Source organism: Elaeis guineensis, chromosome 2 (genome assembly GCF_000442705.2).
Source record: "Elaeis guineensis isolate ETL-2024a chromosome 2, EG11, whole genome shotgun sequence".
NCBI classification, from domain to species: domain Eukaryota; kingdom Viridiplantae; phylum Streptophyta; class Magnoliopsida; order Arecales; family Arecaceae; genus Elaeis; species Elaeis guineensis.
The window spans coordinates 109266505-109338593 of record NC_025994.2 but is presented as its reverse complement, the minus strand read 5'-3'; the positions used below and the strand labels follow the sequence as shown (position 1 = coordinate 109338593).

The 72089-nt window shown below is 39.6% G+C and overlaps 3 protein-coding genes and 1 pseudogene across 5 annotated transcripts; 1 reads left to right on the top strand and 3 right to left on the bottom strand.

Moving 5' to 3' along the window:
* Window positions 1-15469: 15469 nt before the first annotated feature.
* Window positions 15470-18558, bottom strand: LOC105049422 (uncharacterized). Its single transcript, XM_010929057.4, has one exon. It carries the CDS (start codon window positions 17902-17904, stop codon window positions 15922-15924), a length of 1983 nt encoding a protein of 660 aa, XP_010927359.1. The 5' UTR covers window positions 17905-18558; the 3' UTR covers window positions 15470-15921.
* Window positions 18559-20430: 1872 nt separating this feature from the next.
* On the bottom strand, window positions 20431-33766 carry LOC105047171 (alkylbase DNA glycosidase-like protein mag2). Of its 2 annotated transcripts, none has more exons than XM_073252645.1 (2): window positions 32564-33766; window positions 20431-20817 (listed from the first exon to the last, which is right to left on the bottom strand). In XM_073252645.1, exon 1 carries the CDS (start codon window positions 33749-33751, stop codon window positions 32612-32614), a length of 1140 nt encoding a protein of 379 aa, XP_073108746.1. In that variant the 5' UTR covers window positions 33752-33766; the 3' UTR covers window positions 20431-20817; window positions 32564-32611. The 2 variants fall into 2 exon arrangements, with proteins under 2 accessions (XP_073108746.1, XP_073108747.1); XM_073252646.1 differs by having other exon boundaries at window positions 20431-20802.
* An 8432-nt stretch (window positions 33767-42198) lies between these two features.
* Window positions 42199-63273, top strand: LOC109505906 (sugar transporter ERD6-like 4; annotated as a pseudogene).
* A 977-nt stretch (window positions 63274-64250) lies between these two features.
* LOC105048330 (uncharacterized) lies at window positions 64251-70733 on the bottom strand. 2 transcript variants are annotated; one of them, XM_010927624.4, is made up of 4 exons: window positions 69951-70730; window positions 69724-69813; window positions 66742-66809; window positions 64251-64492 (listed from the first exon to the last, which is right to left on the bottom strand). In XM_010927624.4, exons 1-4 carry the CDS (start codon window positions 70647-70649, stop codon window positions 64357-64359), a joined length of 993 nt encoding a protein of 330 aa, XP_010925926.1. In that variant the 5' UTR covers window positions 70650-70730; the 3' UTR covers window positions 64251-64356. The 2 variants fall into 2 exon arrangements, with proteins under 2 accessions (XP_010925926.1, XP_019705986.1); XM_019850427.3 differs by lacking the exon at window positions 66742-66809 and having other exon boundaries at window positions 69951-70733.
* Between the last annotated feature and the right edge of the window lie 1356 nt (window positions 70734-72089).

Here is a 72089-nt window from a genome sequence, read left to right as displayed (position 1 = left end):
GATAGCTCGTTCACGTCCATAAATTCATAATTTCTTGCACCAATAGGTTGGACCGTTTGTTTAAATATAGACAACGTCAGCTCATTGTCATCCCATTCACAGTCTGCATTACGATCTGCATGATTAAATCTTGTTTCGATATCATCAAGATACATCGAGCAGAATATGAGATACTCAGTAGCTACATATGCTTCCGCTATAGATCCTTCAGATCTTACTTTATTGCGCACATACTTTTTTAAGGTGCACAAGAATCTACAAATAAAAATAAATTTAAATTTTAAAAATATATTTACGTCTTATAATTGATATGATAAAATACGTATAACTTCTTTACCTTTCAATAGGATACATCCATCGATAATGTACCGGTCCGACCAAAAGAACTTTCTTTAGAAGATAGACAGCCAGATGCACCTTAACATCAAAAAATAATAGTAGAAAAATTTTTTCTAACTTACAAAGAATGAGTACGATATCCTTTTCTGATTTTTCAAGTAAGTTAATCTTCAATTTCCAGCAACATAGTTCTCGAAAGAATACTTCCATCTCAATCAATGCAGTTTGAACATCACCATCCAAATAGCCACGCATGACCACAGGAAGCAAATGTTGCATCAGCACATGAGAGTCATAACTTTTTATACCAGAGATATTACCGTCGTTGTTCCCAACACACCGCGACATGTTTGAAGCGTATGTATCAAAAAATTTTATGATTTTAAACCATCCATAGAAATTCTTCTTTTTCTCTCTAAACAGTGAATAACATGCGGGTGGCACAAAAAATCTCTCACCTCGATGAACTAAATACAACTCCGATCAAATTCTTATTTTCTGCAAATCAAGATGAGCTTTTGTACCATTTTTTATTTTTCTGAAATATTCAATACAGTACCGATGATATTATCACAAATATTCTTTTCAATATGTATTACATCCAGATTATGACGAAGTAGTAACTACTTCTAATACGGTAGTTCAAAAAAGATGCTTCGCTTCATCCAATTCAGCTCAGCTTCAGTACGCTTTTGCTTGCGAGTATCTGATATTTTTTTAAATCGAAGATTTTCAATGACTTCAAGTTATTCTAAAATTTTTACTCTACTTAACTCCTTGGGTGGCAGACGTCGATCGGATTTATCATCAAAGAATTGGTTATAACAAATCCTCCAAGAATGGTTACAGGAAGAAATCGTCGATGACCCACGAAATATATTTTCCGTCTATGCTTTAAATGTAAGGAGGATGCATTCCTATTGCATATTGGACATGCCAGATATCCTTTGATGTTCCATTCAGATAAGTTTTCATATGCTGAAAAATCATTTATGGTCCATAAAATTGAAGCATGCAACTTAAAATTACTTCGACTCACAGAATCATATGTTTGTACCCCATTTTTCTATAACTCCTTCAGATCATCAATTAAAGGTTGTAGATATACATCAATTTTATTACCTGATACTTTCAGATCCAGAATCAACAGTGACATAAAAATAAATAATTCTTTCATGCACTTCCAAGGTGACACATTATATACAACTAGCATCACAGGCCACATACTATAAGAGGTACTCATATTGCCAAAGAGATTAAATCCATCTATCGCTAGACCAAGCCTGATATTGCGTGGGTCACTCACAAAGTGCGGATGCTTTGCATCGAAGTCTTTCCACACTAAAGAGTCGACCGAGTGGCTAAGTATGTTTTTCTTTGAAATCCGCTGCTCATAATGCCATCTCATTTTTTCAACTATCTTTGTGGATATATACAACTTCTGAAGTCTTGGAATCAATGAAAAATATCTCAAAATCTTTTGAGATATCTTCTTTCCTTTTTCTATTATCGATTTTGTATATAGGCTCACCGTAATTCAAACATTCAGTTGCTTATTCATTATCCTTATAAAATAATATGCAGTCATTTTTGCAGGCATGTATAGAAGTATAGCCAAGTCCTATTTTTCGCATGTATATTTTTTCTTCAGAATATGATTTCGGCAGTCTCTCTCCATCGGACAGAGCTACTTTAATCAATGTTAAAATTTGATCAAATAACTTCTGACTCCATCGGTTCATGATTTTAATATGAAGTAATTTTATCAAAAATTCTAACTTAAAAAATTTTGTACAATTTGGATAAAGTGGCTCTCGTGCATCCCTTACAAGCTTTGCAAATTGTTCAGAGGTCCCTTCTACCTCAAGATGGATATTATGTTCTTGATCAGAATTGCTTTCAGATGCAGCAATATTCATGCGTACATTCGAACAAGTACCTTGATGTAAATCATCTAATAATTTTTCTATATCACTATGTTCGACAGGTCCAACAGCATCACTATCATCTTCAGTATCATTATCGTCGTGCACCACCTCATTCAGATCATCCTCCCCATGCCATATCCAACAAATATACTTCTTATCCAAATCATATTGTAGCAAATGCTCCTCAACAAGTGTTATGTGACGATATACCATATTGACACATCTCTTATATGGACACTTTATCCGACTAGCACTGTCAGCCTTATGCCGTGCAAAGTCAATAAAATCTCGAACTCCTTTTCGATATTCAGACAAAAAAATACCTCTAGCATTCATCTAACTTTTGTTGATATTCATCTAATAATAAACATAAAATTATTAACAACCAAAAAAAGTTCTATGGTATTCAGGATCTCGATTCGAATTTCGGACTGAATCACATTCCAAATTCGAGCCAAAATCTCGATCCGAATTCAGATATGCAAATTGAACATGCAAAATAATACATATTAAAAAAGACATGCAGATTGAATATTAACACAGAAAATGTGTGGCCCTATCTCTTTATAAAGTAAAAATACATGATCCTATCCTTTTCAAATCATTACTAACAGATATGGCCCCATCCCTTTCAGAAAAGTAATAATCTCATTATTGTTATTAGTAGATATTTCATCTCATTTTTATGAAAAATTTTGACAGCATCTCCCCATGGTTCTCCAAGTATATGATGTGGATATGGTGCCCACGCACCCTATCCACCATATACCCGGAGAACATTTGAAAGATAACTACTGAACACCACATAATGGAATGAAATATCAACTATTAACAATAATAATATTATTACTTTTCTAAAAAGCTCGAATATGGGACATCTAAGTTTCGATCTCGATGAAGATCAAAACTTGAACGAGAATCTACGGCTCAATGCAATTTAAGTACCATCTTTGAACATGCATTCAAAGATGGATTTCTAATTTATCAAAAAGAAATAACTTCGTATTGAAATTTCTTGATCAAAAATTTCAATAGAATTTTTTCTAAAATAAAAATATTTTTTTTATTTTTAATTTCAACAGCATATAAAACAGCACATAAAACAATTTAATTGTAACAAGTAACAGCAATATGCATTGTGTTAGTGAAAAAATAATTTGTCAAATAATTAACTAACTTCAACAGTAACACTAAAAAAATAATATGCAATAATTATAATAATTTTAGTATCATATTTCATCCTCATAAAGACCTGACCTGACCCACCCCATCCCGACCCCACCTACCCAAGCCCAGCCCAATGCGGATCGGACCTGACCTGACTCGACCCGACCAGCCCCAGCTCCACTCGACCCGGCTCCACCCGACTCGCCCCAGCCCGACCCAACCCAGCTCGACCCATCCCATCCCGGTCCGAATCGAAACCGACCCAGCTCAGACCCTACCAGCCCCGACCCACCCCATCCCGGCCCGACCCACCCCAGCCCGACCCAACCCGACCCGGCTTCACCCAACCAGCCCCAGCCCAACCCGCCCCGCCCCAGCTCTGCCGACCCTGGCCCTAGCCCGACCCGACCCGGCTCCACCCAACCCGCGCTAGCCCGATCGGACCCAGCCCGATCGACCCCATCCAGGTTTGACCCACCCCAACCCAGGCCCGACACACCCCAACCCACGCATGCCCGGCCTGCAGGCCTCACAGCCCGCAGGCCACGCATACCCTACCCACCGTCCCCAGGATAGTTGTGCCTCGGCTCGCCGTTGCCAGCTCTGGCTCTGGCTCGTCGGCCCTAGCCCCATCCCCGGCCCCTTCCCGACCCGCCGTCACCGGCCCGACCCGCTGGCCCTGGCACAACTGCGACCCGACCCCATCCCGGCTCACCGTCATCGGCTCTGGCTCCGGCTCGTCGGCCTCGGCCCCTCCCCGACCCACCATCGCCGGCCCCGACCCCGGACCCTCCCCGACTCGCCGTCATCGGCCCGGCACGCAGCCCCCATGTGGCCGCGGCCCGCCAACCCCGGCTTGCCAGCCCCGGCATGCCGGCCCTATGCCGTTCCCCATCCCCGTCCCCGGCCCGAACCCACCCAAAAAAAAATGAAGAGTCAACGTCGCCGACCCCGGCCCCTCCCCGGCCCACCATCGCCGACCCGGCCCGCAGGCCGACACGCAGGCCCAACGTGGCCACGGCCCACAGGCCCCATGTGGTCGCGGCCCACCGTCCCGACCCAGGCATGCCGTCCCCGGCACGCTAGCCCCAGGCCGTTCCCCATCCCCATCCCCGGCCCGAACCCACCCAAAATAAAAAGAAGAAGTCGACTCATCTCGACGGCGGCGGTGGAGGAAACTGGAGGCACGGCATGCGAGATGTCGAGGGGGGAGGAAACTCGTCGGAGGGGGAGAAGAAGTCGGACTGCTGTAGGGGGAATGAGGAAGCTCATGGGAGGAGGAGAAGAAGCCGAACTACCATCGGGGGGGAACGAGGAAGAAAAATAGATTTCTAATGGGAGTTAATGGGATGCGGGGTATTAGCGACGTAACTTTTAGTCGCTAATAATAAATTTTCATCGTAAATAATGTTAACAAAAAAAATATTTGCGACAAAACAAAAATTTTCGTCGCTAATAAGATTATTAGCGATGGAAAATTTATTCGTCACTAATAGTTTTCGTCAAAAAAAATTTTGCTAGAAAAATTTACCCTCCGAAAAAATATTATTTACAATGAAAATATATAATTTCATCGCTAATTACATAATTAGCGATGAAATTTTTTTTCATCGCTAATAATTAATAAAAAATAATTTTTTATTTAAAACAGAATTTCTTCTGATCAAGTTTTGTTCCCTATATTATTTTTTTTCATTCATTTTTTATTCATCTCTTAGCCACAATAATACAATAATATATGTATATATGTGTGTGTGTATATATGTATGTATATATATATGTGTATATGTATATGTATATATGTATATATATACACACATCTTTTTCAAATTGATTTTAGGTTCAAAGTGATTTTACTAAAGAAAAAGGAGTAACAGTTCCGACCGAATGTAAATTGGATCATGCAGGAAGCATGAACTCTAGTACCCAATGGGCTATCATGGAAAAAGCATAGAAAACTTAGCCAACGAGACCTTATGCATCCCGTTAACATGTTCAATACCATTTGCTTGTATACAACGTACTCTACATAGATACTTAAAGAGGACAAAAAGTATAGAGGATAATTGAACAATACTGTAGCAAAATACATAAAAGAATCAAAATTTAATTGCCAACCAATGAGTGTACTCCTCCTGCATACTGCCATCTGTGGGTCTGAGACAAACTTAGATTTACCATGATGTATATATATATATAATAATGCAGACACCCATTCCTTTTATATACACATATCTTAATATTCTACGTAACTTTATTTTGCACATATTATTTTTTAAAACTATCTTATAATTTTTTATAAATATAAAAAAATTTATTATAATAATATATATCCTTCAATATAAAATTTTTTTTAAATTTTCAAAGTTTTTAAAATATTAGCGATGAAATTTTTTATTGTTAAAAAACTTTTTAACGATGGAAAGCTACATATCCGTCGCTAAGAGTTTAGTTTTTTAAAATTTAAATTTTTTTATTTTTTAAATATTAGCGATGAAAAATTTATGTCGTAAATAATTGACGATTTATGACCATAAAATAATTTATCATCATAAATAGTTCATTATTTATGATAAATAATTTTCATCATAAATTATCTTTTATTTTTAAATTTTTAAACCATGCTTATTGACAATGAAAAATATTTTTTCGTTGCTAATAATTGAACTATTAGTGATGAATATGCTTTTGTCGCAAATAGTTTGTAATTTATTTTAGTTTTTTGTTTGATAATTATTTATGACTAAAAAATTTTATCGTAAATAGGTGAGCATTGGCAATGAAAAAAGATATTTCATCACAAATAAATATATTTTTATGACGTAATATTTTAGTTACTAATAATCTATGATTTTTAAATTTTTAATATATTTAAATTTTTTTACATATTAGCGATGAATAATTTTTATCGTAAATAATTTACTAGTTGCAATGAAAATATTTTTTTCATCGTCAATACTCTCATATTTGCGATGTAATATTTTAGTCGCTAATAATCTATGATTTTTGAATTTTTAATATGTTTGAATTTTTTCATATATTAGCGATAAAAAAAATTCATCATAAATAATTCAGTAGTTGTAACGAAAATAAGATTTTCATCGTCAATACTCTCATATTTGCAATGTAATATTTTCATCATAAATATTCTGTAATTTTTAAATTTTTAAAATCTTTTATTTTCCTTCAAATATTCATGATGAAAATTTTTTATTATAAATAATTAATATTTATGATAAAAAATTAATATTCATCACACATACTAAGATTATTTATGATAAAAATATATTCATCATGAATATTTAAAAATATTAAATTAAAATAAATATTTTATTATTTATGATAATTATTTTTATCATAAAAAATTTATATTTACAATAATTTTTTTCATCATAAATATGGAGCTATTTACGTTAAAAAATTATTTACATCGTAAATATTTAATTATTAGTGATAAAATTTATTTTTCATCGTTAATATACTTATTTGTGATGAAAATATTTTTGTCGTAAATAAATTCATCGTAAAAACTTACTTTTCTTATAGTGTGATAGGACTTTCATGGCGTATGTACATAGAGGAGATGCTGAAGAAGTTCAGCATGGAAAACTCCAAGAGGGATCTCTTTTCTTTAGGCATGGCATTCATCTCTCCAAGAAGATATATCCTAATACATCTAAGGACATCCAGTGCATAAATAAGATCTCTTATGCCTCGATAATAGGGAGCTTCATGTATGTCATGTTATGTACACGACCTGATATAGCCTTTGCTGTGAGTGTTATGAGCAAATATCAGACAAATATAGGTGAAAAATATTGGATTGCTGTGAAGAACATCTTTAAATACTTAAAAAGAACTAAAGATTTGTTCTTAATCTTTGACGGAGCATCGGAGCTGACAGTGGAAGGATACACCAATTCGGACTTCATGTCTGATATCGATGATAGAAAGTCTACATCAGGGAGTACTTTTCTATACAATGGAGGATCGATTAACTAGAAGAATTTCAAACAATCGGTCATTACAAATTCGACTATGAAAGTCGAGTACATCGCCGCCTTTGAAACTGCTAAGAAAAAATTTTGGTTCAAAAAGTTCATTGCGGAGCTGAGTGTGATGTCATCGGATGCCATTGCACTGCATCGTGACAACAACGATGCCATAGCCCTCGCTATAGAGCCCAAGTCTCATCAGAAATCCAAGCATATAGAACGACGATTCTACATCATACGTGAATACCTCGAGAAAAAATTCATCGAGGTGTAGAGAGTTGACTCTACGCAGAATGTGGTGGACCCACTGATCAAGCCTCTCAGCCAACAGAAGATCAAAGTTCACCTTAAGAAGATGGATCTTAGGTACATGGCCAACTGACTTTAGATCAAGTGAAAGTCTGTTAGATATGTACCCTAAAAGTTAATTGTTGGCTGATATATTTTGTAATTTCAGGATAAAACTTTATACTTGTAAATTTTTTATTATTAATAAAAGATAATTTTTATTTCAATCATGTTTATATGTCCATAATTTGTCTTAAAAATTAACAAAAATAATTTTTGTATATTCTCAAGGTGTTGAGAATTTGAGACATGCATTAATTAGGGATTAGTTTCTAAATACTTCCGATCGAAGGATCATCATGGGGACAGTAATCAATCAATTTGAGATCGGTGCATGAATCACCTCTTTTTTGAGCAGATAAGCCTCGAATCTGCGGTGTAGAGACACTGAAGTGAGAGTGCAGGTGGTTATTAAGAAACAACTTTGTACTGAGCGTAACCAACATGAAAAACTACTTAGATCTCTACTCACTTATCAATGATTATCTCGATGCTGCAGTGGTGTGAGTGGACCTTTGACCTGTGGTGTCATCGGCTATTTGCAGCAAGGCCACTGGTTTTAACTGTACGTTTTCTTGATCTCTAGTCATTCGGGCACTTGCTGTGTATGTTGGCTACAGTAGATTCAAGTTCACTATTTGGAGTAGGATGAACCTAAATGGAACCTATCAATCTTGATAGAAAAAGAGAAGTCCTATGCGATTTGCGAGATTGAGTTCAGAAAGTCTTTGGTCAAAATAAGTGTGAATACTAAAAAAGAGTTTTCACGGAACTCACAAATAAACTCAAGTCAAGCCAATCTTACATATGACTGACGATGGGATCTGAGTAGTTCTCCATAACCTCCATCAAATCAGGACTCATAATGGATGGACTGAATCATACGATAACTGCATCTAGGAGTTCACACTTTCATGCTATTGGGTTGCCACTACATACTGCTAGATGTCACTAGTGGATTATGGGACTCATCGGATGTCGTCTTGATGATTGATGACCCTCGAAGGATAGAATTGAAATTATTCCAACCCATTGAAAAGAGTTTCGATGATATTGTGATGGAAATCATAATATATCTCACTACCAGATAGAATGGAACCTATGGGATCATACATTAAGAGATTTAATCTTGAATTTACTAATTAGACTTGTGAAGTTCTAATTGGGTTAGGATTTATTGAAATCCTATTGGGTTTAAGAGAACCATACTAGCACATAGTTAAACCTAATTCTTCTCTGGACTTCGATTGGATCAAGTCCATGACCTTGAACATAACCTGAATTCATTTGAGTTTAGCTGAGCGCCTAATTATGAGCCCAAGATGATTGGATTAAGTCAATGAGTTGGCTAAATTATCTTCTAATTTATTTTCTATTATTGTGTGTAAAACTATAGGAAAGAAGAGACAGCGCCATGCCTCTCTTTTGAAAAGTCCAAGGGGTGCCAACCTTGGATTGGCGTGAGGAAGAGAGAGGGGCCCACCCCCTCTCTTGCATTGGTGTGGAAGAAGAAAGAAAGAGGGACCACGCCTCTTCTCTCTTGCATGAAAATCCTAAGGGGGCGTCAAGTATTGACGCCTCAATTACCTATCTTTTTTTATGAGAGGCACCCACTCAATCTGTCTTATCTGACTGAAGCACCACATCTACTTGCTAAAAGAAGAGATAGCTTTTTTTAATTTGGTTTGATTTTTTTGAAAAGAAAATCAGATTAAAAGGTAAGAGAACTTATGAGATAAGATCTAACCTTTTTAGTCTGATTGGATAACGATTTGGAATCAAGAAAGGTCTATTTAAGGAGATGACCTCCTAGGATTCCAGAAGATTGAATTTTGAGAATTCTAAACTCTTTTCCCTACATCTCCATATCTCACCCTCTCTCCCTCTTCTTTTTCCCATGCCCAAGTGTTGGGCGTCCATCTTCCACACGTCTGAGTTGAGAAGGTTTTTTTCTACAGCAAAAAACAAGGAGAAAAAGATTGCAGTTCAAGGGTTAAAGTTGCAGTCAAGATCAACAGTTGATCAAGATTCAAAGAGGTCAAAATCTTACTTAGAGAAGAAAGATCTACCATGAGAAGAAAGATTCAAGATTGATCCCAGTGGATACCTGTAGAAGTCGGATATGTGTGTGGCTCAAGGACCTTCGGATCTAAGATCATCGATAGCGGTGAATTTCAACCCACACAAAAGTATAGAGATTCGATCTCATCTTTTATTTTATTTTCAGATTATATGCATGTCTTTATTTCTGGACTCGGATAGGATTAGATATGATCTAATGCATATGGGGTTAAAGAGTTTAATCCAATTCCTTTCTGCTGCTATTCAAAAGATTTTTGAAATCTATGCATGCATTCTATCTGATTTTCTAACAAGAAGAAGGTAGCCAATGCTCATTAATAATTCATTGAGATCATGAATTGTAGTGAAGTAGGACATGAATCGATATCTCTTGCATCAGCACCAAGAGGAATTAATTATCAATTCAATCAGCTGGCATCTTCAACAAATTATAAGTATCATTTTGCATGTTGATTTTCTGATAAAACTATAGCAAATTGTAACAATATATAAAAGAGGCCATATGTCCCCATTGTTTAATCTCCCTAAATTTGTCCCTTATATGCTCAATTGATGTCGGTAATAATCCTAAAAAGATCCCTCCATGATAGATTTCAGCCATACTAACTTTCTATAAAAAAAGGAACCCAACATGATCACTAGGTTCTACGGAGAAAAAAATTCTCCTTATATGAAGTTCATGCATGGTAGAACTTACATATTCTCTAAAATTCAAATGATTTGTCTATTATAGCAAAATTTAAGTTCACTTGGACAAAATGCGTAATAAATTAACATTTACATGGGATTATAATCTAGATCACTAACATTGACATCTGATAGCTGTTGTGGGCAGACCATGGGGGGACTCCCTTAATAGTCCCATATCGAACAACTCTGGTATGTGCATGTGCTTAAGTGGGATACGAGCACGCCTTCTCTCACGAGGCACCTTTTTTCTTTCCGAAGGACGAAAGGACAAAACTGTGAGGCCGTCTGCGTGACGCTGGGCCGGGATGGAATAACCCCCGGTGGGGCCCAGGGGCCTCAGGGACAATCCCCGGTGGGGACCACGGGGCACGCTCCCCGTCCGGACCTAGCCAGAGCGGACAATACTTCATAGGGTCCGAGGCGACAGACTTCGACGACCCTTGACACGTGGACGCATCAGTGGCGTGCCAGATAGGGGCGCCAAGTAGGGGCACCCGCCCCCTGCCTACGACATATGCACCCTCCAGAGTGGGGGGCTATGTTGTGGGCAGGCCGTGGAGGGACCCCCTTAATAGTCCCATATCGGGCAACTCTGGTGTGTGCATGTGCTTAAGTGGGATACGAGCATGCCTTCCCTCACGAGGCATCTTTTTTCTTTTTGGGGGGCGAAAGGACAAAACTGTGAGGCCGTCTGCGTGACGCTAGGCCGGGGCAGAATAACCTCCGGTGGGGTCTAGGGGCCCCAGGGATAACCCTCGGTGGGGACCACGGGACACGCTTCTCGTCCGGACCTAGCCAGAGTGGACAATACTTCGTGGGATTTGAGATGGCAGACTTCGACGACCCTTGACACGTAGACGCATCAATAGCTTAACCAATTAATTGAGTAAATCTATGCCTTATCACATGGAGTTATGTATCAAATGAACCATTTGTTTTTGCCCCGGCAAAGTCGGATGCATGGACGAGCTCCAACCGGGCTCCGAGAATCCGAGAGAGAGAGAGAGAGAGAGGGAAGAAGAAGAACAAAGGATTTAGAAGGCTTTATAATGTGCTGAGCCCACGGTCGCTGACACAACGACACGAGCAGAGATTCTGTGATGCGTAGGCAGCCACGCGCACACGTACGTAGCACTGCAGGCCAGGTGCTCCACAAAGATGTTGGCCCGGCAAGCTGGAAGCCATGTGTCGATGGAATCTGAAGGTCTTAAAGGCCCCCGTCCCACACAGAAAATAAAAGGGTCGCAGGCTTTGGTGTCAAAAAGTTGATGGTATAGGGCAACGCGTGCTAAGGTGCTAACCTTAACCAAGAGCAACATCGGAGTTTTGGCAGCGGACCGTCCTGTCCGGCCTCGGCTCAGAATGGAAAAGCTACTGTAAAGCCTGCTCCATGCCAGCAGGTGAGACGCAGAACCCATTGGCATGGTTTTTGGCTTCTCTCCCCAGCTTAAGTAGTTCACCATCAAATGCTGATCTGATCCTTTACAGCTGAAGGAAGACTGTTTTTACCATTAATGGCTTTCTTATCTGTCTACTAGAGACACTTGCATGGGTGGTTTTTGCTGATTCATTGAGCGGTCCATGGTCGCTTGGGTGCCACCTAAAGGATATTCCTGTGGGGACTGTGGAAGGCTTCACGTTTCAAGGTTGTGACAAACGTTGGTCAAGGATTTACTGGTGAGTACAAAATGGTCCTCAGAGTATTTACTTTGGCTAGCTACCTGGCTGATGATCCTGCCTCCTTGTAGTGTAGAATTAACTGGAGCTGCCTACCAATGACAAGCTGCAATAAATAATCATAATTATTTCATGGCTCTGACACGAGATGTGTAAGCTCTACTGTTCAAATCGGACGTTTTGATGGTTACGTAACATGAGTTCAATTAATATGGACCATATATTGTGCATCAAGATTTTTTTTCTCGGATTGGTGAGATGCATGCTGATCCAAGTTGATGTAGAGGCCATTGTACAGAATCAATCATATTCCAGAAGATTTTTAACACCATATATATATATATATATATTCTCAATTTGTTTTTTTCTGATATTTTGTCATTATTGTGCAACCCTATAAAGAGAATCCAATACAAATGAAAGGGTTCACGAGGACTTTTTTAGGGATGCAACTCGTTTGCGTTTCCTTTTCTTTCCATGAACTGAATGCATTCTGAGTCAAGAAGAATCCTCATGACATTCCATCGATAAATTAATGAATCCTATTGTTTTGTAGACATGCATTAATTGATCCCACGCATATAGAGGTGGCTCACCAGAAACAACTAGGAGACCAAATCACAGGTTCATCACTAATTTGATATACCACCACTTGAATGGGACAAGGGCTGTATATTTCGCATGAAAAAAAAGATTCACCTTCCTTGATGCGAATCGACATTTGGATAACTCAATAGCCACTTCAAGTTTGGGTTGAGATTTATGCAATGGGTGATCCAATTAATGGTCAATATTGCAAAAAAAAAAAACAATCATTTTTTCATCGGAACGGATCCTCTACGGTACTTAAAAAGTACCGCAAGGTGCTGTGTATATTTCGGAGATGTCCATCAAAAGATGGGCATGTGTATTTACGCGCATGCATTAAAATACTAAAAAAATATGAATGAATAAATTCTAAAGATATTTGAACAGTTTAGATAAATATCATATAATCATCTATTTTTTTATGGACGTTTCAAAATATGCACAGCATCTCACGTTACTTTTTGAGTACCGCAGAAGATGCCGTTTCTTATTTCGCATGAAAGATATAATCCGAACCAACTTAAATGTCACATACCGAATGGGAACACATAACAGAGGTCAAATAAGTAGAAGGTGCCAGAAATGTTCCCACGTATCATAGCAACAAGATAAAGGAGTACGAGGACCAAAAGGGATGCACCATCTTTAATCCATGTCATGCTGAATGCTCTCAGGAGCTGAGATGGACGCACCTCATATCTGCATCCATACCATGCCTGAACTTGCAAGAATTAGACCCAATCATGCATAAGAACATGCCAAGTTCTTATGCATGATTCACTAATTAATTGTTCTAAGTTTTGACCTCCTAAACTTCATTTGGAACCGAACCAAAACCATGCTACCCAAAGCCAAATTACTGGAATAAGTTTGTCATCGCCTGACGTGACAATATTACATGCTTGGCTACCATCGCATTAGGTGAAAACCACATCACATGACCCATCATTCTGCAACTAAATTAATTCCACAGACAACAATGTGGTTAGACATATCATCATACCATCCGCCTCTTTTGTTTCACTGGTAACACTAAAAACACTAGCTAGGCTCAATCGGCTTCCACTCAAACAGCACAAAGTCTGTCCCCTCCTCAGCAAACACGGAAAGTTGCCCGGTTTGTGTGTCGATCGAGGAATTGAAGTAATTAGGATGGGAGCTAGTGAGGCCCCATTCTCTTCTTTGAGCTCGCTGAGAGGGATCCAAAGAGGAGGTCAGTGTCCGGCCCACCCTCCCGTTGTGGGGGTGGCATGTGAGACAAGTGGGGCGACCCCTGGCTGCAGCAAAGGATTTGTGGGGGAGACCTTGCGGAAAACTATGCATGTTTTTTTTTTGAGAGCAGGAAATTAAACTATGCATGTTATACAGCAGAAGGTACCACGGCTGCCTTAGTGGTCCTTTTCCCTTGGTTTCTGAACCCTTTTCCTTGTTTCTCTAGTCCATTCTCGTCAGGGAATCCTATGGAAGTGCCCCTGGGATTGAGACCTTTGCCGAGAATTTCTCCCTAGAATGGCATGAGAACAGTGTAGGGTTATTGGTCTATGGACTTGTATATTATTTTTTTTTCCTGCTTTATAGCAAGGTTGAGTCTTAGATATTTGGGGATATCGACACCATTTAAACTTATAAACCGCAAATTAATGATAGCCTAAGTGATTGTTGAATGGAAACAGTCTGCAACTTAGCTGCAGGTAAAAGAATTACTAAAGATGGCCAATTTTTTTTGGCTGCATATTTTTGGGTCAAGTGCAATTCAAAGGGGCTCTTGGTTCTACAATATTGAAGGAAAAAGTCTTCTCAATCTTTTCGGCTTATGAAAATCTTTCATCTGACCAATTCCTGCCACTTGGTAAGAGAATCTCTTATCGCCATACAGGGTAGACCCAACATTGATCGCAAAATGGAATAGATCGCAGGAAATTCACTTCTGGGGATGTGTCCAACGGTCTGGGTTTTGTCTGAATATATTTAAAATGCTAAATACGACCAGCTAAACCTAGCCCCAAAAATGTGACCCGCTCATTTTATTTTCTACATTCATGTTAGGCTATGTCACTGTAAGCTTAGCCTTCATTCCTGCACTGTAACCCTACCAAATTAAGGCTTCCAAACTTCAGCTTCAAAAACTAAGATTGCAGGGAAGTGGTAATACCGTGATATCCAGGTAACCAACCACTAAATGATGATTGTGAGGGCATGTCCTACCTATTATTTGCAGAGCTGTCCAAGTGGCGTTTTCTTTGGTGCGAGATTGTATTTTTGAAGCTCTCTGTGGAGTGGTCATGTTCTCTTTGTTTTAACTTGATGCTTTATTCTCTCCATTTTGGATGATTTTTTTTCTGTCTTACCTCATTCTTCAGAAAAATAGTTGTACACTGAAAAATAAATAAACAAATAAATAAAAATAAGGTGTTTAAATGTACATCATTTCCAACTTCAGTGGAAAAACTTTATTTCCTTCTACTCATTATTTTTTAGAAAAAAGAAAAGAGAGAAACTACTCAAAAAATTTAAAAGTTTAATTAGCAAATATATAGTTGTTTCATAAGTTTCAAAGACCAAGGAGCGGTCAATCTAGCGAATCATGATAACACATAAATTTTTAAACACTGGTAGAAAAATAAGTTGCATTTCATTCATTCATCTTTGCCGAAATTAGATGCCATGCTTCCATGGAACCAACCGCTACAGACGAGTTACAACGAGAAAACATTGTTTGCATCTCAAACCTTGGCCACATACTACAGCAGAATGATACAATTATTTTATACGACAATAGCTGCATTTTTTTTAACAAAAACAGAAAAGAGATGAAGCCAGATCGAAGGCAATTTTGAGCTACGTACAAGCTAGAGGCTCGCCTTTAAACCTGAGATAGGAGAATTCAACCTCTGCTCTCTGATAAAACTAAAGAGATATCACCACGAAGCTAACGCCTTTGCGACAATCATGGCAAATCATGAAATGCTGCTTGACACATTGTTTCAATCTTTTCTTCAGGAAAAAAAAAAACACGTTGTTGCATTTTATAATGACACAAAAGGGAAGCAATTAACCTTACTACAGCTCATGACCTCAGATCCCTACACAAGTCTCTATATTATACTTCACAAAAACGAAATCAAAGAGAACCGGCGACCAGCAGTTCCTAGAGCCCGAACCAGTACCGCATCTCTCATTCCCTCTCCCACCTCACCACTCCCCACTCCATCCTTCTCCCCTCTCTCCTCAACGGCCGACGAGTACTCCTCGAAGCAGACCTCGCAGACTACTGGAAATCTCCCCTCCAACAGCTTGTTCTTCGCCAACCACCTCCTTAGCTTCCCCGAAGTTGTCTTCGGAACACTCCCACTCTCCACCAACACCACCCACCCAACCCGGACCCCCTCTTCCTTCAGCACACCCTCTCTTATCGCCTCACCTATCCTTCTATAAGTACCAACTCTCCCTCCCTCTTCTTTCGTCTGCAACTCTGCGACTACCGCGACGACCATTCTCTTGCTCGGCATCGGCGATGCCATTTCAAATGCAGCAACACACCCTCCTCTCAGATACTTGGGACTGCTGTTATGCACCGCAGTCTCGATATAGTGTGCATGTACTGAATTCCGGCCATCATGCATTCTTATCACGTCAACAGTCCGACCAACTACGTAAAGATACCTCTCATCTCCCTTGACGATCCCCCGATCTCCGGTCCTGACATAACATTTGCCAGCCCTCCCTGGGAGCCTCCCATGAAACACTTCATGAGTTAAGGATGGGTGTCCGAGGTACCCCGCTGCGTTGCTTGGAGAAGAGACCCATATCTCTCCCTCCACCCCGTCCTCCACTGGCTCGCAGGTTTCTTGGTTCACCACGATTATATCCATCTCCTCTTCTTCATATGATGACGAGGAGGAAGGCGATGAGAGCCTCGCGGAAGGCAAAAGCTTGTTGTAGGACGGCATATTTGGGTAGCGACACCCTTCTTCCCCTTGGCATTGCCATGCGGTGGAGACAAAGGTGCCGTTCTCTGCCAGGCCATAGGATGGAGAGATCGACGATGGGTTGAGCCCCACACGAGCGAATTCATCAACAAATTCATCGACTGAAGATTTGTAGATAGGCTCATTGATCAGGATTAGGTTCCTCATGCTCCCCAGCTTCAGACGTAGTGTCCCTTGGTCGATACCTCCTCTTTTTACCACTAGCGGCAAGGTGAAGGAAGGAACTGGGGTGCAAGTGGCCTTGAACTCGGTGATGAGCTCAAGCCAGAGGCGAGGCCGGTGCAAGAAGGCCCCCGGTGAGGTGAGCACGCAGGTGGCACCTGAGACAACAGTTAGCAGGAGGAACATTAGGCCACAGTCATGATACTGTGGCAGCCACGACACAATGACGCTGCTCGGCTGGAGGTCGTAGGCCTTCCTCGCCACCCTCACATTATGAGCTGCGGCACCAGCAGTCACGAGCACCGGCTTCGGTATTCCAGTTGCACCAGAAGTGTACTGGATGAGGTAAGTGTCAGTCGGCCCACAGCCCAAATACTCTGAAGTGTCTGAATTCGGGCAACAAGAGTTTTGGTTCTCATCCTCCAAATCGTCGACAGGGATCCACTGGAGTTTGTGAAGTAGGCGAGCAAGCCGATCGGAAGTCGACGGCGAAATAGATCTGGTCACGGCAGAGATGTAGGATGAATGGGCTATGGCAGCCTTTGGGTTGGCCTGGGAAAGGGCCCTTAGGAGGTGGTGATGGGCGGGGCCTTGTTTGGCTGGGGAGAAGGAAGAAGGATCTGGAGGGATGATAGGGATAGCAACGAGGCCGGCACGTTGAGCGGCGAAGAGGAGCTTTACAAGTTGGAGACCAGGAGAACAGAGGATAAGGAGGGTGTCACCTCTCTGGAGAGGGTGGAGGAGCCGGGAGGCGATGTCTTCCACAGAGGAGCTGAGCTCCGTGTAGGTGATGGAGGCCCATGCCATGCCCCTGGGAGAGTCCTCTGCCCACACAAAGGCGGGCTTGTACCGGAAACTAGGTTGTTTAGCCCATAAGGGGAGGTAACGGTCCACAACCGGCTGGTCCGGGAAGCAAGGATCATAGTTCTCATAGGACATTTTCGCTCTCTCAATCTCTATTCCAGGAGGGATGGACTTGATTAATGTTGAATGTTCTAGTTCTGTTTATATAAATCAAAGAAGAGAAGGATGGTATCCAGGTGGCCACAAAGAAGGGCGAAGACAGGTGGTGCCCCATCGGAACTAACGCCGGAGCAAGCGGGAGAACATTGGATATGCTTACCGAATATCCTACTGCCTTCTTAGATATATGGAACGTTGCTTGCGCCCTTCGAATATAAAATGATTTCTTGATGAGGATTGCGCTGTTGTTAGTTGGCCAAAGGTTTTATGAAGAGTGCTGAGATAAGAGTTTTTGTATATAGGAGGGAAGACGGTTGCTTTCCGGACCTCGGTTTGGAAACGTTAGAGAGAAAGGCCAGTCAGTCGATAGTGACAGGGCTTTGTTCTGCCGTTGGCGCCAGAAGCTAGATGACACCATTCAGTCACATATAAGAATGCAAGATACGCTCAGATTCCGGAATAAAGGCATATTTCTTTAGGAGGCTAGAATTTTTTACATGCAAAAGGTCTTTCAACTCAGAAGGCATAGTGCTGGGGCATAGGAGATTTGTCCTAGGCACCGGAAGGTTTCTATGAACCGCCTGTGCGCAAATTAGCTCTGTCGAGGGTGATCATCACTAAGCAACCGAAACCAAGCTTGCCTTCTTTTTCCATTTTCTTTTTGATAAATTAAGTTTACGGTTTAAATCTTATGCATTATCAAACATGCATCACAATTCACATACCAAGCGATGAAACATTACTCTCAGAAAAAAGCAAAGGAGTTATTTGCTAGCATTAACTGGTAGACTAGCAAGCAAGAGATGCTCGAAAATCTTAAGAGGTTCAATGATGCATGCCATGTCTCACAAACTTCAACAGATAAGAGCTGCTTTATTTTTATAGATTGAGGTCTAGAAAATAGATAAGCTTTTAGGATCAGATTTATAATGATGCACGCGATACACTTCCAGTGTGACGAGTTTGTTCTTTCATTGTCCATAAATCAACGACCCCGCTTTACGGTACCTGTAAAGCCCAAAGCCTAGATTGTTGTGCAATATCCTTGACCAATTTCAGTTTGAAAAGATTCTAGCAAAGGGGCTCCGTGCATGTTAACTATGACGTTGCTTTGCTTTACTCATACTCATGTTGACTTCCAATGCATTGGCCATGTAATTCTTAACTGGAGTCAATCCTTGATACATGTTGCTTTGATGGAAAATCTTCTTCGCCATCCTTTGTCACTCACAATTTCACAGCCCTCCAGCAAAATAGGAGACCGGATGAGTTATTAGTCCAACCGCATATTGCCATAGCACATCAGATAGGATGGACAGAACCTATACCCATCCATGGAGGGACAAAATAGGACCATATCATAGCACTGAAACAAACACAGAATTGCAAAACGCTTGGTCTTGCTAATCTAACTCATCATACTGCTTTTTCATCAAACTGCACATGATGAGATCTGAGGCACTTCAATGTATGCTCTGTTTGGTAGTCATAGACCGATTGATCAGTCACCGAGTTACCTGACTGAAGAACGAAGAAATGAAAACCATCTATCTAATGTCCACGAACCTTTGCTTGATAATTCACACACTAATTCAATACCTAGTTCATTGATCCAGAAGCTAACACAAACAATTATCTGGCGGATGATCCTTAAATTCTAATAAAATACATTATTTGCACCACCTTTCTTGCAAAATGAAATGACTGCCCAGACATATGGCTACAATCAAAATGGGCATACCCTGAAGCTAGGAAGGCCCAATAATAGATGACCACAAGTTTGTGTGATCCTCTCCACCAAAATGATTTTCATTTGATAATTTGGAACAAGCCAGCTTTAATTTAGCATCAAGAATGCCCATGTGAAACTATGACTCCTGTGAGTGCAAAGTATGTTGCCATACCACGCGGACACAAGGAACAACTTCACATAGAAATTATGCACGACCCTTTAATGTTCACCATACAGATTATAAAGCATTTCCTCGGAGTTATTACTATGAGCATCCTCAGAACTTTTGGACACACGTGCTTTAAATATTTATCACATATGCTTGATCTTTATTAGTATATTTAGCATAATCAATTTTCTTGGATATGCTCTGTTCACATCATTCCATATGCGTAACTCCAAACCATTAACTTAATTTACGAAGGAAAAAAAGAATTTTCTAAAATTTGGATCAAGTAATTAACAGAAGTATGGCAATGTCCTGGAATGTTTTTATGCTAGCACACCAGTCAATACCGCTTGCTTCTAAGGAAATACAAGGGGAGTCCACGCATCTACCTCTCTGAATATGTAAGGTAGGCATTTGAGATAAGGCAGATACCCAACCACATAAACAGTAGGCACATATCGTACCAGTGAGCCCTCAGCATGTTACATAGCTCAGAAGACAGTATCCGACAAAGTGACGTCCTAAAATTTGGGGAAAAGTCATATACCAAGTTCCACATCTGAGGGAGAAGAATAAGTATAATTTGTTGAAAGTATGGCAATTCAGAAAATTTTGTGATTTTAATATTACTGCAAGAACAAGCTTTTGAAGGTTCATCCTTTCATAATCAATTCTTGAACATGCTTCATTTGGTGATTTAAGCCGAGGCAACATGAAGCAATATGCTTAATTTAGTAGGTGAAGATGCAAAACTGAAAAATGAACAAAAATACAGAAGTCTGCTATATCAAGGTTTCTCAAGCTTCTTGATGAATGCACGTCGGTGAAACAATCTTTTGACAGAGAAGAAATACCTTTGAGGGCTGCGTTAGATAGCTTTGAGATTCACTCTAACTGGACACAGTCAATATGAAATGCTTAAAGGATCACCATATTGTTTGCAAGCAGTGGAAAGGCAACCTGGTTAGGCACCCTGGGGATGCACAAGCTGGTAAAGCAAACAACACAGAAACCAGTTTTTTATGGAAAATACTTTGACATTATGGAAGCGAAAGACATACACAAGTACCAAAAATTGTGGACAATTAAAGAGAAAAAACTGAATGATACAGGGAGATTTTTAATTACATTTCTCATCAATCACCTTAGATCTAAAGTTAATTGCTTGAAGCAGGAGCAGATGAAGGGGCACGTATGGGTGCATTAGTGAGGAAGTAGCATCTTAAGAAATTTGTAAAAAAACATTTAGGAAAGATGCTCAAATGGGCACAACATCCTGTACCGAAGTTTCTGGCTAGTACGGACCTGAATATTATTTTCAGATATTATGTCATCAGGATATGAAAATTTTGGTCTTCATGGTTTTAATTCCAGGTATCTGGATCATGTGTGTGTTCAGAAGCAAAATCAAACCCTACACTAGCCTCATTTGGGAGACCAGTAAAAATCTGCTATTGCACTTTGTCTCCTCTTACAAACCCTAGAAGACACAAGAAAACTCGTATGCAATATCAACTCAGCTTCAATTAAAAGGCAAGAGTATAAGATAGAGACTACACCCACCCACACACCCTCCCAAAAAACCAAAAACAAAAAAGAAAACCTTCTTTCTCCCTCCTACTTTGACCACCCTCTTCCTTTTCACATGGAAATATGTAGGAAGATGCCCCTCTTTCCGTCCATATCCATGCAAAAAGAGTGTGGCTCCCAAATTGCTCCTCTAAATAGGCATACCCAACCGTAGCTGGCCACCCATGTCCCGACCAGGGTTACTTATGTGGCTGTATAACATCAAACAATGACCATTTAAAACCAAAAAGGATTATGGTCAATATCTAGTTTCAGTCTTTCGAGCAAAACCTAAAAGATGCACATGCACGCCACAGAGAGAGGGAGAGGGGGTGAGGACCTTTACTAGAGCTGCAAAGTGGTACCCAACAGGGAACAAAAAATCAGAGTGGGCCTAGAAAGGGGTCCTTTTGACATGTAACACTCACGTACCTTGACCGCTCCATTAGCAAGGCACTAAGAAAGCCCTCTTTCAAGGCAGCAACAAAGCACAAAAACATGAAACAAAACATACTGTATTGAGATGGAATAAATTGCATTTAAAGGGATAGACTTAGGAATAATTAACAAAGCAATGACATGTTAATCAGATCTGTAACCTGAAGGAATCAACACTACAGCTTATTATGATCACCTGCCAGCCTATCAGATTAGGCACTCTTACAAAATCAGCAACCCCCCCCCTCCTCCCCCAACGCCAAAGGATTTGAAGAGTATCACAACCCTTCAGAATCTCTGGAGCGATAGCACCCAGTAGGAGAGATATTATTAATTTCTACCCATATAACTATGTGCAAAAAGTTGTATGCATAAGCTTTAAACAGTCCCGTATGACCAGAGACCCATGAGAGTCCTCAGAGGCCCACTGAATTCCAAATAATCTCAAAAGAAAGATAAATAACAACAGATCCACAGCTGAGATGGATAGGAGTGGACAGACAAATAAATTGGTGGGTTGGATAGGATATTTCATAAAATAAGATACCTGTCATCAAACATTGTCAAGCCAGAATGTAACAGCTTTAAACCATGAATAGAGTTGAGAGGTATGGAAGTGAAAAGCCATCTTTTAACAAAATAATTAGTTAATTTCTCATTGCTAATCAAGTAGCACATTGGAATCACTATATATTGGAATTAATTTGAACGATCAATAGAAACAATTGGCAAGCTTCTTCAAAGAATTTAGAGTAAATATCAAAACCTTTAATTTTCTAAAATTAATATTTATTAAAGTTCTTATTATATTTTAAATTTATATATGTTTATAAAGATTTGTTGCGGACATAAACAACTTCATTTGCCGTGACTCAAAATAAGCATAATGTTGATTTACAACTATTCCATGTAGCTATACCATATGTGGTCTGTTAGGTAACAATACGTGACTTCTCAAAATTTTTAAGAATTAATGAGCTGTTTAATTTTCAAACCAACCAAGTAACAAGACTTGAATCCTAAAAAGTAGCATATCAAAACCTCTGATTCTCAAACGAATGGACTTTTAAAAATGAGCAAGCTCAAAGACAAACCAGGCAAGAGGAGCAATGATTGTGAAATTGTTTAAAGAGAACAGAGCAGCTATTCAAAAACTCACATATACACACAAAACCCAAAAAAAAAAAAAAAAAAGATTGCAACTGGAGTTCTTAAAAAACCCAGATTTTGCAGAGCAACAACGACATAATTGTGACAATATGGGATTAGTTATTTCTAATTTAAGTCCTCTTCTTGAAAGGTAATCATTCCAAGATAAGGTAAAATTTCTAACCTGCTCTGTCTGTTGATTTGTTAGGATTTTTCAAGTTTTGACAAGGTGCTCAATTGCCAAAAAGTTCAAAGGAACAAAACAACAGGTGATAATCTTGCTGCATTGACTTTCCCCGACGGACATCAGATAACTATTCAATCATAAGAGCACTATAACATCCAACCAACAAGAGCACAAAGAATTCATCTCATCCAAAGTCCTACACAAAACTCAACTGATTACCTCTCATATATAAAGGACAACAAATTTCACAAACTACAGTTTATGTCGCAGAGTATCAATGTCATCCGTCACCATTTTCATGCTGTCTTCATTCATCCAGTCATAACAAACATTACATCTTGAGTTGCACCAAGCTTTTCTTCTTCCTGTGTCATGACGTTTATTTGTATATCCCATGTATAATTGGAAGCAAGGGGTACAATCCTATACTTTCTCCTAGTCATATCTCAAATGGTCATTTAGGATACTTTTTCATTGCTATGTACTTTATGAATTTTTTTCACATGCCACAAATTCTTGCTCCGTGATTATAACTTGCACCATTATGTGTTCTGCCAAAATCAACTGAGCAGCATAAATCAGCGCCATGCGTATATCAACTCCAGTTACTAGTGATGCTAAAAGCTTGCTGTCTAGTGTTAATATGAATATCCAGACTCCTATAAAATCACAAATAAGCAAAAACCTCCATTTCATGTTATTCCCATGATTTTGTAAGAATTACCCCCTTCCACAATTTTTTAGTAAGATTGTCTCCATACACCCCCTCGAGTCTGCTTATAGACTCATAGTTCATGCTACTAAGAGTAAGATGCAAACCAGAACCACCAACCATCAATATACATAGGAAAGCCACTATAGCTTAAATGTAAGCATTGTGTTCAATCATATAGTGTCATGCATGGAGGGTGCATGCCATTAGATGAGATGCTAGAGATTCTACATGAAACAATAACAGGGTCTATACCAAAATCCAATGATCCTGTTTCCATTTCAGTTTCAACCAAGCTAAATGAATTGCACTTCAACTATCAGAGTTTGAAGCAAAAATTTGATTTAAAAATACCTAGTTATAGACATGATCTTAGTGTCTGTTGTTAGTTTAGTATCATCAGGTGCATTACATATAGTTTCAATGATCATATTTAAGACCCAAACAAAGAAGAAAAATATGAAAAATAATACCAGTTAAAAATTTAGACTTTAATAGAATATTAAAATTAAATATGCTATCTGATAGAAGCATATAACCCAAAGGTCGTTTTTCTGATTGCAATATGTAAGGTCTACTGCTCAAATAAATGGCTGCCTTGAGTTGCCTGGTTGGGGTTGTCCCGCAGCCACACAAGTGCCTGCCTTAATATCTTGCATCATATTTCAGAATGGAAAATTGAGATTGATATATAAATTAGGATTGAATGTTGTCAAGTTGGTACTTCCGATCAATGCATTTGATATACAATGCTTTATTTTTTGAATTATAATTGTCCTTTTAGAAATTCATTTCTATTTATTATTTTGAGAGGGTGGGCCTTGGTGCAACCATAAGGTTGCTCAATTGTGACTTGGGTGTAATGGGTTCGAAACACAAAAACAGCCTCTCTGCATATGAAGGTGAGGCTGCGTACTTCAGACCCTCCATAGACTCCGCAATGGCAGAAGCCTCATGCATGACACATCCTGTTTGCTTCTATTTATTCTTTTTGGATTTATCTTTTTAAGGCTGCCATCATTTTTGGGGCCCCACCTAGGCACTAAGAAGCCCTCAAGTTACTCATCTACCACCAAGCCTTCAAAAATATTGGCAAGATTTACAAAATCCTGATTAGTTTGAATCAAGGTTCATTTTCTCGATATCGGATCCCATATTGACGCCAACCTATTATTGTGCCGGTACATGGCTGATTCGGCGTACCGAGTGTAATATGCCCCCATACCACGAACCGGTACAGTATGCCTTCTGCCATCTGGTTCGATACAGTACAACAAACCTTGGTTTGAATCAATAATAATACCACAGATTATATATTTCAGTAATTGCCCTACATCACAAATATACATGCCTACAAAATCTAATGAAAATTCACAAAAGCCAAGTGGACCATTGTGAAAAATACTTTTTAGACATTAAATTTCTCGCCCAATAGCAAGCTTAACTCAAAAGGCCTGACCTCAAAAGCTAAGTCTTTCCTTTTGGCCTAAATATCAGTTTTGGCACACATATACAATAAAAATTGTCCCATTAGTTTCAAGTCAGAACTCCAGCAAATATAATGGTTTTAGATTTTTTTTTCCTAGTTTCAGAGTTCTTAATGAAACTGAAAAACATAAAGTATTATCATAGAGTTTGATAACTCGGGCTGCAGACTCATAGATGATGGAGGAACCACCGGAAAATGAACATGTGGCATAATGGGTTATGGAATCTAGAAACACCCCAGCACCAAAATCGATATGTATGATAATGCCTAGAAGCCTAGGAGATATTGGATTGAGCCACTATGATTTGCTGACAACAAAACAGATGGTTGTAAAATTTAGCAAATGACTGGTGAGGTAAGCCATACACGGGCATTTTCGCATAAAGGGCTTAAGGGTGACATCAAGTACAATGATGGAAACCAACAGGAGAAGAGATAATTTTAGACAAGAAGTCTCCAAAATTTTCAAGAAAATGCAGAACAACTAATTCATGCCCCAACACCAAAAAGCTTATGAAGCAAGTTTTAGAGTCACTATAATATCCTATTACGAAATTAAATTAAACATGCAACAGCAAATTGACACCTAATGCATGAGATTCAATTATAAGGGCTGCTTGAATCAAACCCATGTGGAAACTATATAATACAAATGCATAGAGTTATCAAAAAATCATGAGGATAAACAACGCATCAAATATATGCATGCTCTAAAATACATACACAAAATATAGATCGTTGCATTGACTACATTAACTAGCTCATGCAAGTAATATCTCTGCTTAAACTAATAAACTCATATAATCAGTGTACATCATTTCTGTTTTTGACAACCATTTGAAAGGTTTTCCAAACGAAAACTCAAACAAGCATCTCATTACAATTCTAATTCACTTTTTTTTTTTTGCATTGTAAAGTGAAAGAATTAAAAAGTGTTAAAATAAGAATTATTAGACTTTTGTCTCGTTAGTCAAACACCGTCTATAAAAGTAATTACAAGGTTGCCAATAGCAATTAACTTCATGTGGGAGAAAGAGCATACCAACACAAAAGGTTCTAGCCAACAATATGAATCAAACAAGCTTAAAGATGAAAGGAAACATAAAGAATACAAACACAAAAGAGATTAGATCAGATCAAATCATGGGCCTGATTGCATATTATAAGATTTTTTTCCCGGTTTTTAAGGCAAAAACATTAAAGAAATATGAAATAGAAAAAATGAGTTAATTATATAACAGATGAATGGAAAACAAAATGCCATACGTAAAACAAGTCTAGTTTCTACAACATTGAAAGCCTGCATATAGCATGTATAATGAAGATAACATCATACCAAATTGATCAAGATATCTATACACAACCTATTAATTCAATTATCCATTTAGGCAGAATGTCTTAGAAAAAAGAATCAGATTTTAATGTATGGTTGTAAATTATTTATTAAAAAAAAAAAAAAAAAACTGCCTCCTGCACTTAACTCCATTAACTCCCAATAATGGGCTTGCTAATTTTTTCATGCTAAACGCTTATTAGTTATAAGTACATTTAAAAGGCACATAACCGAATATATCCTAGAAAATGGACTCTTTCACCTGATTTATTATGTAAAAAACATAATGAGTTTAAATCTTATTATTCATGGGATTGTATAATTCACAGCATGTATCTGAATCTAATGATCTTAGATGGCGCTAATCCAAGGATAGGATTCAGATTGCCTAGCATCATTTTGATCAGGATTGTAAGAATCAAATTCTGAATTATAAGATTTTAACAATGCAAAGGGGTTTTCAAAGTACTACACAATCAATTATACCTTTATTACTCAAATAATAAATTCATAAAATGGCAACAAAACTTCAATAACGTATGACACAACATGTTGGGCAGTGAGAGAGCTCAAAAAAACAAATCGTACATAGCCAAATATGAGAATATTGAGAAGAATTGTTGGGAAAACTAAAAATGAAAGTGAGAAATGGGTACATTAACGGAAACATAAGAGTTGCACAAATGAAGGACAAATCGAGAGAAAATTGATTGAGATGGTATGGGCATGTATTATGAAAATCTAAAGGAGACTCTAGCAAGAAGGGCATTTTTTTCAATCCTCATTACCAGACACAGGAAGAAGGGAAGATCAAAGTTAACATCAATAATGTGAAAAGAGTATACTAAAGCTTGGAATAACATCAGAGGCCACATACAGAGATATTTGCAAATAGAGCCAATCCCAAATAGTATGCACAGGCCTGATGGATAGTTATGGCTTAGTTCGTAGTATGGTTACTACATATATTTTAATGTAAGCCTCAGACCTGTCCTCAACCAGCTATGGAGAACAATAATGGGGAACCGAGAGCACAATGGGGCTATAATCCAAATATAAAACATGACATTGTCTTGGTGGAAGCTAATAAAAGACTGAAAAGAGAAATGGGCGCCAAATTACATCCAGCAGTAGCAGAAATCATCACAAGTGGTACACCTTGTACGATTAGAAAAAAAGCAACATGTAAGGTTTGTAAACCTATTCTACAGAAGAGTGACCACCAATCATATGCTAATTGTCAAAGCTATCTTGGAAAGAGCAAATCAAGTGCTTAGAGGGCTAAAAAATGTCTAAGCACAAGCAAGTGAATGCCTACAAAAAGAACAAACTAATGTAAAACAAGATAGAAAGAAGTGGAAGTAAAATGAGAAGCATTGGCAAAGTTATGCAAGAACCAGTATTGTATAGACATAGACATGAGAAGTGAAACAACACGTCCAACTATTTGATCCCACAAATAATGTAGATGCATATAAAAAATTAACTAAAATATGTAATCACATAAAATATTAAAAATATCATTTGTTAAGGTCTTCTAACATGCTTGCTTCTCATCCAAGCCTGTCAATTAACTTAAAGATTTAGAAACATGATATTTTGCAAAGTCAGAGGATTAGCCTTGAAGCAAAGGTAAGGTTGCTCCATTGTAACTTGGGTGTCATGGGTTCGAAATATAAAAATAGCCTCGTTGCATGAGGGTAAGGCTATGTACGTCTAAGAGTCCCTAGACCTTGCAAATTGCAATGGTGGAAGCCTATGCACCGGGCCACACTTTTTTTATATTTTACAAAGTCATTTTAGTGGCTACATACTTAACCAATCTCTAAAATAAACAGAAACTCACTCTTAATATTAACTTTTGTTGGTTCTTACTCAATATTATTACAATGGATCGGAACTAAAAGTTGGAGAAATCCAACTTCATACCAATTTCTGGAAGCTGCAAGTAGAAAAATTTGATGAGCATTCAAGTGCTCGATGCATATCTAGTTCGAATACATAAATGATACACATCTGAAAAGTTAGACATAAGAGCCCAAGTAACACCAGCAACAACAGAAGACTAAATTATCAAGGACTAAAAAGAGAAAACAAACAAAAACTACATACAAAAGAAAACTTGCAAACAAAATAAAGATCCAAGTAGCAATTTTCAAAAAATGCAACTAAAAAATAATGAAAAAGCAGAAAATTCAAGGGAATTGAAAGATATTGAAATTTTAAATCATGAAGATAAAGCCTACGGTTGATTCAGGAGGATCATCAGACCGTTGTGGACTAGTTAAGCCATTTTAAATTGGTCTGGGCAAGGTTTGCCCGAAGATTTGGGGACAATACTTGCCTCATCCAGGACTTGATCAAGAAGCATAACTTCCAGACCCATAATTTTCTCATCCAGTACCGATTTTCAGTATCAAGGCATCCAAACAAAGCTCCTGTTGAGTACTGTGATAGAGCAATGACCCCATAAGAGGGTTTATCACACCTCCATTATTCCTAGACAAGCATCACTTCAACATAATTCTTTACTATTTTAGAACAACCCTACAATAGGAATCCAACTTCGAATTAAAGAGGCAAACTGCATTAGTATAAATACAAGCATTATTCATTAGTTAAAAATAATGAAAGGAAAAAAAAGGCTAAAACCCTGTTTTTATAGTTTTATTATTTTCTTATTATTTTCTATGAGACTTCCGAGTTCAGTGGATTCAAACAAGTGATTCCTCTCTCCGATTACATCCATAGCAAAAATAAAAGGGTGTGTGGTGAATTTTGGTACAAGATGAGAATAGAGGTGCGCAAAGCTTAGTGTGTAAAGTAGGAAGATATGCGTGTAAGCTAGCAATCATGAGGGTAAATGATTTGGGTTTAGATGCACCAATAATAAGGCCAATAGAGCACTTGCAAAAAGCAATTAGATTATCAAAAAAGAATGGAGGACTTGGAATAAATTAGGCACATAAAAAGTAAAATATGAAAAGATAAAGGATTCTATGATGGAAACAATATGAATTATGGATTCTACCAGCAAGATACAAGATTTGTAAGATCATTATATAAAGAGAGAATAAGTAATGGAGGCCACCACCAAGATAAAAATAAGTGGGGTGACTTAAGCAAGGATGAAGAATTAAAAGATAATCATAAATGATAAACAAGGTACCAAGAAAAGTTGAAGATTATAAAGCAAATAGGTTATTTAGGTTAAGAAATACACATAGAAAATTCAAGAAAAAATAAATATTAATTGAATGATTGACAACACTTGTACATAGTTGAAAAAAAAATTAACTATGAAGAAACAATATTATACATGACTTTTATTGATTTGAAGGCTCAAACAGGCAGGGATGAAAGGAGGCATAATGAGCAAGGTTTTTAAGATAGGAGATCTCAACCATCTTGGTGGGTGACAGAGACCGAGATTTATCGAGATATCAATTTGTCTTAGTTGAGATGGGAATTTGCGTAAATTGGGAAAGGTCCAATGTATTTTTGACATCTTGGCCAAAATTATAGGGACCATGATATAAAATCCCAGCTATTAGCAAACATAAGATTTACCATGTAAAGTAATTAAAAAATAATTTACAACTTTAAAAGTTTTAAAAATGCTCACTCAGAGATCTTGACCAATATCTAAATATCATATCGACCAAGATTTTGGTGTATATCAATTTATATCAGTTATATCATTCAGTTGTATACTTTTAGTGAGTTGCTGGTAGTGATACAAACCAGCATCTTGACCAAGATGAAATCCTTGATACCTGGCATCTTAGAAGCCAGAGACACGATCTGGCCAAATGTTTTGAAAAAAGAGAATTATGCTCACAAATTAATATTGATCAACAAATCCATGGCTTGGAATATGTTTTGACTATCGAAATTGTAGAGAAGTGGGACACTTAAGAATGAAAACTCCATGTCAAAAACTTAGGAATGATTCACTGGTTGAGAATTTATGAGAAAATTAAGAAGATTTGGCAAAATAGAACTAATTGAACAAAGCAAGAATGGTTGAAAGGAGCTGAACAATATAGAATGACAATTGATACAAGAGTAAGGAATCCAATAATCTTAAATAGCATAGATAGTTAGAAAAATGTCATGTGAGAAATCTCTATTCTCTCCTTTTTCTTTGCTATAGAAAAAAGGAATAAAAAGTATAACTAAGTAGAGCGATTTATGGGTATGTGATTTAGGAGAAGTTTAGGAAAAATTGAGAGAGAGAAGAATGACAACAAATTAGGAATCAAGAAGTACCCAATTTAGGATGAAATCAAGTCATCAAAAAAGCACAAAAAAAATATAAAATTTGCTTAGAAAAGCTAATGATAATTTTGGAATAAAATTGAATAAGATTCCATTACAGAGTTATGGAGACAAATGAGAGTCTTTACCGGCACGCTAGGGATAAAAGTTGACTGACAAAACTCTTTTGAGAACTAGGCCAAAACTTAGAACTCTTTTTTCAATATAGTATAGATAGGGAGGTCATGGTGGCAATAGGCCTTGATCAAGGTGATGTTTAACATATCATGCGTATAGCCCTGGTGCTTCAAAAACAAACCAACTCTGCTGGTATATACTCCAATGATTCATGAAGATAATCTAGCTAAACTTAGAATATTTTGAATCCTTACAATAGATGAACATACCTTGAACAATCAAAATATATGTTTTGGTCTCATAAATATTAAACAAAACCACATTCATATTTGTCGTAGTAATCTTGAAGAACATTACCGAGATGTCTGTACTACAGTATAACACAAATAATTAGTTGATGATATATTAACATTATTTAGGAAAGGAATTCCTATGGAGCATCCAATGCAGGAAGAACAAGTGTCAATCAAGCAAGCATCAATTTTGTAAATATGCATCATTGTGTACACTATGTATCATGTTGATATGGTATAGCAATTAAAGCATTAAGATAGAGCAATAAGATTGAGTAATAGGTTGATGCACGTATCCTCTCAGAGGTGAAGGCCAAAGCCTAAGATACTGGTGAATAAAATGTCATTTAAGCCATGAACAACATGCTTGCATATTATGCTAGTAAAACCCCAGCATGACACAAAGTTGCACATTATGCTAGTAAAACACCAGCATGACATGCTACTGCATAATATGGCATATTTGAATAATTTAAACTTTGTTTTCTTAGATCCATCACCATCCATCACCAAAGAGGAGGTATCCTAAAGCATGCTGCTTGCAAATGACAAAGCAATATATGATAAAAGTAGGGTAAGGTGAGGGCTATACTGTAATATAGAAATTCAGGAAGTGCAAGGTCAAAGAAGTTGTGGAATGAGTCAAGGCCCTAGATAGAATTGAGGGACAAGAGGTCCCTAAAACAATCGCTTGCATTTCCTTAGATATATTTTAGAGAAGATGGAAACAAAGATGAGGGTGCATTTTTGGACAAAGGTCGGATATAGTTGGATACACTCTTATGATCGACTCGTAGCTCTTTCACTTTCCAGTGAAACAACCCATTTTAGTTAGTCCAGATTTGGGTGTGTTCATGACCAAAAGCAATCATAAACAATGCTTACAGACCTATAACTGCTGAAGGGTACGAAACAAGTACAGACCCATCAATATGTATTAGAAAGTGTTTTTATTTTTCTTTTAAACTACATGAGTAGAGGAAATGCCAATCTATCTTTCATAAATAGGGGTCTCGAAATCAGTGCTTTGGAAGTTTGCTGGTTAACGATCAACACAGCATTGGCACCCACCAAATAACACATTATGACACCAGAAGACTAGAAGAAAACAGGCAGCAGCTCAGCCAATAAAAAAACAGGTTGTATAGGCAAAGATCGAGAGCCACCTCAACAAGCCAGCTGCGACGAAGAATCCAAGCGTATGCGAAGGTCTCTCACCCTAGATTCGGGAGCATCTGGATAGGGTCGATGAGCTGAGCCTGCTGTTGTGGCAGAGGTCCTCCTCCTGTTCCTTCTCCTCCTCCTGTAATCGGAACTCCTGTTCCGCTGCCCATAGAAGCCATAGTGGGGGTACCCCTGCTCTCTGCGAGGCGCCACATGTACCAGGCACCGACGGAACGGTAGGGCCGCCAGATCTCGCAGAGCTGCTCCATCTGGGAGGGCCGGGGGATGTCGTCGAGGCCGTAGAGGACCTGGACGCCCTTGCGGACGCCAAGGTCACCAACGGGGAGGACATCAGGACGGTGAAGAGAGAAGATCATGAACATGTGGACGGACCAGGCGCCGATGCCCTTGACCATGGTGAGCATGGCAAAGAGGGAACGATCGTCCATGGAGACGATGGAGGAATCGGAGAGGATGCCATTGTGGTACTTGCGAGCGAGGTCATGGAGGTAGCTGGCCTTGCGGCTGGAAACGCCGATCTGGCGAAGCTGGTGGGGGGTAAGGGCGAGGACGGCCTCGGGGACGACGCCGGACTCGCCGCCACAGAGGGAGAGGAAGCGGGCGTAGATGGAGGCGGCGGCTTTCAAGGCGAGCTGCTGGTAGAGTATGCTGCGGGCGAGGGAGTGGAAGGGGGGATGGCGGCACCGGAAGGTCGGGGGGTCGTGGGCGTCGATCACGCGGGCGAGGAGGGGGTCCGCCGCCCGGAGGTGGTGGAGGGCGTTGTCGATCTCGCCGTCGGCAGAGAGGGGCCGGGGGACGACGCGGAGGAGGGGGGCGCGGCTGTTGGTGGCCTTCTTGGTGGAGCCAGAGGAGGAGACCTGTTGGGGGTCGCCCTCGGACGAGACCTTGCGGATCTTTCGAGGGCGGAAGGGAATCTTGGCATCGGCAGTGGAGCCAGTGGTTGTGGCGGAGGCGCCGGATTCTTGGGCGGAGGCGCCGGATTCTTGGACGGCGGCGACGGATGCGGCGGTGGAGAGGTGGGACTGGGAGAGGGTTTGTTCCCTCATGGGCGGAGAGACGGAGAGGAGGAGGCGGGGGTTGAGGTTGGGGTTGGGGTTGGAGCGGACGCGGAGGTCGGCGGTATGGAGATCGGGTTGGGGTTCGGGCTGCGGCCAGGCGCGTTGGGTCATCCCTCACGGAAAAAATAACAAAAATTAAAAACGTAATAATACAATAATAAGAGACGGTCTGCTTTTTTTTACTGGACTTCAGTTTTAACCTTTGTGGGTGAAATTAAATGACTTTACTGCCCATGCTAGTCTGGTTTAAAAGCCCTGGGGTCCCTGGGAATAACAGTTGATGATAGGGGTAGTATTGGTTATCAAAAATTATTGTAGGGTGGTTGTTTGCGACGGTTGGTCGGTTTTTTATTAAATTAATCATAAAAAAATTTGAAAATTTTCAATCCCACCCTAAATTTTAATTTGATGCACTTAGATTATCAAATTTTCAAAAAAAAATTAATTCTGACTGTTGACTATGAGATACTATCACCGAATGGTCACATGAGCTTATATAACAGAGATGCATGACAAAATGGACTGATGTAGATAAAATATCTCTCTTTTGCCTTCTTTTGTATAATCTGATCATTTCTCCCATTCCAATGACTAAATACCTGTGAAGCTTGTAAGAGTGATGATTTGCCGATAGTAAGAAGGTGGTGATCAATCCTCTATTTCTACGATGAAGATAATTTTTTTATCTTATCTTTCACATTCTTTTTTTGCACGTAGAATTTTATCTTTCTTAATTCATTTATTTTTTTCATTGGTGATTGTTGATCGATTCCGATTGTAATTTATATGGACTGCACATTAATGAAAAAAAGATAGACATGAGAGTTAAAAGAGATGGTATCTAAAAGATAAAAGATTTATGGGTTATAAAATAAATCTAAGCCCCTACAAAATAAAACCCTAATAAATGAAACCCTTAATGTAGGATGAGAAATTATCTTCTCTACGAAAATAAAAGATCGTCACCGCACAATGCCATTTCTCATCGACCGGCAAACCACCACTCCACAAGAGTCACTAGTGTTCAATTGTCGAAAAAAAATATCCTAAATAAAGAAAGATATAAATAAAAAAAAATCTTTGTCCATAAAATCTACTTTTGCCATAGAAGCCTTTTTTGTCGTATAAGCATGTCTTGTGGTCTCATATGATCATTTCATAATGAAAATCAGGCGGAATCCATAGTCAGAGTTTAAATTAAAATTTTTGAAAAATTTAAAAATTTAATTACATCAAATTAAAGTTCATGATAAAATTGAAAATTTTTAAATAATTTAAGATTTTTTTTGTGGTTAAACCGTTTTCTACCTGGAGGTATAATTAAAGTGGGAGTGGTGGGTTAGGATAGAGCTTCATTGTAGAGAAGGGATCTGATGTGTTTGTGACTTGGGCCTCACCTTGTTGATTGGTGGGTCATTTTTCCTTTGATGAGATCATACAATGACCAGCTTGGGCCCGTCGGGATGCACCTAGTTTACCTAACCCCCCCAACATCACCTACTAGTTTGAGCCACATATGTAACTTCAATCCTTGATCATGGTCAAATATATTATCAGCTTAATATATTATTCTTGATAGATAATATATATATATATATATAGAGAGAGAGAGAGAGGGAGAGAGAGAGAGAGAGAGAGAGAGAGAGAGAGATGGGTCAGGTTCACCAGATTTGGAGCAAATTGCTTCACCACAATTCGATCCGTATAGATCTCCAAACTGCTTAAAAAAACTAACGGCCATTTGTTTGGATGAAAAGAGGTTTTTATAAAAAAATCTACATTAATTTAGACGGGATGAGATGGGAGGCCATGCATGCCCAATCCCCTCCATTTGAAACCCTCTCTATCACCCAGTCCTCTCTCCCTCTCTCTACAAAACCCTCTATCTCTCTCTCCATGATTGGAACCTCCCTCTGTCTGTTTCTCTTGTCGGTACCCTCATCATCAAAATCAACTTGAGTCCAACTCCAACCCCCAAGTCCCTCTGATCTCGACCTCTCCCAGCCATCTCCCCCCCCCCCAAAAAAACGTCTGACCTCTTCCCTATCCTGCATCTACTCTTTGTTGCCAAAAGCTTAAACCCTAATATCTTTCTATTGTTGGAAGTCCAACCCTCCACCACCTCTCTATCTCTCTCATCAGAAGGTCAAAACCCCTCTCAATCGCTGGAACTCAGCTCTCTCTCATCCGAACCTTCCCTCCCAACATTTTTCTCTTCTGCTATCTTTCTTGTTGGGTGGATGTTTGGTCGGGACACCACCTCCCAAGATCCTTTCAGTACCACGCGATGCAGCAGAAAGAAAGAAAAAACAAAACAAAAAGAAAAACAATCAAAATATGTGGATCAGCCACAAAAGAGCTCGTCTTCACGGGGCATGCAAACTTCAATATGAAAAGAAAATTTTACAAGAGGAGACCTCACCCTCAACCCTTGTACACCTAATTCTCTCTCACCTGAAGTTCCCCTCACAAAAGCTCTCTCTCTCTTGAAGACCCCCTGAACCCCTGAAGAGCCTGGCGACCGCTGTCCAGGAGCCTCCTGCTCCTTCTCTCACAGCGCTCTCGCCTCTCTCTCTCTTCTCGGATTCGTACGGCGCGAGAAAAAACAACCACCTTTTCTCTGTTCGTCACAGTACCCTTTTAAAGGGTTAAACAGGGTTTAAAACCTAATTAGATTAGGTTTAAGAGTCCTAAACAAGCCAAATCAACATCCCAGACCGTCGGATTAAGATCGGGAGCCCTCTGGGCCCTTAGATCGCGCTCCGGTCTACGGAATAGTACCGTGGACTGCGAGAAACGCGTGGAAAACGCCCACGCGGTCCACAGGCCCCGCCGTGGACCGCCCGGTCCACGGTGGATCGGGGCAAAAGGGCCGCGGGCCTGGGTCGCGCGTCCCGCGCACCGCCGCCTGCGGCCGCGCCGCTACCGTCCGCCGTCGGTCGCCGACAGTCCTCCGCCGCCTCGATTCTCATGCCGACTTCAAAAGCTCGTATCTCCTCCATCCGAGCTCCGTTTCAGGTGATCTTGATCTCGTTGGACTCCGTTTTTCGCCGCGAACCTCAATGTGGGCTGAATCTCGAGACGTCAAATCCTAACATTCCTCTCGTTGGATCCCATTCTCTCTTATCTTTTTATCCACCTCTAACCAAAACTCACTCTCCCCACCTCTTTATCTCTCTCTCTCACCAGAACACAATCTCTCCATGATAAAATTATCTGTTAATTAGTATAAAATTCAAAATAATAATAAATAATTATATATATATAATAAAATATGATAATTTACGTAATTCGATGTTTGGCCTATATTCATGGATGAAGATAGGAAACAATTTCATGATATCTGAAGTACAGAGAATGTACAGTGGTTTAAATAACAAAAGTCATGATTATAATATATATAGCTATTAAATTTTAAAATAATAAAAAAAATCAAAATGTCTAAATAGATCAACTAAAGTCCAACAACAAAATGAATTCGTACCGTGGGAGACAACGCCCCTGCACCTCCACCGGAGGCTAGCAATGGGTTCTGGACTTGAGCTTGACGGCTCAAGCCCTCCACTACCATCACACATCTTATGAAAAATCCGTTCGAGTTGCTTCTTCAAAATAGTCGTATCAAGTGATAAATCAAATCACATCAAAATTCAGACCACGCTCTACACCCTCCACCTCTCAGTATCCTTTTTGCTGGAACCCACTCTCCCGCCACCTCTGTATCTACCTTGTGGCAACCCACTCAGTTTCTTTTAGTTTCTCAATATGAAATATCAATGAAAAATAGAACTTTTAGATTACTTTGTGGTTTCCCACGGAAATAATCAAAATCTCCGGTGTTTGCTCGAGTAATGATATACCATCTTGCTACGTTAGTTGTAATGGTTTCAGCCCTATCGAGCATGCTCTCTGTCGATTCTAGTCATTTCCCCATTTTTCTCGTTATCTCATTGTTCTCCTTTCATCGTGTCACTTCCTTGCAACGGGTTCACTCTTAGTCCAACCAGTTGTCTCTCACATATTTCTTTAGTAGCATTGTATCTAATTTCAAAATCATGATAGTAATGCTTGGATCAATATATCCACGTATAGTTATGTTTTTATATCGCAACATTTGTAGCAGAATAATAGTTCAATGATGACCATTATTAGTTGTCAATGCGTAATATCTTTATTATTCTAATGCAGGCAACATGAAGCCTTGGTTTGCCGTTCATGAGCTTTCGTTGGCTGCAAAGAGGTATCAAATGTTCCCTATCATGCTGCATGTATGCATACTTACATGTTATATATGTACAAGTGCATATGCATGTACATATATATGAATTACTTAAAAATTTATGTTAGTCCAAATGGCTAGCTGGGTGCAACGCTGTTTATTGGATTTGACTTAAATATGAAAACCAAATCCACTTGGAATGTTTGCTTGAGATTTTATAAACTCAGTTGAGGCAAGAGATCAACCCTCAAAACCATCCGTAGACCCTAGTTGGTATGGGTAGCAGTGGAGCTTAAATCCAATCCAAATTGAACCAAAAACAACTCCACCCAGCTTTATATTTATATATGAGATACGGCATACTTATTTATTTTGTTAGAAATATTCTTATATCTTTATATAATTAGATTTTCAGGCATATTGAATTCAATAACTTTATAAATATGTTTAATAAGATTTAAATTAACTATTAATAATCTATCCAGTCCAAAACTTTTCCCATTCATATATAACTTGTATAACTTTAGCCTGGTATACATGGATCAATCCAACCCAACTTGGAAGGAATTCCATCCAACTTGAATTTAGCGATGGAAGAGTTTGGATTGGGTTGGAAAAATTCAATCTATGATCGAGATCGGAGCCCTAACCTAACCCATCCGAATTGCAGCGTTGGGGGATGAAGCTTGATCTCATGCGACCATAGCCACTCGCACCTCAAGATATCACAAACATCCATACTCCCTGCCTGCGTGAACATTGCCGTGCGAGACATAAAATATCATAGGCCTTGCTGTGAAACAACCATAACGGGCTTTATTCCCTAATCAAGTTATTGGACGTTGGACTCGAATGTTAATGGACGTTGGACTCGAATGTTAATGAAGATGTATCACCTAAGTGGAATTTTTTGTACACCACCAGCAGTGTAGAATCACGTGCATCATCTACGATGATTAGCTCATGTGCGGAGTCAGAAAAATTTTTCTTTTCGAGTGTCACATCTTAATCCGGCACGTGAGCCAATCACCGCGGATAGTACACGTATTCTATATCACCTGCCGTGCACAAAAAATTTCTCTATCATCTAATTTTCTCTCGACTCTGATTAGTGATGCATTTTGCATGTCTTAGTCCATTTGTATACAAAGGCTAATAAGGCAGAGGTAGGAGGGAGAGAGAGAAAGCAATCAGTATGAACAAGTTTGCAACCCTAATTTGGGAGATATTATTGGTTAGAAATATTTTACCATATAGACTTTGGATCATCTAGTAAAACATCCCCACATCAATAAGTGAGGTTAGGAAAAAAAAAACAGCAAAAAGTTAGGCTGAAAATGATTAATCATAATTAATTATGTACTTTAGTTCTGTTCACACTTCTCAACCAAGCAAAAAATTTTAAAATTTTAAATAACCGAATGATATGGCGGTATTTTATTAGATGGTCCAAATCCACGTGGCAGAATACTTCTAACCAATAATTTGAAAACAGATGGTGTGCCCCTATTGCCGTCCTTGTCATATCTGATAAGTAAAAAATGACCTCGACAAAAAGGCCTTGATCAAGTTCTAAAAAAGATAATTATAGACCCAAAAATAAATCTGTGATGCATGGGCTCTTGGATATGTGGAAGCACAACAGGAACTATAGACCAAGTCATGGGCTCAAGAAAGAGAAATTATTGCCTACACTATATGCATCACATAACCACAACCGCAATGAGGGCCAAAACTTTGTTATGGAGACTGTTTAGGACCAATTAATACGTAAAAAACTGTTGGGCAGCTGGGGCATGATAAATGAAGCTTGTATCAATTGTGTCGTATGCCAATCTAGTGTTGAGGACACTGAACATCTCATTATTCAATGCCCCTTTGCCATGACCTACTGGAACTACCTGCAGCATACCAGCGAACTAAGCAATGTCCCTCTCTTTTTATTAATTCTTAATGAATACATATCTAATGGCCAGGTAGGTACGAGGGAAACAGCTGTGCCTGCCTGTGTTGTATGATTGATTTGGGAGGCCTAAAATGATGGAATTTTTCAAAAGACTTCTTTTCTTCCCGCGCAACTGATTAGAAAAGTGCTTTATTTTTTGATACTTGGTCACCAATAATATACTATGACAACTCCGTCCAGCCTCTGAAATGGTAATCAAACCTATAGCACCAACCTAAATAATGTGTTAGTCTCTTGGCTATTCCCTCCCACAAGACTCATCAAAATATATAAACTTTGATGCTCTTGTTATTGACGTCGAATCAAGTGCGGCCTTTGTTATTCTGGACCATGCCGACCGAATTCTTAGAGTTGGGGGTGGACAATTAACTCTAGCTTTAATTCCCCAAGCGGAATTAGCAGCAGCTTGGCCCAGTGTCTCGCCGGCAGTGAGTGCATCGCAAGCCCACCAGGCATTGCTACGGGGGGACTCTCTCAGTGTAATCAAATAGATCAACAATCCAGCCCTGGGAAGGGGGAAAAAGATGGCTAGCCAATACCTTTAGATTGGGTTTGATAGCCGGCAATCTATCCAGATTTCTTACAATTTAAAAGAGCCTCACCAGATTACTCTATTTGGTACATATTTTGGATGGCAATCTGGATTGCATTGGCAATCCAGATTACCTCCCAAAAGATAATTCGGATTATCTAAAGGAAGGATGATTATCTAGATTACCAAATATTTAGTAATCTGACAATGAAATTTTGAACGAAACTGTCCTCATCAAAAAAATTCGAAGGAAATTCATGAGGCAAGGAGCAGGCATTGGATGTGGCGGACAAGATCTGGGGCGGCAGGGGCAGCCGTGTCGATGGCGGTAGCAAGGCAGAGGACGGAGGCGATGTCTACTGCTGCCATCTCTCCACCATCGAGTTCTTCTCTGGCAACATCGATGCCATCCTTTCCAACCCCCTCTCCTTCGGCACCTTCTTAGCGGTCCCAACGACCACCTATGATGGAGGGGAATGGAAGTAGCCAGGGACTAAAGGATTCTTGGCTACACCACTGGAGTCGTGGGCAGTGGTGAGCTTGTAGAACTGCAGGGAGGTGTTCCATCTAAAGGTGCGAGGGCCGTCGATGGTGCAACGGAGGCTGGCATGGGCGACAGGGGCAGCAGACAGAGCGCTGCTGTGGCTGCGGATTTTATCGGTGCCGGACATATTCCGATTGTTCGGGCCGCTGTTCTTGTACGGGATAGATGGGGAGGGGTCGAAGGTGGTAGTGATGGTGGTGGCATTGTGCAAGCATGCACATAATATGGTGAAGGGGACGTTAGAGGGCTACGACGACAACGGGGCGGTGGGGGATTGGACGAAGTCGCCATTGGAGAACTCCATCTTCGTGGACCCCTGGGAGCAATGATACCCCTCCAAGCTTTCTCTTTTGTGGACTTCGTTTTAGAAAGTTAGATAGCGGTGGAATTTTTTTGATCCTTTTTTTTTTTTGCCGAAAAAAGAGTGGAGGAAAGGAACGAAAAGGATGATGTGCTGAGTTAGATATCATTTTTTTTCATAATTTTAGGTATATGTATCTCTATATATTGCAACAAATTATATAAAAATAGGATAAATCATAATATATAAATTTTTTATAAATTTAATTTAAAAATATTTTAAAATTTTGATACTACATTATTAGTAATTTGATTGTCATACTAAACATATCAATCAAAATTTTCAATAATTTTACTGCAACATTATCTGCGTGTGCCAAATACAACAATCAACAATACTGAAAATTTATTCAGATTGCAAATAATTTAGATTACGATTCACCAAATACAATCTTAGAGTTATGCTGTCTAATATCTTTCGGGAAGCCAACGGAGCAGTAGACTTTTATCTAAAATAGCTTTGGCCGGAGATGTCAATTATTATTATGGAGACATTTTATCTGCTGAACTATTTGATATTCTTGTGGCCGATCGTAGAGGAGTACTGTTCATTCAAAAGCAAGGATGATGATCGCTGAGAAGTTTATTTGAAGAAAAAAATCCTTTTCATATCTTTTTGATGCTGGCACTACTCAAGATACTCCGTTTAGAGACGATCACAATGATGGTAAAGCCCTGGTACAGAGATATGGTTCGCCTGGCACAGCAGTTACCAGTAGCCGAGAAGTGGTACCAATGGTCCCAAGGTGCGTGGTCGTTAATTAATCAACTGCCTTCAGGGTCACTAGAGCTCAAGTATTTTGGAGATTTGATCCCGCTTTCTCATGCTACCACGCAGTTCACTTAGATGACCTTCTGTGCTTTCTTATGACTAGCATGTATGACATTTCTGATGGCGCTCCTTGATTGTACCCTTCATGGGGGCAGCTGATACCGGATGGGCTCGAGGCAGTCGAGCTTGATGGATAAGCTCGTCTCCTCGGCGCCCGGCTTCCGGGATTCCATCGTGCCCTGTATCCTCATCGTCGCCCTCGGCCCGATCCAGTTCGGCTTCACCGCGGGATACTCCTCCCCTGCCCAGGACGACATCATCAACGACCTCGGCCTCTCGCTTTCCGAGGTCAGCCTACCATCCCGTCCCTTGTCCTCCTTTGTTCTTTGCTTCTTTCCACTCTGAGTCAAGGTTTGATCGATATTGATCAGTTTTGAGTTATGTCACACTTTCGATATGAGATTATGAATCGAGGATCATGGCAACCGTCGCATATTCATAGAAAACTCTTCCCATAAGCATGCAAGGCATCTTATCATACTATCCTAAAACAACAGCGGAATAATTAGACAATAATTTAAATTCAAAATATAATGATCTAAATTTCTTCTTTAATATCTCAATAAATTCAACAACGATTCATAGGCTTTACATCAAATTCAATAAGACTTTCAACCTAAAATAATAGTATAGGAATTCTGCTTCTGATCACTCTTCCATTTATATCTTGTATCATCTTAATTCTTCAACATCTGTAAAAACAATAAAAATAGGAGGTAATGAGCTAGACAGCCCAGTAAGCAATGATCACTTCTCAACAGATTTCATCAGACATTTAAGTAAATAATCATTTATAAAAAATAAGCATATAGAGTTCATCAATTCGAAATCAATTTCAAATATGCAATATAATTCATGCCAAATTCATTTCTTTTTCGAAAATTCAAGTTTCTTTCCAGATTTCAATTTCTTTCGTTCTAAAATTCTTTTCGTCAACCATGAGCTATGACTACATTTTCTCTGTGGCAGGGTCATAATATCGCATATCTGCTTGCGGTAGGCCGCGAATCATCTGGCAGCCATGTCCTTTGGAACCGCTGGTCTTTCTGGAGACATGTCGCTGGTTTCGCTGGCGACATAAACCCTCAGGACAATCAATTGCCAACGTATATGCCCCCATTGGCGGGGTCCTTTACATAGTCAGGTTGTCAATTCATAATGTTTCTTATATCATAATTCTTCATAAATCATATTTCATATTCTAATTTCGATAATAAAACATATAATCATGTAGTATCGAAATCAATCAATATAATGCATCATGAAATCAATATGTTCAATCATGCTTCATCATAATATTTCAAATAAGATATTTTCATAACAAAATACCATTCATCCAATTCATGCATCGTTTCATAAATCATGTCAGAAGAATACATTATAATTTGCCGATAAATCTAGAAAAAGTGAAACATTACTTACCTCGAACGCATTCCAATAAATCCACATAATTCTATAAATTTTCTTCCAAAAATTCTGTTCGTAGATCATATCGCGATACCCCATGATCAAACATCCACAATCCTATATAGAATCAATTTCAATAATTAGAAAGAATACGAATACCATATTTCAACGGTTTAGATTGAGTCCGATCATCTAATTTCATCTAATCAAAATCTAATTAGAACCTAAACGATCCAAAGTTTGACTATCAAATCAAATCGGATTCGAAGTGATAGGACCGAGGTTTCTTCATCGATTTCATAAAATCAAATAGAGAGAGACAATAGAGGAGAGAGAAATCAATGAGGTATAATTCGAATTGATCAGATGACATAATCCAACATTACGATTGGTCCAATATCTCGATTGGTAAAATCAACATGATCAAATCATGATTAAATCGGGATCATGGATTATCAAATTGAGAAAATATCGGATCTGATCAAGGTGAGTGCCAGTACACTGTCCGACAATCATGGATCAGGGTTCTTCATTAGAATCAGATCAAGACTATTAAAAGAAATTTCTTCATTCACTAACCTTTTTAGAGAGAGAATCAATCAGGAGAGAGAATATTTTAGAGAAAAAAAATTCTAGAGAGAGAAAATTTTAGAGAGAGAAAACTCATCTTGAATTCTTCAGACAATATGATTCAACAAATCCGATCGATCAGATCAAATCATGCTAAGATTATCATGTGGATAATTCAATAAAATAATAAAAAATAAAATCTAAAAATACCTGATCTGATCAAAGTGCATGTCGGTGTACCGTCTGACGATCACGGATCAAAAATCATCACGAGGATCATTTAAATTCATCATCATTCTTCTCAAAATTTTAAAAATCTTAGGAGAGAGAAATAATCTAGAGGGAAGATTTTAGAGAGAGAAAGTAGAGAGAGAAAGTCCAATTCTAGAGAGAGAAAATACTAGTTTAGTTTGAAGAAAGAGAGGGAAGAGAGAGAAACTCTCTTTCTTATATTTTATTATTTATATCATTATTTACTAATTAATTTATTTTATTTTTTTCTTCTTTTCTTTCTTTCTTTCTTTCTTTCTCTTTTTTTTCACAGAAGAAAGAGGAGAGAAAATCATATTTATTATTATTATATTATTATTATTTTATTTTTTTCTTCTTTTTTTTTCTTTTTCTTTTCTTTTCCTCTTCTTTTCTTTTTCTTTTTTTTTCTTTTTCTTTTTCTTTTCTTTTCCTTCTTCTTCTTCTTTTCTTCTTCCCGGGCTTGTTTTGACCGAAACAAGAGATGCGATCCCCCCTTCTTTCCCATCCAAATCCCCCACGGGATCTCATCGAAACGACGGGAGGGGAGGTCTAGCCTGAGGCGGCGCAACCGTGACACTCGGTCTGGGTGCTCGCCGGCGGCGGACAGCGTCGAAAAACACACACACACAGACGGCCAAAACAGAGGTTTCAAAATCTCGAAGTTTTTCTCAAAAAAAAACAGCAATAAATCAGTAGAAATTCTGATTTATAATCAAAAGGAATTGAAGAGAAAAGTCTTTGATTCATTACCTTGCTCTTTGTGGTGTTTTTGAGCCACTAAATCGCCGGCCAAAAACCTTCAATCCAAGAACAAGGAAAATCGAGAGAAAGAGAGATTTTAGGGTAATTCACGAAGGAGGAGGCGAGGGGCTTGGGTTTTATAGAGGAAGAATCTATTTTTTACTCGGATTCCCCTCTCTTTTTCACAGTGGGAAGAAGACTCTCAACGGGAGTCTTCTTCCTCTCGATATCCTCTATTTTCTCTTCTTTTTTTTTTGTTTGGGCTTGGCTGGGTTGGGATTCTTATTCGGCTGGGCCTCGGGCTATCACAGGTTATCTTAGTATTCGCTCTTTGGCTCGCTCTCGAACGTGGGCGGAATGGTGGGAGCAAAGCCAGTGGACAGATTGCGGAGTATGTCAGGCGCGAAGGGGTTAGAAAAAGCTTTGATCTTTTTCATCTTCACCTTCTTTCTGGACATTGAAAACCTAATCTTTTGGCGCCTACTGAGTCAAAGTTTCGATCTTTTTGTTTTATTCCTGTTGGGATATACCGACTGACTCTCATATGCCGACTTACCCTCGGACCGATCTGACCGACGACCGACGGACGACTCCGACGGACGACCCCGACGGACGACTCCGACCGACGACTGACGGACGACTTCGACAGACGACTCCGACGGACGACCGGCGGACAACTCCGACAGACGATCCCGACGGACGACTCCGACCGACGCCCGACTCTACCGACCGCACCGACCGACGACTGCCGACAGTAGCTGCCGACATTATCTGACTGAAGGAGTGTCGGCCGGATAGACCCATTCTGTTTCCGACCAGTCGAGCGACGGAGCCCAAATCACCGACTCACTATCGGGGGCGGCAGCCGACGTCCGACCTCAGCGAGGCATTAAATCGACCGACGGTGTCTCCGGATCATCACCCGACGTCCCGACAGTCGAATACCGACGTATGGTCGGCCAGCCCGTCCAAGGGCCATACGACCGCTATGGACTGTTATCTTGTCAAGGACATGCTGTGCTGTCACCCTAGGACATTGTCCTGCTGAGAACATGAGTTTGTTCTGACAACCCGCGATGACTTGTCAGTCCGCGGTGATTTGACAGCCCCCGGCGATTTGACAACTCTCCAGTTGTCTGCACCATTAATGGCGGGATCACGCCGCGTTCTACTATAAAAAGGGATAAGGCAACAATCTGGATAAGCTCTCTCTGACGCTCCCTCCAGCTCCCAAACTTACTCGAGCCCTCTCGGGTTGGGCCTCTGATTTTTCACTGTTGCCTAGTCTCTCTCTGACTTGACCGTCAGAGGGTCCCCGTCGAAGGCATCTCCAGTCTGTGAGGACTCCTCTTGCAGGTGTGCGACCTCGACGATCGAGCGATGGGGGATTGGCCGCAACAGATTTGGTGCACCAGGAAGGGGTATGCTCGACAGAGGTAAGATAGCCAGCTCCCTAGAGCTTCAGAGATCTCTCGAGATGACGAAAATCAGAGCTCAGTGATCGAGAGCTACTGGATCGGCGAGGCACTCTTCCCACCGGGAAGAGCCCTCTCCTTCACCCTCCATGAAGGAGCCTAGCTCTTCGCACCTGACGGTGACCATGGAGGCACAGATCGCAGCGATCGTGCGGCAAATGATCGTTCTGACAGATGCAGTCAAAAACCTTCAACAACAACCAACCCGGTTGCCGCACTCGCCGGCAGAGCAACCGACAGCGCACCCGATGCCATCCAAGAGCAGCCGTCGATGCCCGCGTCGATCTCCGTCTCCTCCTCAAGAGCAGCGTCTCACCACTCCCACCGAGCAGGGGGGAGGCGGCCACGGCATGACGCTCGCCGATCTCGACATCCCTCCTCTTCCCAGTTGGAGCAAGCGAGGAGGGAGAAGCGGCCGCGGACGCCATCCGCCTCACTCTCAAACTCATTGAGAGGATCGACTCCTAGAGTTTCTCAACACCGACGGTTAAACGACTACGAGCGTAAGTTTAAAGAAATCGACCGTCGGTTTGCCCAGCTCCGGGCGGATGAACAGAAGTCATCGAACGATATCGACTTCCGAACCACCCAACCTCTCTCCCGATTCATCCCCGATGAACCGATCCCTAGTTGGTTCAAGATGCCTCACGTAGAGCCTTACGACGGCTCCACCGACCCAATTGATCATCTGGAGAGCTACAAGGCTCTCATGACAATCCAAGGGGCAACCGATGCCCTCCTTTGCATCGGCTTCCCCGCCACACTCTGCAGAGCTGCCAGGGCCTGGTACTCCGACCTCCGCTCGAAAAGTATTCACTCCTTCGGACAGCTCGAACATTTTTTTGTGGCCCATTTCAGCACCAGTCGGAAACCACCACGAACCTCAAACAGTCTTTTCTCTCTCAAGCAGGGAGAAAATGAGACTCTATGATACTTTGTGGCACGGTTCAACGCGACCACACTTGAGGTCCGAGACCTCAACGAAGACATGACTATCTCGACCATAAAGAAGGGACTAAGGGGGTCTCAGTTCACCTATTCCTTGGACAAGACCCTCCCCCGGACATATGTCGAATTGCTGGAGTGTGCGTACAAATATATGCGTGCGGACGAAGGAGCTTCCGATCGGCGCCTAACCGAGGGCACGGATCAGAAGAAACGAAAGAAAAATCGGGCTCCTGCTGAACCCAGCGGGCCCCACCGATAGATGGCTCGCCCCGACAACGGAGTCTGAGACCGACGCATCGTAGGTATGACTCCTACACCCCTCTCCCCGCTCCTCGTGCACAGATCCTGATAGAGATCGAAGGAGCGGAGTATCTACGATGGCCTCGGTGTCTGAAGGCAAAGGGCCTCGACCAACGTAACCCGATCACCAAATCTACGATGGCCTCGGCCTCTGAAGGCAAAGGGCCTCGATCGAAGTAGCTCGATCGCCGATCGCCGAATCAACGGCTCGATCATCGATCGCCGAACCGACGGCCTCGGCCTCTGAAGGCAAAAGGGGCCTCGACCAACACGGCTTGATCGTCGAATCAACGGCTTGATCACCGATCGCCGAACTGACGGCCTCGGCCTCTGAAGGCAAAAGGGGCCTCAACCAACACGGCTCGATCGTCGATCGCCGAATCAACGGCTCGATCATCGATCGTCGAACTGACGGCCTCAGCCTCTGAAGGCAAAAGGAGCCTCGACCAACACGGCTCGATCGTCGAATCAATGGCTTGATCATTGATCGCCGAACTGACAGCCTCGGCCTCTGAAGGCAAAAGGGGCCTCGACCAACACGGCTCGATCACCGATCGTCGAATCAACGGCTCGATCATCGATCGCCGAACCGACGGCCTCGACCTCTGAAGGCAAAAGGGGCCTCGACCAACACGGCTCGATCGCCGATCGCCGAATCAATGGCTCGATCGTCGATCGCCGAACCGACGGCCTCGGCCTCTGAAGGCAAAAAGGCCTCGACCAACACGGCTCGATCGTCGATCGCCGAATCAACGGCTCTATCACCGATCGTCGAACCGACTGCCTCGGCCTCTGAAGGCAAAAGGGCCTTGACCAACGCAGCCCGATCGTCGATCGTCGAACCAACGGCTCGATCGCCGACCAACATGCCTCTGAGGGCAAAAGGCCTCGACCAACGTGGCTGGCTAACTTGCCGACTTAGCTTCGACTAAAAGTGGCAAAATGCCAAGACGACCGCAGTTCGACTTGCGACATACGGACTTGGTCACGATCGATCGAAGGATATTCAGCTTGCTACCGTTTATCATACGTCCTGACATGCACGCCCGATCAAAGGCCGGACAACGGATATTCGACTTGCCATCGTTATCTTATCCGAATACGTCGGATGCTACTCGACTATCATACTCTACGGGATGATCGTGTCATGCTACGTTCGGAGGTTGGCCGACCTCCGACCCGATGTGCACGCTCGACCTACAGTCGGGACGATCGATATCGGATCGTTCGTTGATGCGATCGTCAGAGTCGGGGCAAGACATGACGGAAAACCACTCCTTTCGCCCGAAGCCGTCGCCCACGTGTTCATGCGAGCCAACACGACATCCGACTCAGGAGTGGGGGGGGACAACTGTTGGGATATACTGACTGACTCCCATACGCCGACTTATCCTCGGACCGGTCTGATCGACGACCGACGGACGACTCCGACCGACGACCGACGGACGACTCCGATCGACGACCGACGGACGACTCCGACGGATGACCCCGACGGACGACTCCGACCGACGACCGACCGACGACTCCGACCGACATCTGGCTCTACCGATCGCACCGACCGATGACTGCCGACAGTAGCTGCTGACATTATCCGACTGAAGGAGTGTCAGTCGGGCAGACCCATTCTGTTCCCGACCAACCGAGCGACGGAGCCCAAATCACCGACTCACTGTCAAGGGCGGCAGCCGACGTCCGACCTCAGTGAGACATTAAATCGGCCGACGGTGTCTCCGGGTCATCACCCGACGTCCCGACAGCCGAATACCGACGTATGGTCGGTCAGGCCGCCCAAGGGCCGTACGACCGCTATGGGCTATTGTCTTGTCAAGGATATGCTGTGCAGTCGCCCTGGGGCATTGTCCTGTCGAGGACATGGGTTCGTTCTGACAACCCACGGTGATTTGACAATCCACGGCGATTTGACAATCCACGGCGATTTGACAGCCCCCGACAATTTGACAACTCCCCAGTTGTCTGCACCATTAATGGCGGGACCACGCCGCGTTCTACTATAAAAAGGGATAAGGCAACAGTCTTGGTAAGCTCTCTCTGATGCTCCCTCCAGCTCCCAAGCTTACCCGAGCCCTCTCGGGCTGGGCCTCTGATTTTCCGCTATTGCCTAGTCTCTCTCTGACTTGACCGTCGGAGGGTCCCTGTCGGAGGCATCTCTGATCTGTGAGAACTCCTCTTGCAGGTATGCGACCTCGGCGATCGAGCGACGGGGGATTAGCCGCAATAATTCCCACTCTCGGGACCATCAGAATCCCATCTTTTGGTGCTTACTGAATTATGGTGGTTGTCTTGCAGTCACTGATGATTGCTTCTATTCCTAATATCATTGGCTGGCTCGCCATTTCGTTTGCAAAAATGAGCGATCGATTGAGTTCTTGGCTTCCCTATTTTCACAATGAATTGAGAGTTTTAGTGGTCTGGTTGTATTGCTTCTTTTTCCACCCAGGATTCGTCATTCTTGCACATTGGTCGGTTGCTGGAAGGATTCGGAGTCGGCGTGATCACCTATACGGTTTGTTGCAATTCTTGACCCCAATTATAATACAGTATACGTGGAATGGCTCGCTTGATCTATGCTCCGTTCTATGCTTTCAGGTGCCTGTATATATAGCAGAGATGGCTCCTCAGAATATGAGAGGTGGCCTTGTCTCTGTGAATCAGGTTAGTTCGTGCTTCTCAAAATACTGGTTGCTTTGGATAGCGATAACTTTTAATTTGCATTGTACTGATGATGTCCATCTTGTTTTGCAGCTCTCTATAACCATTGGTGTTGTGTTTGCTTATTTGTTGAGTATGATTGTTTGGTGGCCGTTGCTTGCAGTGAGAGGTCAAGTCCAACTCTTCACAGTACTTTCCCATAAAAATAGTAACATTTTCATGCATCTTGTAACTTTTTTTCCTTTTTGTTGTAGAGGGTTCATCTTTAAAAAAAAAAAAAAAAAAATCAATTAGGCACAATTGTCTTCATAATCGTGGTGCCCTTGAAACAGCACTCTCATGCTGACATTACTGCACAAATGAGTTGAAATCAAGGTATTGCCTTTAGCTCCATTCATCTTGTAGCCATCATAATTAGTTATTGATTCATTGAAGCTTCTCCCAAGTTGGTGTGAGTATATGAACCATGTGAAAAGCTATGAGCATGTAGTCCAGCCATGGGATACCTTCCAGAATATTAAAATTCAACTTACATTGTGCAGAGATCAGTGGCACCATCAAGCGGAAGGACTTCGATCTAGTTTTCAGATCTTAAATGAAGAAGATATAAACTTCCTCTTATGGTAATGTTATGTGCTTTCACTTGGAGTTTAATTTATCTATCTTTTACTAGCAAAAACTTTCTTCTAATGAGGAATCATGTCTTGCAATTCTCCAGATAGGAATTCGTCTACTTGTCTTGCAGTAGCTAAGTGGAATCAATGGCATCTTATTTTATGCTGGAGCTATTTTTAAGTCTGCTGGTATGTCCAAATCATTTAAATTTGATATTTCTTCACGCCTTACATTATGATACACTGTTTATTCAAATTTATGTCTTCTGGAAGCATGGAGCTACTGCATCCATGGATTTAAATCAGTGTGATGGGGTTATCTCGGGCATCCCATTTTATTTTTGTGAGAAACTAGGAATGGGAACGGGGTTGGGACTCAGAAATCCACAGGGAAAGAAGAATAAAGTGAAAATAAAGGAAGAAAGGCAGGAAAAAAGAAAAGAAAAAAAAAAAAAGGAAAGAAGAGGAAAAAGGAAAGAATAGAAGGAAAGAAAGAAGGAAGAAAGAAAAAAAAAAAAAGAAGAAAAAATTAGAAAGACTCACCAAACTTGTTCCCAAGGAACCGTAAATCCCTAGCTTGAGGTTTTAATCAGCCCTGCTCACATGTCGTAACTTGAATCTTGACATATGTATTTTGGATCTTGTGCATACTTTGGTACTTGTTTGTTATGTGGATATGCGGGCTTTTTGTTCCTTGGCATTGCATTACTTTATAACACTCATGCTTGTGTCGAAATTTTGCCCCTTCATTAGGTAAACAAAGGTTAATGCCTTTTGACCTTATGCATTATTGAAAGTATGTAATCGCTTCTTAAATTCCTCATCTCAGATTCACTATTGTTGAAATATATCGATCGACGATCGACGGACGACTCCGATGGATGACCCCGACGGATGACTCCGACGAATGATCCCGACAGACGACCCCGACCGTCCCCGACGGACGATTCCGACGGACGACCGACGGACGACTCTGACGGACGACCCCGACTAACGATCGACGGACGACTCCGACGGACGACCCCGACGGACGACCCCGACCGTCCCCGACGGACGACTCCGACGGACGACTCCGACGGACGACCGACGGACGACTCCGACGGACGACCCCGACCGTCCCCGACGGACGACTCCGACGGACCACCCCGACCGTCCCCGACGGACGACTCCGACGTACGACCGACGGACGACTCCGACAGACCGATCCCGACGGACGACTCCGACGGACGACCCCGACCGACGATTGACGGATGACTCCGACGGACGACTCCGACGGACGACCCCGACCGACCCCGACGGACGACCCCGACGGACGACTCCGACGGACGACCCCGACCGACCCCGACGAACGACTCCGACGGACGACTCCGACGAACGACCCCGACCGGCGACCGACGGACGACCCCGACCGACGACTCCGACCGACGACCCCGACAGACGGCTGCCGACAATATCCGACCGAAGGTGTGTCGGCCGAACCGACCCATGCTGTTTCCGACCGACCGAGCGGTCGAACCCATATTACCGACTCACTGTCGGGGGTGGCAGCCGACGTCCGACTTAAGCAAGACACCAGACCAGCCGACAGTGCCGTCGGATCATCACCCGACGTCCCGACAGTCGAGTACTGACGTATGATCGACCAACCCTCCCAAACACCGTACGACTGCCAGAAACTGTCGGTCCTGACAACGGCATGCGGCACTGCCGCCTAGGGGCATTATCCCACCTAAGGCATGGGGCAACCCTAGCGATTTGACAGCCCCACGGTGATTTGACATCCTTACGGCGACTCTGACAGTCCTCAGTGAGTTGACAATTCTTCAATTGTCCGCGCCATTAATGACGGCGCCATACCATGCTCCACTATATATTGGGGAAGGCAACAGTGCTAGAGGTCCCTTCGAAACTCTTGGGCTTGCTCCCTCTCTCTCTCTTCCTCTCTCGTTGAGCTCCTTGTTTTCTTTTCACTGTTGCCCAGTCTCCTCTCTGACTTGACCGTCGGAGGGTCCCCGTCGGAGCCGCCTCCGGTCAGTGCGGACATTCTTTTTGCAGGCGCTCGTTCCCGGCGACCAGGCGATGAGGGGATTGGTCGCAACAGATTGGCGCGCCAGGTAGGGGGGATGACAAAGATAAGAGCTCAGCGATCGAGGGTCACCGGGTCGGCGAGGCGCTCTTCCCACCGGGAAGAGGCCTCTCCTCCACCCTCCGCGGTGGAACCCAGCTCTCCGCACCCCGCGGTGACCACAGAGGCGCAGATCGCGGTGATCGTGCGGCAGATGACCGTGCTGACGGACGCGGTCAAAAGCCTTCAGCAACAGCTGGTCCAGCTGCCGCCATCACCGGTCGGACAACCGACAGCACTTTCGATGCCCTCCAGGAGCAGCCGCCGACGCCCGCGTCGATCTCCGTCGCCTCCGCAGGAGCACCTGCCACAGCGCTCCCACAGGGAGGAGGAGGGGCGGCCGCAATGCGACACCCATCGATCCCGACGGCATTCTCCCTCCCAGCTAGAACGAGCGAGGAAGGAGAAGCGACCACGAACACCGTCCGCCTCTCTCTCGGACTCTTTCGGAGACTCCACTCCTGGGGTCTCCCAGTACCGACGGGTCGACGACTACGAACGTAGGTTCGAAGAAATCGATCGTCGGCTTGTCTAGCTGCAGGTGGACGGACAGAAGTCCTCAAACGACATTGACTTCCAGACCACCCAACCTCTCTCCCGACTCATCCTCGATGAATCGATCCCCAATTGGTTCAAGATGCCACACGTGGAGCCTTACGACGGCTCCACCGACCCAGTCGACCACTTGGAGAGCTACAAGGCTCTCATGACAATTCAGGGGGCAACCGATGCTCTTCTTTGCATCGGCTTCCCCGCAACACTCCGCAAAGCTGCCAGGGCCTGGTACTCCGGCCTCCATTCGGGAAGTATCCACTCTTTCGGGCAGCTCGAACATTCCTTCGTGGTCCATTTCAGCACCAGTCGGAAGCCGCCACGAACCTCGGACAGTCTTTTCTCCCTCAAGCAGAGAGAAAATGAGACTCTACGATACTTTGTGATGCGATTCAACGCGGCCACGCTTGAGGTTCGGGACCTCAACGAAGACATGGCTATCTTGGCCATGAAGAGGGGGCTAAGGGGGTCCCGTTTCACATACTCTTTGGACAAGACCCTCCCCCGGACATACGCCGAACTGCTGGAGCGCGCGTACAAGTACATGCGCGCGGACGAAGGAGCTTCCGACCGGCGCCTGACTTAAGGCACGGGCCGAAAGAAAAAATGGAAGAAAGGTCGGGCCCATGCTGAACCCAGCAAGCCCTCCACCGATAGATGGGTCTTGCCCCGACGATGGAGTCCGAGACCGACGCATCGCAGGTATGACTCCTACACCCCTCTCTCCGCTCCTCATGCGCAGATCCTGATAGAGATCGAAGGAGCGGAGAATCTACGATGACCTCGGCCTCTGAAGGCAAAAGGCCCCGACCAACACGGCCGATCGTCGAATCAACGGCTCGATCACCGACCGACGATCGATGGATGACTCCGACGGACGACCCCGACGGACGACTCCGACGGACGATCCCGACCGACGATCGACGGACGACTCCGACGGACGACCCCGACGGACGACTCCGACGGACGACCCCGACCGATCCCGACGGACGACTCCGACGGACAACTCCGATGGACGACCCCGACCGACGACCCCGACGGACGACTCCGACCGACGACCCCGACAGACGGCTGCCGACAATATCCGATCGAAGGTGTGTTGGATAAACCGAAGGTGTGTCGGCCGAACCGACCCATGCTGTTCCCGACCGACCGAGCGGTCGAACCCATATTACCGACTCACTGTCGGGGGTGGCAGCCGACGTCCGACTTAAGCAAGACACCAGACCAGCCGACGGTGCCGCCGGATCATCACCCGACGTCCCGGCAGCCGAGTACCGACGTATGATCGGTCAGCCCTCCCAAACACCGTACGACTGCCAGAAACTGTCAGTCCTGACAACGGCATGCAGCACTGCCGCCTAGGGGCATTATCCCACCTAAAGCATGGGGCAACCCTAGCGATTTGATAGCCCCACGGCGATTTGACACCCTTACGGCGACTCTGACAGTCCTCAGTGAGTTGACAATTCTTCAATTGTCCGCGCCATTAATGACAACGCCATACCATGCTCCACTATATATTGGGGAAGGTAACAGTGCTAGAGGTCCCTTCGAAACTCTTGGGCTTGCTCCTTCTCTCTCTCTCTTCCTCTCTCGTTGAGCTCCTTGTTTTCTTTTCACTGTTGCCCAGTCTCCTCTTTGACTTGACCGTCGGAGGGTCCCCGTCGGAGCCGCCTCCAGTCAGTGCGGACTTTCTTTTTGCAGGCGCTCGTTCCCGACGATCAGACGACGAGGGGATTGGCCGCAACAACTATCTTCAAGGGCTTACAAATAGTGGCTTGGCAACATGTGGGGAGCGATTCAGGTAATAATCATATCCTCTTGATTCAGAAGCCTAGCATATGGTATATGATTTTCTCAAAAGTATAACTTACTATTTTCTCCAGTGTCATGTATATGTGATTTATTATTTAGCACTTACAAGTACTAAACGTTGTTCAGGTTGTTGCCACTGGAGTCCACACTTGGTTGCTGGATAAAGCTGGTCAACGTTTTTTTTCTTACACTACGTTCCTGCATTTTTTTTTTTTTTGGCTTTTATGCAGGTCGATCGCTTTTAAAAAGGATGATGCAAGCATTGTTTTACTGGATGCAGGTTTCCACTGCTTGAATGACTATGAGTCTTATCATTGTTTCTGTTGCATTTTATCTGAAGGTAAGGGTAGGTTGCTGTTTCGTGGATTATATGTTCCTTTGGTTCGGCTTTTTATGAAACTTCATAATGCCATATATTATGTCCTTTTCTCTTCTTGTAATTTGAAAGATGAAATTATTTCCTCGTGTTATCTATATTCTACTAAAAGAGGGTGTTGTTTCTGAAGATTCTAATTTTTATTTTATTTTGAGTGTGCTCAAGTTGGTTGGACTCGTGGTTTGTTGTTATATGTCAAACATGGATTTCTTCAGTAATTTGTAGAAATAATGTTCTTTTTAGTCATTTAAGCCATTTATGTTCCTTCAGGCTTTTGTTATTTCCTTGTCTCTTCGATTTGGCGCCATTCCATGGATCATAATGTCTGAGGTATGTAAATTCATCCTTCTTGGTAGTCTACCATGTAAAATTAAAGTTGACTTTGAATGATTTTATCGGTCTCATAAAAGTATCGTCTGTGGATGAAACACTAACCTAGAGAGAAACATGATAATGATTCTTTTTCATTTTGTTATCATCTTATGGAGACAAGGAATGCAGTTTAGCTTTCCATCCATTTCTATTGCAAATGTAATGTCTTTTAATTGTCAAAAACATAATTCACATAGGGTACAATTATATAATAATTTGCTTCTAGTTTTGCAGTTCGATTTAGATTGTAGATCTAATTTGAATTTCTAGAATCAAGTAGTTTACTTGCCCTACCGCTAGGAAACCTTGGGACTTTCATTCCTACTGATATCCTGTGCAGGTTTGGTCCTCAGGCAAAGTACACAATCTTACCTACTCCTTTTGCTACTCTCCCTGAAGGTACCATAATAACTTTTCCAGTCAGGGTATCTGACGCCTCTTGAGCTCTTTTTCAAAATAATATTAAAAAAAAAATATTTATAAAAATAATTTAAAATCTAATTTTTTTATCAAAGTAATATAAAAGAGAAAAACGTCATTTTGAATGGTATTTTTTCTCGCTCCACATCACTATTTTTTTCCACGATGGCATCGTCTCAAAAAAAAAAAAAAATAAAACGCCATTTAAAACGGTATTTTTAAAAATACCATTCAAAATAACGTTTTCTATTTTTCTCAAAAAAAAAAAAATTGGAAAAGAATGGAAAAAAATAATTTTTAAAATTTTAAATTAATAAATAAATTAAAATTTTAATTTTGATTGAAATTTAAAATATAAAAATTTGAATTTGTAATTCAAATAAAAAAAATTTTAGATGATTTTTTTTATCGAATTATTTTTTTTAAAAGAATGTCTAAAATTTTTTTTAAAAAATAAAAAGTGCCATTAAAAAATTAAAATTTTAAAAAAATTAAGAAAAATAAGAATTATAATTTAAAATTTAAAAAAAATAATTTTTTTAAAATTAATTAAAATAAAAATATCATTTCAAATTACTTTCTCAAATTAAAATTAATTTATTTAAGAAATATTTAAAATAAATAAAAAAAATAGCTTAAAAAAATTTCATAAAAACAGAAAGAAATGAAAAAAATAAAAAAATAATATAATTGTAAATTTGAATAAAAATTTAAATTTTTAATTTGAAGTAAAATTTGATAAAAAAATAAATGCATAAAAAGTGAAAAAATGAGGAAAAAATGTGAAAAAAAGAAATTTGTAAATTAAATTTCTAAAAAAATAAGAATTTTAATTTTAATTCAAATAAAAAATATAATTTCAAATTACGTTGTCCATTTCAAAATATTTTTTAAAAAATTATCTCAAGAAAAGAAAAAAATATTGTAAAAAAATAAAAAATACCCTAAAAAAGAAAAAAAGGAAAAAATAGAATTGAAAAAAAATAGAAATTATAATTTTAATTGAAAAACAAAATTTTTAATTTTTAGTTTTAAGAAATAAAAATTATAATTGTAATTGAAATAAAAAATAACATTTTAAATAACTAAATTAATTTAAATATAATTTTTTAAAAAATATTTTAAATAAAAAAAAAATACGTAATAGAATGTCAAAAAGATAAAAATGGAAGAAGTAAATAAAAGAGAAAAAATGGTAATAAAATAGAAATTATAATTATAAATAAATAAAAAAAATTAACTTTAATTTAAATTAAAAATTATCATTCAAATTACTATCCTCATTAAAAAATTTAATAAATTAAAAAAAAATAATTAAACAAATTATGAAAAAAATTTAAAAAAATTAAAAAAAAAAAGAAAACGCCGAAGGGAATGGCGTTTTCTCCTTTCCCCCCTTCTTCTCTCCTTCTCCCTCTTCTCCCTTCTCCGGCGGCACGGCAGTGAGCTGCCTCCTCTCTCTCCCTCTTCCTCTCTCTCTCCCTCTTTTTCGTTGGCCACCGGTGTCAGAAAGTCGGTAAAAAATATAAAGAATAATTTTGAATTAAAAAAAAAAATTAATTTTAAATGAAATAAAAAAAAAATTATTTCAACTTACTTTTCTCATTTAAAATTAAATTTTTTAAAAAAATATCAAAAAAAAATAAATTTAAAAAATAAAAATTACCAGAAAGAAAGCCAAGGGATCGACTCACAGAGTGTGGTAGTTAAAAATTTTGCGTGCCGTTAAACCCTTTTCGCCATGAGTCGATTCATGGGGTCGACTCAAAAATATAAACATGTTTTTCTTATAAAATATACTTCCAAAAATGTTGAAATTGCCTCCAATAGATTACACATCTTTTGTTCTTGCTTTTGAGACTTTCGAATCAGATCTGATAAAATTATGATTTTATATCTGAAATACAATAAATCTTTTTTCAAGCCAAAATAATTAGTAATCCCCTCAAATACTTTGTAACCATCAAAATCAATTCAAAGAGCAACATTCGATATATTATTATTTATGTTATAATTTTTATAGTCCTTTCAGCATAACTTTTTCTCTCCTAATGTTCTGAGATACGTTCGAGTATGTGTATCCATATGCACAAATCATAATATCCGATCACTTAAAATTAAATAATATAAAATAAAATCAATATTTAATATTATTAAATAGAATAAAAATATCAAACGTACAAAAAAATAGTACAATAAAAATATAAAAAATACTAAATACAAATATAACAAAGACGAAGTTCCACAAGGACGTCGCGATTCCCGTGGTCGCTTGGACCTTCTCAGGAAGAGGGAGAGAGAGAGGAAGAGAGAGAGAGAGAGGAAGAGGGAAAGGAGGGGGCCGAGGCCCGCCGCCAGGGCGCACGGCCCACCGCCGGCACGAGAGAAATGGGAAAAGAGAGAGAGGGGAAGAGGGAGAGAGAGAGAGGAAGATGGAGAGAGAGGCGAGAAGAGCTCACCGCCATCGAGAGCTCGCCGCCGTGCCGCCGTGTCACCGGAGAGACGCTGGAGAAGAGAGAGAAGGGAGAAGGGAGAAGGAGAAGAGGGAGAAGGGAGAAGGAGAGAAGAAGGGGTTTGGGGAGGAGAAAACGCCATTCTCTTTGGCGTTTTCTCCTTTTTTTTTATTTTTTTAATTTTTTTTAATTTCTTTAATTATTTTTTTGTGATCTTTTAATAAATAAATTTAATTAAATAATGAGGATAATAATTTAAATGATAATTTTTAATTTAAATTAAAATTAATTTTTTTTAATTTATAATTATAACTTTTATTTTATTACTATTTTTTTATTTATTTTTTTAATGATATTTTTTAAAATTTATTTTAAAATTTTTATCATTTGAAATTATAATTTCAGTTTTCTTCCATTTTTATATTTTTAGCATTCTATTACGTATTCTTTTCCTTTACTTAAAATATTTTTTAAATAATTATGTTTAAATTAATTTAATTATTTAAAATGATATTTTTTATTTCAATTATAATTATAATTTTTATTTTTTAAAATTAAAAATTAAAAATTTTATTTTTCAATTAGAATTACAATTTCTATTTTTTTCAATTCTATTTTTTTCCTTTTTTTTTAGGGTATTTTTTATTTTTTTACAATATTTTTTCTTTTCTTGAGATAATTTTTTTACAATAATTTAAAAAAAAATTATTTTTTTTAAAGTTCAATTTACAAATTTTTTTCCACATTTTTCCTCATTTTTTCACTTTTTTATGCATTTATTTTTTTATCAAAATTTAATTCAAATTAAATTTTTTTAAGTCAAATTTATAATTATATAATTTTTTTATTTTTTTACGTTTCTTTCTGTTTTTATGAAATTTTTTTAGGCTATTTTTTTTATTTTTTTGAATTCTTTTTAAATAAATTAATTTTAATTTGAGAAAGTAATTTGAAATAATATTTTTATTTCAATTAATCTTTAAAATTTTATTTTTTTTAAATTTTAAATTATAATTCTTATTTTTTTTATTTTTTAAAAATTTTTATTTTTTAATGGTACTTTTTATTTTTTAATTTTTTTTTAAATTTTTTTGACACGCATTTGAAATGATGTTTTTCAATTAAATTTAAAATTTTTATTTCTTTCATATTTTTTTCTCTTTTTTTTTTTATTTTCTATGATATTTTTAATTTTTAAATTTCTTAATATTTTTTTTAGATATTTTTTAAAAACGCCATTTTAAATGATGTTTTTTTTTTTTTTTTTGAGACGATGCCATCGTAGAAAAAAGGGGTAACGTGGAAGGAAAAAAAATGCCATTCAAAATGGCGTTTTCCTCTTTTGCATTATTTTGATAAAAAAATTAGATTTTGAATTATTTTTGTAAATATTTTTTTTTATATTATTTTGAAAAAGAGCTCGGCGCCTCTTTTCTGTTTAAAAATGACCTTGTAAAGCAGAAAAGAGGAGATTAACATGTTGTGAGCCCGAGGAGTCGTTGGAATGCCTGTTTCTCTTACTCATTCATAACTGGACAAGGTGAGATTCTATGTAATTGCAAAGATAGAAAACCTTCAACAGCTGCCTAATTATGAACCAGTATACTCTTTACTACTTTTCAGTCCAGCAATTTTGTTAGCTTGACAATTTGATGTATGACATTATTAAAAAATTTTAAAAATTAATTATTTAGAAAGAAGAAGAAATGGAGAAGCATAGAGAAAACATGAGATTTTCGAGCTAAAAATTGTATAGTGTTCTCAAATAAAAGAAAAAATATATATATTGTTGGGGGATACCCACCGACCGACCGACCGACTGTCGGAGGGCCCGATCGACTGGCGGTCCGACCGACCTACTGGCGGCCCGACCGACTAACGGTGGTCCGACTCCGACGGACGACTCCGACTGGCCGACAGACCGACCTATCGTCGGTCGGGGCGACCGACTGACGGATGTCATCAGCGGCTAACTATCGGACATTCAACGGTCCATCGCTGACCGGGGATATGTCGGGCGTATCCATCCCGACCGACTGAACCCAGAGGTCTGATGACCGACTCACATGAAACTCGCCGACCGACGGAGGAACCCGACGCCACTCTGATGGCCACCGACCTAGGGTCGGCCGACTCCTCCGATCGCCGTACAGCCGCCAGACCTTGTCAGTTCTGACACGGACATGCGGCACAATTACCCAGGGGCATTGTCCCGCCGGGGGCATAGTCAATCCTGGTGATTGGACAGCCACACGGCGACATGATATTTTCACGGTGACTCTGACAGTCCACAGTGAGTTGACAGTTCCTCACTTGTCCGCGCCATTAATGACGGCGCCATATCGTGCTCCACTATATAAACCGAGGAAGGCAACAGTGCAAAGGATCGATCAGCCCGTCTCTCCCGAAAGCGCAGGCTCGCTCCTCTCTCTCTCTCTCTTTCTCAGAGCTCTCCGTCTACATTTCACTGTTGCCCAATCGCCTCTCTGACTTGACCGTCGGAGGGTCCCCGCCGGAGCCGCCTCCGGTCAGTGCGGACTTCCTTTTGCAGGTGCACGCTCCCCGGCGATCGGACGACGAGGCGATTGGCCGCAACATATATATATATATATATATGCTTACAAGACCTTTTGTCCAAACCTTTTTTATATAATTTAGAGTACTTTGCTAGTTATTCATGAGAAGAGTAATACTTTGTGCACCGCATGCGGTGTAATAGTAACGCACCGTCCAATAATATTGGAACACGTAGTGCATTTAGGTGGGACAGACATTTAATGCCGCTCAGCTTTTTTTTTTCCTAATTTTCAGTGAGGAAAATACTCTTTTTTTCATAGAATAAAGAAGAAACAATATTACTTTTTAATGCCTTGTGTGATTTTCGATGAATATATATGTCGTTCCGAACTATATATATAATTTTCTATATTTTTATGACATCCTGAACAATGTATATGACTTCTTAATATCTTAAATGACTTTCTATGAGTATATATGATATTCAGAATAATATATATGACTTCTTGTGAATATATATGGTTTTCTAACGCTTTATATTACTTTCTATGTCCGAACAATATATATGACTTCCTGCGAATATATGTGGCATCCTAAACAATATGTATGACTTTTTAACGCGTTATATGACTTTCTATGAGTATATATAATATCTCGAACAATATATATGATTTCTTATAAATATATATGATGTCCTAAATAACATATATAACTTTCTAATGTCTTATATGACTTCCTATGAATATATATGACATTCCGAATAATATATATGACTTTCTGTGAATATATATGATATTCCGAATGATATATATGACTTACTAACGCCTTATATGATATCAGAAAGTCATATATATTGTTCGGGATGTCATATATATTTATAAGAAGTTATATATATTATTCAGAATATTATATATATTCACAGAAAATCATATAAGACGTTAGAAAGTTATATATATTATTCAGAATGTCATATATATTCACAGGATGTCTTATATATTCATAGAAAATTATACGATGCATCAGAAAGTTATATATATTATTCATGATGTCGTAAATATATAGAAAGTCGTATATATAATTTAAAAGATCATATATATTCACAGAAAATCGTACAAGACATTAGAAAGTAATAATACTATTCTTTCTTTGTTGTATAAAAAAAATATATTTTCGTCACTGAAAATTAGAGAAAAAAAAGTTGGACAGCATTAAATGTATGTCCCATCTTTAAATACGCTACGTATTTTAAGGTAATTGGATGGTATGCTCCACGTCAAATTTATTGCACCGCATGTGGTGCACAATAACTTTCTTCACGAGAAATTGAAAAAATATTTGTTCAAAACTATTTGGGCCTCGAGCCCGGTATAACCTCTAGCTTTAGAATGCAGGTGCAAATTTTTATTAAATGTTGAAGTCATGAATTGTATTTGAAACAATAAATTTAATTTTAGATGCTCATAATTGCTCATTGCTGATACTTCCTGCTGATATCAAGGGTCTTGCTGGTAGCGTTGCAACACTTGCCAACTGGCTGGCATTCTGGGCAATTACAATTAATGGCTGCTAATTTGCTTTTAACTTGAAGCAGTGGAGGTTGATCTCTCTCTCTCTCTCTCTCACACACACACACACACACACTGCTGATAGCAATCTAACACACACACACACACTGGCCATGAATTTATTGTCCATTCAATATCATGATTCCTTGAGATGTATCTGTTGGAAACTATTTCCTGGAAATGGTTGATGAATACAAAAATAAATTTATAGAACATTTCAAAATCAAATAAGAGGAGATTTTTGAGGTGTGTGAAGGTACTGGTCCAAGAACAAATCCAGGTCCTCTCCGGCGGGCCAAAGATGGGATCGTTTGCAAGGTTCAACAAATGCAGTTTGGCCCGAAGTCTCGTATAATCTTGTGGAGGTCCGACTCAGTAGATTCCTTTGGTTACTCAGAAAAAGAAGAGAAAGAAATTGAGTGGGAAAAAAAATAAATTTAATAGAAATTTGAAAATACTTGTGGGGTCTTTCTATAGGCTCAATCCAAATAATCTTGGAATTACATATCGCACACCTTAGCACATGCATGGCACGGCTAGCCGGATTGAGCTAAGCCAAGCGTGCACGTAGACGCCGACCCATTGTCTCCCACACTTTCATGGGTTTTGAACTATTAGATTTAAATAAATGCGAGTATACTTACGTTTACAGGACTATTCAGAATGGATTTTAAAATTCAAGCTTCACAACCCACAAACCCACCACCCCCCAACACCACAGAACAACAACAAAAAGAATTATAAAAATCCAATTTAAAAATCGAACTTTTTTTTTAAAAAAAAAAGGAGATTAAAGAAAATCCAACAGAATCCAGGTGATGTTCAACTGTGGGGGCAGAGATCAGTTTGCACACCACGTCACATTTATGCGCCCAATTTGCTTTCCAAATTACATGTCACGGACCTTGTCCATTATCGTAAAAAGCTTAGGGAGATGATTTTAGAGGGAACTTTGCTTGCAGTGGAATTGCCAGAATGCATGGAAACTAAAATTTCTTCATAATTTATTCCATTTCCAGAGGATGAGACCAAAATAATGTAATGCAAGTTCACAATATTGAAATGGAACATAAAATATGCGAATCTGATCACACTTGGTCGCCTTGGGCATGGACGAGGGCAAGGAATTGCTTGAGGCAGCGGTTATAAACACAGGGCCTCTCCAGGGGAACAATGTGGCCAGCTTTCTTTATGCCGTGCAGCGTGGCCTTCTCCCCCAGTTGCCTGCATCAAAAGAAAGCAATTTTGTCAAGTTATAGTGTAGTAACTAGGATGCAGAATAAGATTCAAGTAGGTCCAGATTGTGGATGGTAATTTGTTTGAAAGAGATGAATGCGAATGGAGGATAAAAGAGCTATATTCACCACTGATTATAGGTATTTGTTATTGTTTTCTTTTTTCTTTTTTCAAATACCCAAGAATAAGAATGAATTGGACTGATCGATATGTATGATAACCTCCTTGTTTTTTGAAATCGTTTTGAGCAAAGTTTCATTGTTTTCAAAAAAGAGTGAAAAATAAAACTACAAGGGATAGCAGAAATTTTGTGTAAATGCTTTCTACAATATCAACCTTTATGTTGGTATTCACTAAATCTGTAGAGAAACAAAAACAATAAAACAATTATTGCAACTTGATGGCTTTGGACCTGTGAAAGTATCATCTATTACTTTGCTAATATATATATATATATATTTTGATTGTAAAGGGAGGGAATCCACCCTGATTATATTTATTAAAGTATGTAAACCAATGTACAAATGTATTGGCTGTAGCCGAGTTGGCTTCACCAGCGATACCCATCAAAAAGAGCAGACCTAGTATAGGTTTGCTGAAAACAGAATTTTCAGTTCTGTTTAGTGCAAATCAGATTCATAATGGAATTTTCAGAGCAAAATAGAGCAAGTCATATTCATAATGGAAATCTGCTTAAATTAAAAGCTATATTGGCGTTTAGTGCAAATCAGATTCTGTTTAGTGCAAATCAGATGGCATGAATAAAGTTGGAAGGCATTTAAAAAATTAAAAGCTACTGGCGTTTATAGATCATAGTAAGAACATCAACATCATATATTGATTCTGAATTATATTTAATTTGTCTTTAAATAAAATGAGGAAAAAAGTTCATGCACCTTCTTATTAGAAAAAGGAAATAAGTTTATCCAATTTTAGGAGTTTTCTAGCATCACACATAATAACAGTAATGTTTTTAGTAAAACTAGATAGCATAATTAAGATTCTAGCTCATCCACAACTTTATTGGCTGGCCCTTCAAGAAAAATATATTAAGTGGTATTTTTTTTTTTTAAAACGAGATTCTCTACGGTATTCAAAAAGTATCATAAAGTACTGTGCATTGTTAGATGTCGTCCACCATGGACAACCATTCAAATTGTTCAAATATCTCAAGAGTTTATATATATATTTTTTTTTAATTTTTTAACTTACGTGCGTAAGCGCGCGCAGCCGTCCATCTTAAGATGGACGATATTCAATTATGCACAGCATCTTACGGTATTTTTTAAATTCCATTGAAAATCTGTATTTTTTTTTTCTTTTCAAATCAAAAAAATTGTTACCGTTTGTTATCACGATCAATTGTCAATTATTAGACCAAGCTATTATATTATAAAGATATCATGTATATTTCTAATATATAATATCAACATATAGCATAATAATATAAACTAATAAGAAATTTATTATTATAATATGAATTCATATAATACTATAATATTGTGTAATGTTATATTTAGTGTATCATGGACACAATAATCTAATATGATATTACAATAATTTGATATCATTATGTAGTGCAAATGATTCGAGAGACAAGAATATTATTAGGACAAATTTGCCTATTTCATTAAAAGGTTATCCATTTTTCTTAGTTTTAGCATTATCCAAGCATGACAACTTTTGCTCCAGTAGCTATTATAGAATATAATAGCATTTTAGCCAACTTAAGAACTTGTTTGGCTGATCTAATAGAATTGAGTTGAATTTCTTGCTGGATTTGTAAATTGGGCCGCACTTTTTAACATGGCTCTTGCAACCACACACCTCATAGCCCAAATCCTATAGATAAAAGGAAATTATCTTTGTGAGTCATTGTTTCCTGCAGTCCAACAAGCCTGTAGGCTGGGATTTAAGCTGGGATTTCTGTAGGTCTTTCAAAGATTTAAACTGGACGGGCCAACAAAACCCAATTTCTATGGCATTTTCAACCCAATTTTGCAGGAATACTGAATAGGTTCCAGAATTTCAGCTTTATCCTACTTTGATGTCACTTTGTTATTCTTACATATTTTTGAGAGTAGACTACCTAAATGTGCCATTCCATGATAAAGGGGGAAAATTAAGTTTACCAAACTAAACCTACGTCACAGATGGAAGCAATAAAAATATGAGGGAGAAAAAAAATGGAAAAAGAATGCCTGCGGGGATGGCGACCGAGAGCAGTGCCCACTTACTCTTTCATGTTCTTTGCAAGGTCCATATTAAATATGTTGTCATTCTCTCCCCACAGTAAAAGTATCCTCTGCAATCAAAAACCAAATAGTTTATGATGCAACCCAAAAAAAAAAAATATGAGGAATTGTAGAACATCTCATTTCACGGTCGGGATCCGTAGAAAGGACACTGACAAGGGGCCATAGTTCAATTTCCATTAAAGTCACCTCTTAAATAGTGGAGGGGATATGGAGCAGAAATGTGAGGATTAGCCACATTTAAATTCGAAAAAAGAGAAAAAATAGAAATATTATTTCTTAAAAATATAGGTTTCAACTAGTTCCGCAACCCAAACTTTATTTGGTATGCGGGATCATTGACTTTAATAACAAATTATTTAAAAAAAAAACACTTTAAAACCTATGAAAAATGGCTGTGTATCTAAATTGCACATATTTTCTATAACCTAAGTCATAGAAGATTTGTTACCTACACCCAATATATAAGATGATCGATTTTAAGAGGATTTATTTAATCATTTTTTAAAAAAATCTAACAAAATCTTTTACAAGCTACCCTTTATCCAAATTAAAGAATTTTTCTACATAACTTGAGTCAATGAAGTTTTATTGTCAATAAAAGATTTATTACCTCTTTTTTTAATATTTACCTCTCAGCATTATACCACTAAAATGTTTCCTGTAATCTACAACATCTAGCCCATAACAATTTCTTCAAATAACATATGTGGCACAATATTGATTGCAAAGTAATTCTTCTACCACCTCGTGGGATAAGTTCCCAATCTTTAAGCGGACCCTTAAAAGAAATTAAAATAAAGAAGAACGCGACACGTCACGTAGCCTTTGGGTGCATATCTCGAGCCTTCTAAAAAACAAACACTTGACCAGTCACCGACTTGTCCGAGTTAAGCCACCTGCCGACCCATGTTCTGTTTTTCCTTTTTTTTTTTTTTCTCTATCCAGTTGTCAGATAATCGCTCTCCACACGCAACCAAGCCATCAGTTGGTGATTATTTGACACGATCCAACCACATAAATACAGTTGGCGTCACATCAAAATTTGACCCGTCCTCCCTCGAAATGGATTTTTTTATTTTACCGTAGCGCAACATTCACGCCCGAGCTCAATTATTATTTGATAGCACTGTAATCAGACCAATACAGACCAGATATCAGCATATATATATATATATATAATTTAATTAATATAAATATTATTTAAATATAAAAATTTATATTTATATTTATTTTAAATATATATGGATAAGATATGAATCAATTTGGATATTGAAAGTATAAATATAATTATAGATATAAATTAAATAATTAAATTTTATGACTATAAAATTAAAAATATTATTAAATAGATGATAAATTAAATTAATAATATATTTATATGATTGTATATTTTTTAAAAAATTAATAAATATTATTTAAAATTATATAATATTTATAGATAGATTCGAATATTTGGATATAGATTGGATAGTTGTCTATTTATATTCATATCTATTTTTTTTTGATAAATATGAATATGGATACAAATATTATTCGGATCCTCTTAAATTTCTGTTCAAAATAGATTGATTCAGATATGAAAATAGATTCAGATGGATATTATCCATATCATTTTTATCGTGTATATATATATATATAGAGAGAGAGAGAGAGAGAAAGAGAGAGAGAGAAAGATATCTATATTATTAGTTGAGCCTTCATTTAATATTTATCTTTAAAAATATTTTACATCACGTGGAAAGGGTAGGAAAGGTTAGGGGAAAGATTGTGGGGCTAATGGGAAGGTTGCAGGAAGCAAAGGGACAGGGCTTAGATTTGGGTTTAGGCCGCATTTGAAATAAATTTGGGCTGGCTTGACTGTAGACTTAGTCATGATGAAATGCTCTTGATAGAAATTACTTAAAGGAATAATAATACAGCATCATATTATACCACCTGAATTATATTTTATTCTATGAAAAAGTTTTTTTTGGTACATAAAAAAAATTTTTGAGAGAAGAAAATTATTATTCTTACTTTACAATTCCATGGGAACACTGCAGATCTCCTTTTTTTTTTTTTTCACTACTATAAAAATAATTTTTGATGACAAATTACTTATAATATTTCTTATTATATATCACTAAAATCTCATTTTTTATGCATTATGGTAAAAATACTGCTATCTTTCAATAAATATTTTTTTATTAACGGTACTTTATTATAAATATCACTATAAATTTGTATTTTACAATATATTACTTGAAGTGTAGAGAACCAGAACTACTATTATGGTATTTAATTAATATATTATTAAATAATATAATAATTCATAGGATTTTGAAAAATTATAGATAGATTTTAAATTATTAATTTTTATTTAGGACTTGATTTAGTCATATCAATTTCATAAAATATGTTATTGTACATATATATTTTTAACATTACTTATTTAATGATATGAATTTATGTTAATAAATTAAATAAATTATATTCATATGTTAATAATATAAGCTATAAATTGGTGGTTAAAAGTTTTCCAACCTCTCTGCTCATTTTTGTTGTGTTTTTTTTTTCAATGATCACATGGCAGGGTTATGATAGCCATCTCAGTCTAGATGTGGCCAAGATGCCTAGTTGATCATACTTCCCATTAATTAATTGGTAGATCTGGACCTACAGCCCACATCAGAGAGAAGAAGGAACATAAAATTACAAGTCATGTGGCCAGATAATATCCATGTACCATTTCATGAAGGTCTAACAAATCAACTAATAAACTCGTAACAGCTTGTTTCCGACCCACATCCAAGTTCGAGCAAAGAACAGTTAAAAAGACGAGCGCCGCCCTCGACGCCAGCATGATATATGGAGGAAGACGCATACCAAATTAAGAGGTGGCACTCATGTAACGAAAAAGACTCAGCAAATTGAACCGAAACTTGGACTAAGACGTTCCTGTCCGAAGATTAAATGTGATACCTGAGGCAAGACCGGGACCTTGGCATCTTTATTGCTGATCACCAACCCTTCCAGCAACTCTTTCCTCTCCTTCCTATTGTTGAACATCACCTGTCCACCACCAAAACCACTCCTTTTACTCAACCACAATTCCAATTCCCTTCCCTTCTCTAGGTACCGTCGCCACAAGTCATGATAACAGTAATCATATGAATTACCAAATTAGTAACGGGACAAGTGAGACATACCTTAAGGTAGTCCTTGAAGAGTCTGTCTGGAAACCACAACTTCTTGTGGGCGGCCACCGAGAGGAGTGCCTTCAGGCCCTTGATGGACTCCGGGAGCAGCAACTCGGACGACGACGAGAAGCCCAGCCTGTTGAGTGTCTGGCCGCTGATCGAGTCGGTCATGGCGATGACGGAGCCCGACACGACGAGCGAATGCACCAGATCCGGCCGCATCTCGGCCATCTTGAACGCCACCATTCCTCCATAGCTGAATCCAACAACAGTGAATTTGTCCACCCCAAGCCGGCCCAAGGCTGCAACAGTACACCGTGCTTGGAACTCCGGGGAGCGGTCTGCCGACCCTGTCGTCGACCCGCCGAAGAAGAGCAGGTCCGGCACGTAGACGGCATACCGACTAGTTAGCTGTCCCACCTGGAACTGCCACGTTACGATCCCCTCCGCCGCAAAGCCATGCACGAGCACCACGGCCGGCTTCTCTCCCTTCTTCTTGTCGTCATTAGTGTTAACATGGCTTTCATTGCTCTTTCCTTCCGGTACCACTACTTCTTTGCTAGGGTTCTTCTTCTTGTTGTACTTCTCCTTTGGCACCCAGAAGCTCATGACCGTGCCGGGCTCGATCTCCACGGTCTGCTGTCGCAGGCCCGCCTTCTTCACAAGAAAGTGCAAGAGAGGCTTCTGTGCTTCTACCCAGTTCACCATTTCTCTCTCTCCCTGTTTCCTCCTTGTTAACACAATGATACAAGGAGCCCCCCAAACTCAAGCTTTGTTACACTTCTGGGCCTCATTATATAATGAGGAAGTGCTGGTAATTGGGTCTGAAAGAAATCGGGAAGGTGCTCCGAGAAGACAGTGAGCAATTGAATGATGTGGTTGGTTGTTGTGATGGGTTGTTGTGAGTAGTTGTCTCTAATTATCTCACGGTCTTGCCAGGTACTAGCGTTTGGATAAGCCGTGGGCCAGCCCAAATTTTGGAATCTTGGATACGTCTTTTTGGGGGTAAAATCTAGGATACATCTGGGTGTGATCTTCCATTACTCATCTCCGTCCTATGTCCCATTATGGTCTATAAAGCATGTCAAATAGGTAAGGTACGTTGAGAGCTTTGAGCGACTATGGCATTTGGAGTGCCAAATTGATTTGGCTTGCACGCATTGGTATGGCTTTGACTCCAAATTCCGTTCTTCATTTTTAGCTTCGCGTTTGTCGTTGTCTGGCGTCAGAGTGGCGTTGGATGAACCGCTCTGCCTACTTAACCAACCTCGCGACGAGTGACTGATGGAGCTTTGCGTGTGTAATCATTCTTCCACGGGGAAGTGGTTCGCCTTTGGGTCCACCAAACACTATGAGGGTGCATGAAATCGGCATGGCGTCGGTGGACGGTCGAGCTAGCAAATCCTATGGTGGTGACAGCATGGGCAAAAAGGAATTGCGTTTTTATTAGAATGTTCGATATTCTCACATGTTTTAGTTGAACAAAAAAGAAAAAAAAAAAAGACAGGTTAGCTACAAGGCTAGGAAATGATTGAAAGATTAATTTTATATTCCGAACCGTGATATCTAGATCATGATAGATCATCGAGCTACCTTACTATTGTTTAGATATATAAATGCTATCGTTATCTTTTTTTTTTTTTTTTTTTTTTTTTTTTTTTTGAGGATAAGCAATTTTGATTGCTATTTAAAAGCTCGACAACCTAACTTAAGAATCTGCCAATCAAGATCTCTGGTTGGACCACTCATTGAATTGTTTATATTCCAATAAATGATTCAATCAAGGATTTAATGATTCAACTTGATAGCTTAGCCGAGTATCCAATCGGACTAGTAATGCGGCCAACTCAATCAATTTTTTCAAAACTGTCCTAATGAAAATATATCCAATTTATATTACTTGCACTTGAAATTATATAACCTTTATTTAATATTCTATAATTATACTTAATCACTGTATATTAATTGAATATTGTATCATATATTTTATTTTTTCAATTTACATATTAATATTTAATAAAAGCATACAAATCATTATATATTTATAATATATTTATTATATCTATATATAATATTTTATATAAATATAATTTTGTTATTATATTGTATATTATTGTTGTTGTGCATTGACAAGTGAATTGACTCGCC

Excerpts from the sequence above, each read along its gene's own strand:
- LOC105048330 (XM_010927624.4), bottom strand. The coding sequence starts at position 70,649 with ATGGTGAACTGGGTAGAAGCACAGAAGCCTCTCTTGCACTTTCTTGTG. Across the intron at positions 66,810-69,723 it reads AGGTCCCGGTCTTGCCTCAG|AGGATACTTTTACTGTGGGG; the intron begins GTATCACATTTA and ends TTTTGATTGCAG. Across the intron at positions 64,493-66,741 it reads CTTGCAAAGAACATGAAAGA|GCAACTGGGGGAGAAGGCCA; the intron begins GTAAGTGGGCAC and ends CTTTTGATGCAG.
- LOC105047171 (XM_073252645.1), bottom strand. The coding sequence starts at position 33,751 with ATGACCCAACGCGCCTGGCCGCAGCCCGAACCCCAACCCGATCTCCAT.
- LOC105049422 (XM_010929057.4), bottom strand. The coding sequence starts at position 17,904 with ATGTCCTATGAGAACTATGATCCTTGCTTCCCGGACCAGCCGGTTGTG.